General features: G+C 45.2%; 1 protein-coding gene across 3 annotated transcripts; it reads right to left on the bottom strand.

The window, feature by feature from the left end:
• Positions 1–9,330: 9,330 nt before the first annotated feature.
• Positions 9,331–62,109, bottom strand: LPCAT4 (lysophosphatidylcholine acyltransferase 4). Of its 3 annotated transcripts, none has more exons than XM_032238183.1 (14): positions 61,771–62,109; positions 30,932–31,074; positions 30,186–30,406; positions 28,781–28,893; positions 28,180–28,240; positions 26,809–26,867; positions 24,108–24,142; positions 23,955–24,009; positions 22,718–22,800; positions 20,905–21,030; positions 18,034–18,175; positions 16,868–16,966; positions 14,464–14,623; positions 9,331–9,926 (listed from the first exon to the last, which is right to left on the bottom strand). In XM_032238183.1, exons 1-14 carry the CDS (start codon positions 61,867–61,869, stop codon positions 9,769–9,771), a joined length of 1,554 nt encoding a protein of 517 aa, XP_032094074.1. In that variant the 5' UTR covers positions 61,870–62,109; the 3' UTR covers positions 9,331–9,768. The 3 variants fall into 3 exon arrangements, with proteins under 3 accessions (XP_032094074.1, XP_032094075.1, XP_032094077.1); XM_032238184.1 differs by having other exon boundaries at positions 30,186–30,401; positions 61,771–61,852; XM_032238186.1 differs by lacking the exon at positions 61,771–62,109 and adding an exon at positions 37,443–37,739 and having other exon boundaries at positions 30,186–30,401.
• Positions 62,110–63,726: the final 1,617 nt, after the last annotated feature.

The raw sequence follows: 63,726 nt of genomic DNA, 5'->3' as shown, positions 1-63,726 counted from the left end.
GGTAGAATTCCTAGCAGAAATGTTTCTGGCTTCAGCTCAATATGTTGTTGTATCATCTCTCCCAAACATGTCTTAATTTTTGTCCAGTTTTTGCAGCTATCCATCTCTTGAGTGATGCCATTCCAAATGTGATCTTCCCTTTATCAATCGATTTTGCTTTTCCATGCGAGTCTGCATGAAATGAAAGGGTAATGAAAAGTCTGCAAGAAAAAAACCAAGCTCAGAGAGCACCAAGGAGCTGCTTTCAACCCAATGCTACAAGTATTCTCATTTAATTGGAAATATGCATGTGAAGCCTAGCCAAGGAGCTTCACATACCGATTTGATCTCAAAATCCCCCCCAAATTCAGTGACTTGTTGAATTTTCCAGTATCATGAACTTGATGAATTAAAGGTAAAGGTTTCCTTGGCACATATGTGCTAGTTGTTCCTGACTCTAGGGGGCAGTGCTCATCTCTGTTTCAAAGCCGAAGAGCCAGCGCTGTCCGAAGACGTCTCCGTGGTCATGTGGGTGGCATGACTAAATGCCAAGGCTCACGGAACGCTGTTACCTTCCCACCAAAGGTGGCTCCTATTTTTCTACTTGCATTTTTATGTGCTTTGGAACTGCTAGGTTGGCAGAAACTGGGACAAGTAATGGGAGCTCACTCCATTACATGGTGTTAGGGATTCAAACTACCGACCTTTCTGATTGACAAGCTCAGCATCTTAGTCACTAAGCCACCGTATCCCTCTCTTGAGGAATTACAGGGACCAAAAAATGTGATTTGAAGACCCACATCTGTCTGCAGGCTACGTACTGGTCACTTCTTATTTTACTTCTATATCTTCTTAGCCATTATGCTCCTCTCACTCCTGATTGTCTATAGCAGTTTCAATTACAGGTAGTCCTCGACTTAACAAGAGTTTGCTTAGGGAGCGTTCAAAGCGACAACAGCACTGTTTACAACCATTTTTCCTAGAGTTATGACCTTTGCAGGATCCCCATGGTCCTGTGATCGAAATTCAGATGCTTGGCAAGTGCCTCATATTTATGACCATCGCTGTGGTCTGATATCACGAGATCCCCTTTTGCAACCTTCTAACAAGCAAAGTCTTAGACGTAGACTCTTGGGGCCTGGAGATGGAGCTCTCGCCTCACAATGAGGAGGTTGTGAGTTCAATCCTATGTAGAGGCAGATGTAGGGTCTCCTGCTTGGGGTAGGGGGCTGGACTCAATGGCCTGCAAGGTCCTTTCCAGCTCTGTTAATCTTTCAAAACTATCTGTTAAAGTCAGTGTGGAAACCATATCCACTTAATAGCCTGTTTATTAACTTACTGTATCAACTGCAGCGATTAACTTAAAAACCGTGGCAAGAGTTTTTGGGGTAAAACCCACTTAACAAAAATCTCACTTAACAACAGAAATTTTCAGCTCAGTCGTGGTCATAAGTCAAGGACGACCACCTGTATTATTCTGGATTTATTAAATTATAGACCTTGCAATCTCTTCTGATTTCTCACTTTTTGTGGCTGCTTGTTATTGTGGATGCAAATTGTGCTCATACCAGAGAATTTGATGCCTTTTGTGATTATCCTCCAGCTGGCCTATTCATACCATTCTCTTTGCTTCTCTCTGGCAGGTGGAAGCTGTTATCCATCCACAATTTATGGTGGACTTACTGTCTCCAGAGAAAACCCAGGATCCCTTGGAGCTGGTAGAAGAGTTAGCAGAGGAGTTAAGCTTGACACCCAGCCAGGTAATACAAGGGAATGAAATTTGAAGTGGTTAAATTAGAATCCTGCAGTGAAGAGGCCATACAGAATAGGATTGGAAGCAAGAGTGCCATTCTACAATTTTAGATCTTGGGCTGAAGCTAGCAAGGACCTTTTTGTGTGTTCCTGGAGCTTAAGTGCCATTTTCAATTCAAAGAGTGACTTGTTCATTTTTAAAGTGATAATAATAAAACGACTGTCGGTAATTAGGTACATCTAGGTACATCCTCTCCAGCTACAAAAATTAAAGGGGAAAATAATAAAATGGTAAGGAATTTGTGAAACCCAGCTGCAGCATGCCTGCCACTCAGATATCGACAATAGACACTTGTGACTCTCTAAGTGTTAATTTGGGGAGGAGATTCTCAGTGGTGGATACCCAGATTTTTTTTCCAGTAAGATCACTGCATGGGAATCACTTCCATATCAGAGTTTGAGCATATTTATAGATCAGTTCAGGTGGAATTGGGTACAGAAGTTATATTAACTATTGAGGCTCCCTCGTCTTCTTCAAACTGATACCATTCAGACAAGAGCTGGAAGGGACCTTGGAGGTCTTCTAGTCCAGCCCCCTCCTGCTCAAGCAGGAGACCCAATGCAATTTGAGACAAGTGGTTGTCCAGCCTCTTCTTTAAAACCTCCAGTGATAAAATACCCATAACTTCTGAAGGCCAGCTGTTCTATGGATTAATTGTTCTCACTGTTAGGGAGTTTCTCCTTAATAAGAGATTGCTTCTCTCCTTCATTAATTTCCATCTGTTGTTTCTTTTCTTGCCTTCCGGTGCTTTGGAAAACAAGTTGACCCCTCTTTCTTAGTGGCAGACCCTTAAATACTGGAATAGTGCTATCGTGTCACCTCTCCTCCTCCTTTTCTCTAGATTTGCCATACCACATTGCTGCAATACTGGGGGGAGATTAGTCTGAATTGGGTTATGAAGCTGGCGGTGCTTCACCTCTTCCCATTGTACTCAAAGCTGCCGGCCGTGAGTCATTCCCAAATCCCGAACAAGCCACTTGGTCCTTCCCTCAGACCTCCCCAGAGGCAGGAGAAGAGTGATGGACACCCAGCACATAGCCTCAATGGAGGGGGGGGGGGCAGAAGCAAAGGCAGAGAGACAGCGGATCAAAAGTAACACATACCGTATTTTTCAGACTATAAGATGCACTGGTGTATAAAACACACCATGATTTCAAAGAGATAAGTAAGAAAAAAAAGTTTTTTTCCTTCCCAGCACCCAGGAGTACTCTGCAGGCTTCAACAGGGCTGGGGGAAGGTAAAAACGCCCCATTTTTTGCAGAAAACAGGGCATTTTTCACAAAAACTGAGGCATTTTTGCCTTCCCCCAGCCCCACTGAAACCTGCAGTGTGCTGCTGGGGGGCTGAAGGAAGGCAAAAACGCCTGAGTTTTTGCGAAAAATGCCCTGTTTTTCACAAAAATGGGAGGTGGAGGTGGGGCTTCGGGAGGCCAGAAATGGCTGCATTTGGTGTATAAGACGCACCAATGTTTCCATGCTTTTTTTAGGGGGGGGGAGGTGCATCTTATACTCTGAAAAATACAGTAAGTCTTGTTTTCCTGCTTCCAGTTGAAGCCTCTATTCAGTTGGCAAGATCTTGAGGAAGCCAGAAGCACCTGCTGGAACTCACTAGTTCATTAGAATTATATGTAGATGCCTCTTATTGGTCACCATCTAAATGGTCATGTCCAACTGGGAACAAGAAGTGATAATCTAATGACAAAGGGACATAGTGCATTTCCCACCATGCAGAAGATTTCACAATCGCCATGAAACCCCATCAAATTGGCAAGGCTTAGTCCTCAAAAGACCGAGCCCTCCACCTATTGATAGGCCTAAAGTACAGTTGATACACATGAAGGCCAATGTTGGCAAGGATTTCCCCATACCCAGACTATACTGTGAAGCTTCCGTTTATATAGGCCCCTTTCCTTGTCTATAGTACAACAGAATTGGAAGAGACCTTGTAGAACTTCTAGTCCAACTGCCTGCACATGCAGGAGACCTTGTACCATTTCTGACAAGTGGCTGTCCAGTCTCTTTTTCAAAGCCCCTCCAGTGATGAAGCAACCATAACTTCTGAAGGCACACTGCTGATTGTTTTCACTGTCAGATAATTTCTCCTCATTTCTCAATTAAATCTCTCCTTGATCAGTTTCCATCCATTGTTCCTTGTCTGGCCTTCGGGTGCTTTGGAAAATAGGTTGACCCGATCCTCTCTGTGGCAGCCCCTCAAATATTGGAAGACTGCTATCATGTTGCCCTTGGTCCTTCTCTTCACTAGACTTGCCATATCTAATTCTTGAAACCGTTCTTCATATGTTTCAGCCTCCAGGCCTCTAATCTTTCATGCTGCTCTTCTCTGCACTCTTTCCAGAGTCTCAACATCATTTTTATAGTGTGGTGACCAAAACTAGGTGCAATATTCTAGGTGTACTAGTGTATTCTAGCGATACTAGTACTGTATTTTTCAGAGTATAAGATGCACCTTTTTCCCTCAAAAAGAGAGGCTGAAAATGTGGGTGTGCCTTATACCCTAAATACAGCATTTTCGGCCTCCTGAAACCCTGCCCCCTTTGCAAAAATGGCCGTGCATAGCCTTTAGTAGGCTTCCAGAGTGCTCTTGGGGGCTGGGGAGGGCAAAAATGAGTGAAAACAGGCCATTTTTTGCCCCCACCAGCCCCCAGGAGCACTCTATAAGCCTCCTAAAAGCTATGCATGCCCTTTTTTTTGAACAAAATGTGGGCCTGTTTTCACGAAAAACAGGCCACTTTTGCTCATTTTTGGCTCTCCCCTAGCCCCCTCAGCCCACAGAAGCACTCTACAAGTCTCCTAGAGGCTATCCACACTTTTTTTTGTTTGTTTGTTTTACAAAACAGGCCGTGTTCATGAAAAACGAGCCATTTTTTGGAGGGCTGCGGAGTGCAAAAAAAAATTTTTTTTTAAATTTGCCTCTTCAAAATCTTGGTGCATCTTATACTCAGGTATATCTTTTACTCCAAAAAAATATGGTACTTCACGTGATCTTGATTCAATCCCTCTGTCTCTGTCTATCTTCAGTTAACTGAGAAGAGACTCCTGGCACTATCTGAAGAGGAAAGAGATCCTTCGGTCTATCCTACTTCCCATTCTGATTCCACTCCATCCCAATCTGAGGAAGAAGATGAGGTCAGTAGTAACGGCAAGGGAGAAGACATGTTGCGGCAGGCTTTAAAAAGGTCTTCCGCCAACAAGGGCACCCGAGCCAGTCAGTTAGAGTTGGCCAACTCCATTGTCAGTTCTCCACCGGCTTCTAATGGACAACAGAAACTGGGAGACAGGGAGTTTCTCCCAAAGACTCTCAGAGCAAGCTTATCTCTTCGTGAATATTGCAGTCATGACTCTCAGGAGGGGAATTTGCTAGCCACCTTGAAGAATCCCGAGGAAAGAGGCATGCAGGAATCCCAGGAAAAAGATCTAATTATGAATGATGGTAATGAAACCCCAACCCAGACCCAATGGACTTTTCCAAGCGTGAAAGGAAACAGCACCCTTAGTAGTCATTTAGCCTCACCAAGGGAGAGCAGAGCAAGGCCAGACATGGTAAGACTCGTCCCTTCAAAGCAAGATATCATCCAGGAACAAAAGAAGAAGGATCAAGCAGCGTCCCCTAAGGCTACAGAGAAGGGCAGCCATGGAATCGCAGCACCTGTGAAGAATGGAATTCAGATAATTTGGAATAAGGTAAAACCCACCCAGGATGGTAACCAAAAAGGAGAAGTGAAAACTCCATGGGCAGCACAAGCGTCTCCTTCGAATCAGGATGAACCTAATAAACAAGACAACATGATGTTGGTAGGGAACCGCAAGTGGGAAAAGCATCTAACGTTACGTTTTGATGGACCCAGAGAATTGAATGAACAGGTGATAAACCCACCTCAGAGTCAGGATGACATGGGGGTTGAAAGTCCCCTAAGTAAAGCGGAGCTCGACTTTCAGGAAAGGAAAATGAGATCTTATCAGGACACTCCAAGAAAAATCGCCGGTCAGGAAGTCATTCAGTTTGAACATGGCAAACAAGAGAGTCGCCAAGGACTGGTGGGCCAAGATCAATACCAGATCCAAGGCCTTCAGAAATGCAATGTTCCTGCAGTTCAGTTTGAAAATGTAAACCCTTGTGGTCGAAGTATAGTAAGTCAAGACAGACTTACACCAGCTCTTTCAGGAATTGGTCACAAACTTATCAGCCAAGGGGCCAAGACTGTATCTCAGAGAAAGGCCCACACAAATGTAAAGCAAATGAAGACTGTGTCTATAAAAAACAAAGGCCAAGCCAGAAGCCCAAGATTTCCTGTCGACAACTTGGCCCTGCACAAACAGTTGAGCTGTGTTAGACAAGAGGGCCAACCATCAACCGAACCAGGTGTGTTAGAAACTCATCCAGAGACTAGTTTAAGGGCAAGTGTTGAGCTGGGCAGAAAAAATACTCAGCCGTTTTGTTTAGGTGGTTCTAGCGAGGGAGGGAAGTTTGAGGACCAGCTACCAGATGGAGATTCTGAACACCCACCATATTTCACCTTTTCCAGGCACGAGAAACCATCATTGATTGTCCACAGTGGCACTGAGAAACTACAGGAGTCTCGGGGACCATTCTCTGATCAGGATAATTTCCCTCTGCAGATGGAAAACGATGAACGCCTAAAACCTACTTTAGATCCTTCCAGCTGTGTCTCTCTGAGCGAGGCTGATGGAGAGAACAGTGGTCCCCATGGAGATCATCCCCCTGTACCCACTCGTGCGCTTCCACCACCCCTTACCCTCCAAGGCAACAGCAGTCATGGAAACATTGAAATCAACCCTACAGTTCTAAGAAGTGAATCCAACATCATCTGGGAGCAAGTAACTCCAGAGAAACAAATGAGTAACTGGAATCAGGTAGGAGGTGATCCGGTCAAGAGAGTCCCTGTGATGAATGTGGTGCTTTCAGACCTCCCTGGAGGAACCATGGAAGGTGTTCTCAAAGACGAAGAGGAGGAAGAGGATGAGGAAGAGGATGAAGAGCTGTCCAGTTTCTCTTCATTACTTGCCTCCAAGCTCAACTTCTCTCCTCACAGCGACCAGTTGCTTCTCACCATGGAACAAGGGGACACACTGAGCTTTTCACCCATGGATCTTGCAAAGCAAGTTAAACCAAGGCATTGCGCCAAGGGTCAATTATCCCAGAATGCCAACCCTCTCACGAACACCAACTTGGATGCTAGCGCATCGGTCCATCGTCATCACAAGAGGAAGAGCAACATCACAGGGACTCGAAGGAGCAAGCGTCTTCGCAACCAGTAACTCGTCCTTTTTCCCTAAGTGTGTTGTCATCAGCCATCCCAGAAAAGTCCCTGTTTATTTTTTTAAAACCCTGCACTGATAGGTGTCACCTTCATTCAACCCAAGATTCCAGAATCCCATCATTGTTCAAAATAGGGCCAGGAAGATTGGTTGGTTTTTGCATTTTTCTAAAAAGTGCTTCTTTTGAAGAAGGATATCTCTCCCTCCCACCCATCCACCCCAGTTGTTCCTGCTTCTTAGCCAATTAAAAACAATTTTAAATCCTTCGGCTGTCTCTGCAGGAAGGAGTCAGAAGCCGTCTAATTTCTGCTAATTTCAGAGAGTAAAAAAAAATAAAAATGGTTTGGTCTTCCTACATCCATCTCGTACTGAACATGGGTGAACGGTGGATGGAAGAAAGGCTCAAACAAAAAGGAGAGAATGATTCCTGGCAAGTTGGAGAATGCAACAATGCTGATTTCATAAACTATTAGAAACACAAAGAGGGTAAAAAAGGGAGAAATAACAACTGTTAAAGAGAAAACCACGTTTTGTTGCTTTCAAATTTATGGGGCAGGAAAGGGGATTTTATAATTTGAGAAAGAATGAGGGTCTGCTTAGTATTTTTAGCACAGCAGCCTTTCCGAAACTCAGCGTTTCTAAGTGCAGTGGCTGGGGGTAAGGGGAGGAGTGGCCGGGGACAATGGATAAGGTGGTTATACCCACATGGAGGACAGCTAGATGAATGAGAGCAGCTTTATGGCTTCCAGGAATGGAACATTTGTGTTGGTTTGGGCAATTTAAAAAAAAGAAAAAAATAGTCCTTGAATAATATGGGAACATTTCAAGAAAAAGTAAATAAGGTATTTTCCAATAATCCCAAACTCTTGTCTTCTTGTTTTCCACCACAGCTATATTTCAATCTTTTCTGACCTAGGCCTCCTAAGAGCATGAACAAACTCCTTGTCCCAACAAAAAACCCTTTTATTAATTTACTGTGAATTCTGCTCATTCTCATTCAGCAAAGTTTTTAAAGGGAGTATTTAGAGTCACAGACCTTATCTGGCTTAGAGAACTGACAGGCCGATATCTGCAAAACCTGGCAAGGAGCCTCGGAGAGTCCCAAACCAATTAAGCGAACTAATTGTCTCCTGTAAACTCCACTCCCCTTTTGCTCTTCTTTTATTTCCTCTGGGAGGAGGCATTCATCATCCAACTGAGGCCTTACTCCTAAGTTGACCCCTGTTCTTTAGCTGTTCCCTTCATCTGGCAACTGCGCATGTGCACACAGGGAACAGGCTCCAGCTGTTCATCTGCCTCACTGATGTCTGGCTCTGAAGGCAGCTGATAACTGGCATATGGCTCTGGCCCCATCTCTGCCTGTGACACAGAGCCCTCATCAGAGCCTTCCCCAGACTCCAGGACTGGCCTGTGTCCCTTCCCAACCTCCTCACTGTCTGAATCTGCTGCCTATTCTGCTGGCGGACCACCATTAAGCAGGTCTGGACAGGAGGGGGGGGGGAGGAAGAGAGGTTTCTCCCTTCCCAATAAGTGAATTTTGAACAATGCCCCAGGATGTTATACAACTAGTCCTCGACTTACAACAGTTCATTTAGTGACTGTTTGAAGTTACAATGTCACAGAAAAAAATGTTTTTTGCAGTTACGACCTTGGCAGCACCCCCCCCCCCATGCCCACGTGATCAAAATTCAGATGCTTAACTGACTTGTATTTATGACAGTTGCAGTGTCCTGGGGTCACATGATCCCATTTTGCGACCTTCTGACAAGCAAAGTCAATGAGGAATCCAGATTCACTTAACAATCATGTTACAAACTTAAAAACTGCACCGATTCACTTATCAAAGGTGGCAGTAAAATGAGGCAAAATTAACTAAGCAACTGTCTTATTTAACAACCTGTGTGACTAATTTAACAACTGCAGTGATTCACTTCACAACTTTGGCATGAAAGGTCATAAAATGGGGCATAAAATTCACTTAACAAATGTCTCGCTTAGCAACAGAAGTTTTGGTCTCTCAATTGTGGTCATATTCCCATTGGTTAGGTAGTAGGGATGCTTTGCAATATTTAATCTCCTTTTGAAATCCTGAGTAGAATGAAAAATTCAGACTGCAAACAGTTGTCTCCGTATCAAACCCTTTTTTAAAAGAAAGAAAAGTCCAGGAACCATCTTTGTTTTAAAATGTAATACATATATATATATTTATTTATTTATATTTATTATAGAGATATAGATGTTTATCTTATATATAAAATAGCACTTTCTTATATTTTACAAAACAGAAAATGAAACCCCAAAAAACGATGCTTATCTCCTCCTTCGGTTCATCCTTCCTCTTGGTGAAAAGAAAACAAAACTCAACAACGTAAAGTAAAGGATAGGAGTAAATCCTAGCCCCTTGCCCTCCCCCAAACAAAACTCTAAAGTAAACCCAGAGAAGCCCCGATCTCCCCAAAAAACTGCGGCTGTGATTTCCCCATTTTCGTTTGCCCTGAGATGGGGAGGGGGGGGGAGAGGCCCCAATCCGCCTAACCACCCCGACAGCAGGGAGCAAGCAAGGAACGGGCTCTGTTGTGGCCAAAGGTGTGTGCGGCATGGCTGTGTGTCTGTGTGTATGTATGGAGGGTTGTTCTCATGGTTGTTGGATACACATGGCTTAAGAGGCAGGGGAGGGCTTCAGTCACCCTTGCTTTTGGGAGAAATGGCGGAGACACCATTAGCGTAAGTGGAGGCTTGGGCAGGCTTGGGGAGAGCGCAGGCTGGAGGGGGGTGCAGGTACGTGCTGAACAGACGGGCATAGTCAGGGTGATGGAGAGAGAAGTCCTGGAATTGACCTGGTTACAGAAAAGAAGAAAACAAATTGCATTGTTATAAAAAGGACCCATCACAGGTAGCATCGGCCACGGCCCATGATCGGACTGTGGCCCAGAGGTGGTAATCAGCAGGTTCTGACCAGTTCTGGCGAACCGGTAGCGGAAATTTCGAGTAGTTCAGAGAACCGGTAAATACCACCTCTGACTGGCCCCGCCTCCATCTATTCTCTGCCTCCCGAGTCCCAGCTGATTGGGAGGGAATGGAGATTTTGCAGTGTCCTTCCCCTGCGACGCCCACCAAGCCACGCCCACAGAACCATTGGAAAAAAACATTTGAACCCCACCACTGCTGTGGCCTATTGGCCACTGGGCCGCGTGAGTGCCTGGCCAGTGCACTGATGTATGTGTGCATGCGTGGCACGACAAAACCGCGGTCTACTAAAGCGCGCCCGATTAAAGCACGTACCTGACGTCATCAGCAGCGCGACAAATACGACCGCGGAGAAAAAAGGGCGCTTTAAAAAGCGCTTTTAAAGCAAGCCGATCACGTAAAGGTAAGGGTTAGGGTTAGGGTTAGGTTAAGGGTTAGGTTAAGGTTTAGCGTTAGGTTAAGGGTTAGGTTTAGGGTTAGGTTTAGGGTTAGGTTAAAGGTTAGGTTTAGGGTTAGGTTTAGGTTTGGGGGGGTTAGGTTTAGGTTTACGCGTTAATTTTAACTTTACCGCTCACAGCGTGCTGTTTTCGTCACGCTGTGATGATGTCAGGTACGCGGTTTCGTCGAGCGCGCTTTAGTCTACTGCGGTTTTGTGGTGGAACCGTGTGCATGCACACTCCCCACTTGCACTAGCATCACTGTGAGCACTATGGGCCCTAGTGTCAAAGCGATTTACAACACGGACACTGCTGTCGCCACAAGCATCACGTGGGTGCTCGCAGACCCTTTCACACATGCATGCATAAAGGCAACTGCCCACCCCCCTTTGAGCCACCAAACCAGAAAGATTGAGGAACTCGGCTTTAGATGACCAGAAGAAAGTCATAATTCCAAAAGGCAACCGGACATTCTTGGGTTTTTTTCCCCCCCCTTTCAAAGCGTTTTGCTCCTCATCCAAGAAGCTTCTTCAGTTCTAACTGACTGGTGGAGAATGGAAAGATTTACATTCTTTGCAGTCATCTGGCACTTAATTTTCATTGAGGACACTTGGGGGTTTATCTGTACCTTCAGGGTCACCTGAATCGGAGTTCAAATGGGTGTGGAAGACAGGAGATAGGTGTCCAGTTGTCTTTTGGGATAGCAACTTTGGGACAACCATGATCTACATCAGTGATCGCTAACCTTTTTGTCCTCACCTACCGAAAGCGCGCGCACACCCACACCCATAATGCAATGCATGCATGACACCCCCCCCCCCCCGCACATGTGTGCACGACACCACCACCACCCCGTGGCCCGTTTTGGGCCTAGCAAGCCTTGCTGAAGCCTCCTGGGACCAAACATGGGCAACGGGGAGGGCGCATCCCGTCAACTGTTTTGGGCCTAGCAGGCCTCACTGAAGCCTCCTGGGACCAAACAATGGGCCACAGGGGCAGGGTGTTGCACCCCCTGTCAACTGTTTTGGGCCTAGCAGGCCTCCCTGAGCCTCCTGGGACCAAACATGGGCCACGGGGCGGGCGTTGCACCCCCTGTCAACTGTTTTGGGCCTAGCAGGCCTCACTGAAGCCTCCTGGGACCAAACAATGGGCCACAGGGGCAGGGTGTTGCACCCCCTGTCAACTGTTTTGGGCCTAGCAGGCCTCCCTGAGCCTCCTGGGACCAAACATGGGCCACGGGGCGGGCGTTGCACCCCCTGTCAACTGTTTTGGGCCTAGCAGGCCTCACTGAAGCCTCCTGGGACCAAACAATGGGCCACAGGGGCAGGGTGTTGCACCCCCTGTCAACTGTTTTGGGCCTAGCAGGCCTTCCTGAAACCTCCTGGGACCAAACAATGGGCCAAAGGGGGGGGCACCCCCTGTCAACTGTTTTGGGCCTAGCAGGCCTCACTATAACCTCCTGGGACCAAACAATAGGCAACAGGGGGAGAGTGCTGAACGCCCTGTCAACTGTTTTGGGCCTAGCAGACCTCACTGAAGCCTCCTGGGAACATAAATGAGGGGGGGGCACTGCACCCCCCCACCACCCATTTTGGGCCTAGCAGGCCTTCCTGAACCAAAAATGGGGCACAGGGGAGTGACGCACCCCTCCCTGCTTACCCCCCACCCTCCACTCATGCATGCCTGACTCCCCCCCTCCCCCATACATGTGTGTGTTTTCCACATATGCGGCAGTGACTCGAAACAGCTGGCCAGCAGGAGGCACACAAACATGTGTGATGGAGCTAAGAAGTTTCCACGTGCCACAGGTTCGCCATCACGGACCTACATGATTGAGACTCTCCAAAGGCTTCTGAGCTCCAGAATGCTCTGCAGTTCCTATCGTAAGTGGCTTACCACTTGCACCGTTTTTCTAGGATGTGTTTTTGACTTCCTAGCCTAGAAATTATTATGTGGTTTTCCCCTCCAAGAAGGTCAAACACTTGCCCCCCACCACCACCACCGAGATCAGCCCAGATCACTAATGGGTTGGCCCAGGCAAAGATGCTACACATCCAGTTCAGCCCTTGCTGACTGCTTGGGTAGGTTTTATGACGACAATATGGAAGTGTGTTTTCCATCTGCTTTCTTCCAGGATGTTTTTCAGACTTCCCAGCCTAGCCTACGGCCCCGAGACATAGGAGCAGTCGTCTGTCCAACAACTTGGCCCTGCTGTTTATTGAGATCAGACCAACTCATTTAGATGTTGCTCCCTTAGGCTCACAGCCAGCTGACAACTGACTTTGGGCCAGTCCTCCTCTCTCAGTCCTTTGAAGAAGGCAAACAACTCCCAAAAATGTTGCCAAGAAAGCCACAGGGTTGTTCTGCAACCACCACTTTCTATGGGGCTTACATTTTAGAGCTCACATATGGATAGTTGTTTCTCTCCTTATGGGGTACCTTCCTTATTGCTTCCATGATTAGAGGCACAGGCAACCAGAGGCCATCTTTTTAATCTTAGATCTCCTACAGCCACAAGTAATGTGGCAATGATACTTCAGGGGTCATTAGTGTTCTCTGAACTTGATTGTTTTCTCGCAGACATTTTCTTACTCAAACTAGGTCACATCTGTTCTGACCCAGGCTTCCCCAAAAAGCACGAAGCAGATTCCTGGTCCCGAGAAAAGCCCTTTCATTAAACGAATGTGAATTCCTGTCATTTCACATTCAGCAAAGGCCTGGTGAACCGTCTTTCAAAGGTGAATTTATGACCACAGACCTTATCTAGCTTGGAAAGCTGCCATGGAAATATTTTCCAAATGCAGTGATGTGCAAGGAAAGACTTGGCACAGAGTCTCTGAGATTCATGGACAGATCTTCACACTCCTGAAACGAATGAATGAATGAATGGTTTCCTGCAAAAGCCTGCTCCCCTTTTGCTTCTCTTATTTCCTGTGGGAGGGACCATTGACCGACCACCTGTGCCTTTTCTCCCAAGTCAACCCTGATTTCTTAGCTGTTCTTTCTTTCTGGTAGCTCTGCGCATGTGCACACTGGGAACAGGCTCCAGCTGTTCCTCTGCCTCACTGATGTCTGACTCCGAAGGCAGCTAAGAACTGCCAGACGGCCTAGGCCCCATCTCTGCCTCCAACGCAGAGCCCACATCAGAGCCTTTCCCAGCCTCCAGGACTGGCCCATGTTCCTCCCCAACCTCCTCACCGTCCGACTTTGCTGCCAGCTCTGCTGGCTGCTCGTGGGCCACAACAACATCTAGTCTAGCTCTGATAATGTTACCTAGTTGGGTAAGGAACAGAAAACAATCAAGCTCAGAGAGCACCAAGGACCCCTCATTTTAACCCTGATATATGAATGTTTTCCTTTCATGATTCTTTCCTTTGGGTGATTGCTGAGGGTATTGAAAGACAAAATGAACATGCTAGGCTTAAAAGAGGCCAAGCAGGTGCATTTCTGCCCACATTTCCTTCTACACTGCAACCCAGATAACTGTAAATGAAAGAGTTGCCATTTCAACCTAGGAAGATGATCTTGGAGGTCTCCACGGCCTTCAGAAACAAGCTTTGGAGTGGGACATATGGCCTAGGAGCCCCCTGAAAATTTCTTATCCAAATCATGCTTCCCTCATGGTGCTTACATATTATATCAGTGGCCAGAAAACAAGAGTTTTCCTCTTTCTCAGCTTCCCATATCCCAGTGGTGGGTTCCTACCAGTTCGGCCAAACAGATAGTGGTTTGGTGGCCTCGGTTGCTGGAACCGGCAGCAACCCAGGCCTGTCACACCCCGAACTGGTTCTCCCAGCGGTGTCATAGGCACCGTCATCTTGTTTTTTGGTTCTGTGCATGTGCAGAAATTTTTTAATCATACTGTGCATGCACATACAGCGTGCATCAAGCTCACATGCACACACGGCGCGCACTTGAGCGAACCAGCAGTAATGCCTGCCGAAACCTTCTTCTCCCTGCCCCATCTCACCAAGGGTAAGCCCGTCCCGGCTGTGGTCCTCGGTGCAGAGTCGGCCATAGAGTTCAGTTCCGTCCACAACTGGAGTGCCCAGCAGGAGGCGTAAAATGGCACAGAATCCATCTTGGTGCAGACAAGAGTCTCCTGTCTTGGCCTCCACCTCTGAGAATAACTGGTTGACAGGAAAGATGCCAATAAATACACATATTAGCATTTCACTGTAATTTCTCTCTCTACACACACACACACACACACACACACACACACACACACACACACACACGTGTGTCTCTCTGTTATGTTCCAGAAAAACTCTGGAACGCCTTGAGCAATTTCAACTAAATTTGGTACAGATGACTTACACTCTGGAAAAAAAGTGTGAGGGTAAGACACCCCTAACACCCCTTGGGGGAGGGGGTGTTCTGTTACGATACAGCCTATTGTGCCTTAAAATGGCTTCTACTGTACTGCTTTAAAATGGCTTCTACTGTACTATCTTAAAATGACTTCTACTATACAGCGCTGTGGAGTTGCCATGGTAACGGCTTCACAATACTCCACAAGGGGGCTCCCTCTGGTAATGGGGGAAATCCATTAGAAATTAGGCTTGTGGTGGCACAGGGAAAACATTTTTGACGAAATCAACTGTCGCTCAAATCAGGGCTCAGAGAAGCTCTTTCCATTGTCTCTTCAGGAATTGTGGCGATGTTAATGGAGGGAGGGAGGACAGCCCATTCCGCACTTAGGTTGCCACTTGACATTGTCATTCCTGTCTAATTCAGGATTGGGATAAATAAATACCCAGGCAACACTGGGTTATCAGCTAGTTCCATATAAAGAAGAGTTTGACAAAGGAATGAAACTGAAACACATTTCACAAAAGGTATCTAGTTCTGATGTTCACCGCTCCATCTTCTTTAAATCTACAGTTCCTACTGATCTTTTCTTTTGATCTCTCTTCCATATCTTTGACCTTCTCACTGACAAAATACTCTGGCTGTCGGACTTCACTCGCCACCCAGAATTGGAACCACTCCAAGAAATTCACAAGAATCCAATACAAGTAGTCCTCAACTTACAACAGTTCAAAGTTACAACAGCATGGAAAAGAAGTGACATGACCATTTTTCACGCGACCGTTTTAGCATCCCTGTGGCCACACGATTTAAAATTCAGATGCTTGGCAGCTGACTCATATTTATGCCTGTTGCAGTGTCCTGGGGTCACGCAATCACCTTTCGCGACCTTCTGACAAGCAGGTTCAATGAGAAAGCCAGCCACTATAACCACAGTGTTACTAGCTTAACAACTGCAGCGATTCACTTAACAACTGTGGCCAGAAAGGTTGTAAAATGGGGCAAAACTCACTTAACAACTGTCTCATTTAGCCATAGAAATTTTGGGCTCAATTGAGGTCATAAGTTGAGGACTATCTGTAATTTCTGACGAGTGATGTTTACAAAATTAGCAAGCCGTAAGGAAAAATTTCTAGGAACTGCTGTGTTTGAAGAACAAGCTCTATTTAGAGAAACAGTATTCAGACCCTTCTGTATTTTTTTGTTCCTGCCCCTCCCTTTGCCACGAAAGAGCCAGAAGGGGCAGGGGAATTGCAATGGACAGGTTTGCTATCAATTATACTTCACTGACACTATGAGAACTCTCTCCTACACATGAGGGAAAGATCTTGAATTGAGCTTAACTCTTGAAAACTTTATGGACAGATCCCTGTAATTTTCTTAACAGCAACATGAAAGTGGCTTGATACCAGGGGTGAAATGCTACTGGTTCGAACCAGTTCAGCCGAACTGGTAGTAACAAATGCTACCGGTTCGGGCGAACTAGTATTTCCAACGGTCAGCTGTGAGGCGCAATTTATATTAGCTAGGATTGTCAGATTTCCTGCTTTCTAGCTAATCTATGTAAATCGTGTGGTACAGCTGATCATCAGAAATACTGCAGATCCCCCCTCCCTCGATAGCAGGCGCGTTTGGTAGCAGGCTCCGCCCACCCAGTCGGACATCGTCACGTTGTTTTTGATGATCTGTGCATGCACGGAAGGTCCTGCGCATGTATGGAAGTGGCGCATGCCCTCACATTTGCAAACCAGTAGCAAAGGTAAGTTGATTTCACCCCTGCTTAATAGCTATGGAGATTCTCAAGAATCTCCATAGTCATCCCTGCTGACTAGGAAATTCTGGGAGTTGAAGTCCTCACACCTTCAAGATGCCATGATTTTATTTATTTATTTTATTTATTTATTAAATCGATTTATAAGCCGCCCAATCCCAGAGGATTGAGAATCACAGAGTTAGTACTTAGATGGGGAGTACCTGGACATGCCAGGGTTACCCTAGAAAGTTAAAAAAAAGTGCCGAAAAAGTTTCCTCAGCCCCTCAAAGCTAATCAGAGCCATTACCTCAAAAGCCCGACGTGTCAATTGCTGTGGGTCATGTTCTCCCCGTAGAGCTTCTAGGGCTAAGGCCACTTCCCGGGCATCCATGTTTCCGTTGGAATCCTGGGAATCAAAGCAGGACGTATGAAAGAGTTGCTTAAGTGCATGTTCTGACCGAAACTTCCCAAGAGCATGAAGCAAGCTCCTGGTCCGGACAAAAACACTTTATTAATTTACCATGAATTCTGCTCATTCACATCCAGCAAAGACTTTCAAGGGAGGATTTACAGTCACAGACCTTATCTGGCTTGGAGAGCTGAGAGGCCGATATCTGCAAAACTGGGACAGGAGCCTCCGAAAGTCAGGAACCAATTAAGTGAACTAATTGTCTCCTGCAAATTCCCCCTTCTTTCTCTTTTATTTCCTCTGGGAGGGGATATTCATTGTCTGGCCTTCCTCCCAAGTCGACCCTTGTTCTTTAGCTGTTCCCTCCATCTGGCAACTCTGTGCATGTGCACACTGGGAACAGGCTCCAACTGTTTGTCTGCCTCACTGCTGTCTGACTCTGAAGGCAGCTAATAACTGGCACAGGGCTCTGCTCTCATCTCTGCCTCCGACACAGGTCCCTCATCAGAGTCTTCCCCAGACTCCAGGACTGGCCCATCTTCCTCTCCAATCTCCTCACTGTCCAAATCTGCTGCCAGCTCTGCTGGCCACTGGCAGGCCACAACAGTGCGAATAAAGAAAGCACTCTAGTCTATGCACGCAGTACAGATAGTCCTCAACTTAAAACAGTTCATTCAATGACTGTTTGAAGTTATAAAACAACTGAAAAAGTGAGTTATGACCTTTTTCACACTTATGACCATTTTTTCACACTTATGACTATCACAGTATCCCCATAGTTGCGTGATTTACATTCTGATGCTTGACCACTGCTTCCTAATTACGATGGTTGCAGTGTCCCCAGGTCATGGGGACTTCTTTTGCGACCTTCTGACAAGCAAGGTCAATGGGGAAGACAGTTTCACTTAACGACCGTGTTACTAACTGAATAATCGCAGCGATTCACTTAACCACGGTGGCAAGCCAGTTTGTAAAATGGAGCAAAACTCAACTTAATCCACAGAAATGTTAATCTCCCTTGTGGTCATAAGTCTACTTGTACCCCACTTCCTGTTCTAGCTTACCTGCTGGAAATAGACGCAGATCTCTTCCACAGCTTTAGGGCAGGCCAGTCCCAGCCAGTGGGCAAGCTCACTTGGTCCCACTTGCCCTGAAGTGCCGAAAGGAAACACATCCAAATTGTGTTTGATCCCCTCCGTTAGGCATCTGTTGATTGAGATATTTGCAAAGATGAAAAGGAGCGAGGGCAGGAAAGTTTGTCAGTCCTCTTAATAGTATCCGCCACAAGAGGCCTCTGTCAGGTGCAAGAAACCAGGAGGTGGGGTAGTGTTGGAAAATACTACGAGTTTATTTCATGTTACCTTACCTTAATTGGATCAACTAATAGTCAAAACATATTGGCACAAGGTAAAAGTCAATGGAATTCACCAGGCCTGGACTAAGGTTGCTTGTGGCTACATAAGGATTCTAAACTGATGACATGTTTGACACCTCCTCCCCTCCTCGGGCTCAGCCTGCTCATTTCCTACATCATCCACGCTTTCTTCTGTATAAACAATACGTTTATTGAATATTGTGACACACAGTGGTGGGATTCAGCCAGTTTGCAGCTATTCAGGAGAACCGGTTGATAACTTTGTAAGCAGTTCAGAGAACCAGTTGTTGGAAGAAATCTCACTTTGTTTTTTTCCCCCCCTTTACAGGGCTAATCCTGTAGGCAGGAAGGAAACATTCTGGTGTTGTTTCTAGCCTAATCTTTATTGCCCTGCTTATAGAAACTGCCTCCGTGGTTAACCCTTATTACATTCTAACAGCTAAGCTGAAGCGCCCATTGACCTGAGTGACGTTGAGATGGCCACACCCACCCAGTCACATGACCACTGAGCCTCGCCTACCCAGCTGGTCATCAGGGCAGAGAACCGATTGTTAAATTATTTGAATCCACCACTGGCGACACAAATATTTCTCTTTTTATATCTATTGTGAACAGAAAAGCATGGGGTGTGTTGCATGCACTCAATTCTGTGATGTGACCAGAACGTAGGGGAGATGTACTGGGGGAATTTGGTGGGGGCACTGTTTTCTCTCAATCCCTGAGCCATTTTTTGAACTCAGTCTTTCTTTGGGGGTGGGGGTTTCTCTCCCACAGAGAGCGTCTTCCTATTCTCTTTGGATTTTTTGAGAGTTACTATGGTAACAAACAATCAGAATTATAACTTAGTTAATTGATTTCTTTCCAAAATACCCTGTTTCCCTGAAAATAAGACCTCTCTGGATAATAAGTCCAATCGGGCTTTTGAGCACATGTGCTAAAATAAGCCCTCCCCCCAAAAATAAGCTCTCCCCAAAATATTGCAACAGATCAGCAGCCATGAGGTGACCAAGCTCACCGCCTCCTGCACCTCAAAAATAATAAGACCTCCCTGAAAATAAGGCCAAGTGTTTATTTCGGGGGTCAAAAGAAAATAATGTCTTATTTTTCAGGAACACAGTATTTTGAGGTAGGAAAGAATAAAAGGAAAAATAATAATACAATATAATACAATGTAATACAATATATAATGATAACAGATTTTCTGGAACTCTTAACAAACAAAAATGCAAATTAGCTTACTGGAATAGAATGAATTTACATATTACTGATGAGAAAGGAGCAGGGTAGAAAATAAATTTTACATTTATTTATTTTACATTTTTACACTGCCCTCTTGGGCAAGTTGGCAAGCATTCCTTCATTTTAGTGGAATTGTATTCGTTTTTTTCCACAGCCGTAAAGCTGAACCCCGATTTACTTAACCGTGTTTTCTTCAATTATCCCTATAAGCTACCTTGAGTGATAGACTACTCTATCTGTCTGTCTGTCTGTCTGTCTGTCTGTCTGTCTGTCTGTCTGTCTATCTATCTATCTATCTATCTATCTATCTATCTATCTATCTAGAATTTTCAATGTAGTAACAATATACAAAACAAAAGCGTAGAAGAAAGAAAGAAAGAAAGAAAGAAAGAAAGAAGAAGGGAGGGGTGGAGGAGGAAAGAATGAAGGAAGGAAGGAAGAAGAGAAGGAAGGAAAGACACAGACAGAAAGAAAAAGAGGATGGAAGGGGGGAAGGAAGAGAAAGAAGAAAGGAAGGAGGGAAAGAAAGAGGGAGGGAGGGAGGAAAGGAAAGAAGGAATGGAGAAGGGAAGGAAGACATACAGAAATAAAGAGAGGGAGGGAGGAAAGGAAGGAAGGGAGGAGGAAGGGAGGAGGAAAAGGGAGGGAAGGAAGAAAGGAAGGAAGGAGGAAAAGAAAGGAGGGGGGAGAAAGAAGGAAGAAAGGAGGGAGGGTGAAGGAAGGGAAGGTAGAAAGGAAGGGAGGAGGGAAAGAAAGAAGGGGAGGGGGAAGGAAGGAAAATAAAGGAGGGAGAGAGGGGGAAGGAAGAGAAGGAAATGAAGGAAGGAAGGAAGGAAGGAAGAGGGAGAAAGGAAGGAAAGACAGACAAAAAGGAAGGAAAGGAATGAACAAAAGAAAGAGGGAGGGACGGGGAAGGAAGGAAGGAAGGAAAGAAAGAAAAACATAAAATTGATTTTCCAGTGTGCTTCCTAATATTAAGTGGAATATAACTGGAAATTATAAACCCACCAACCTGGACAATTTTGGTTCTTTCCCAGGTGTCCTTCCACTCCTACCTAATCTTCTGCTCACAAGTGGACCTTGTGCCAATGATTATGCTATGCTGGTCAATTTCTGTTCCCCTAACATCATATCCTTCCTCCATCATTAGATTTCCAAGAACAAAAACAGTACCTCTTCTCCTTCCTAATAGCAGGACCCATTATAATCTATCAAAAGAGGCCTGCCTTGTCTTGTGGCATCCAAGTTGAATGAAGGATGAGATTCAACCATTGTTTTCATCCACCAAAGCTCTTTCCTTGTCCTGGTAAACCTCTCTCACCTGGCTTTCCGAATGGCCTTCCCCAGTTCCCAGATGCGTGGCTCCAAAGCTACCCTCAAGCGCCCTACAACAGTCACTGGAAGGTTGCCCACAAATTCACATTCTGTGGCAGGGATCCCCAGGGCTCTGTTTAAAAAAAGGAAACAACATAAGGACAAGGAGAGTTTTATGGGGAAACACAGATTGATCAAGCAAGGGAAGAAATGGCTTATCCGTGTGCACCAAGAATCAGGCTTCCAACTGCAGTATTCTCCCATTAAAGGTAAAGGTTCCCCTCGCACATATTCTTTTAAAAAGTTTTTTTTTAATCCCTTACATACAATTACAGGTATACATTCATATAGTTATTTTTCTGATTTATATCTATCACTTTTAAACATTTATTTTTCCATATAAAAAGTTAAAGTATACATTTGGAGTTGTATAAAGAGCCAAGGTGGCGCAGTGGTTAAATGCAGCACTGCAGGCTACTGCTAGATCAGCAGTTCAGCGGTTCAAATCTCACCGGCTAGGGGTTGACTCAGCCTTCCATCCTTCCGAGGTGGGTGAAATGAGGACCCGGATTGTTGTTGGGGGCAATATGCTGACTCTCTGTAAACCGCTTAGAGAGGGCTGAAAGCCCTATGAAGCGGTATATAAGTCTACTGCTATTGCTATTGCTATTTGGAGTTGCTTTGCTTACCATCCTCTACACCAGTGGTCTCCAACCTTGGCAACTTTAAGACTTGTGGACTTCAACTGAGGAACTCTGGGAGTTGAAGTCCGCAAGTCTTAAAGTTGCCAAGGTTGGAGACCACTGCCCTACACCTACAGTATTTTGTATTATCACCACCCTATTTTTCCTTTCTTTTCTCCCTTGCTCCATTCTCTACTTCCTCCCTTCTCTCCTTCCCTTTCCTTCTTCCCCGTCCTCTCCCCTACTTCTCTCTTCTCCTTCCTACCCTCTCTCCTATTTCTGTCTCTCCATGGCTTCCTCTCCTTTCCTCTTTTTCTTTCCCTCTCTTTTCTCTCTTCCTTTCCTTTTCTATTATTGTGGTTATCTCTTTTCAACTGGTGTATTCCCGGGATGGTATTCCTGCAAGCCCGCTTATAATTTTATACTTATCCTTTCTCCTGTTCCCCTCTCACATATGTGCTAGTCACTCCTGACTCTAGGGGGCGGTGCTCATCTCTGTTTCAAAGCCGAAGAGCCAGCGTTGTCCGAAGACGTCTCTGTGGTCATGTGGCTGGCATGACTAAATGCTGAAGGCTCACAGAGCGCTGTTACCTTCCCACCAAAGATGGTTCCTATTTTTCTACTTGCATTTTTTACATGCTTTCGAACTTCTAGGTTGGCAGACGCTGGGACAAGTAACAGGAGCTCACTCCATTACGCAGCGCGAGGGATTCGAACCACCAACCTTTCTGATCACAAGCTCAGCATCTTAGTCCCTGAGCCACATCTCATTCCAGAGAATGAATGTTGGCTTCTAGTCTCTTGCTGAGATCATCAAGGACCCCAAACTAGCATCCTACAGATCAGATTCAAAGCCTAGCAAGAAACCTCTGCATTGATGGATTTTGCCATAAATATTAATGAACTGGCCAATTCCTCTAGTCTGGTCAATTTATCAAGAGACTTAGGCCTTCTCTTCTATGAATTCAGTTTTTTCCGTGTGCCATCTCAAGTTTTCAGAGTTCAGTTTCAGCAACACACAGAACCTGGACCCCAAACCAGTCCCAACATCTTCTGACCATTTCTTATAAGGTTGAGCCTATCCTTCCTCCTGTTGCACCCCAAACTCCCAGTTTACAAAAAGCATTTCCCACTCACTTGGCCATCACTTTCTGGACATTGTTAGCATATAGTGTAGGGTTCACAGCCTCTTCCGGGCTGGGTTGGTAAACTGGGAGAAACTAGAAAGGAAGAGAAAAATCAGAATTAAAGTAAACTTTATACTATGCACAAGCTGGGATCGTCAAGACAATGGCATCAACTTTAAGATAAATTGTAGGCCAATATGAAGACTAGGACCTGAGTACCCAAATCTACATGAAATTGTAATTTTTTTATATGGCAGAAAGGAGAAATTTCCCATCGACTGTTTTTGAGAGTGGGTCCCCAACACACCATTCAAAGCCAAAGTGTGATCTGAGCTCCAGAAAAAAATTGTACCGTATTTTTCAGAGTATAAAATGCTCTGATGTATAAGATACATCTAGCTTTTGGGGAGGAAAACAAAAACAATTTTTTGCCTCTGCCTGTCAGCAACTTGCCTCCTTGTAGCAAAAAGCAAACAGCCTGTTTCAGTTTCAGCACAGCCTGATTAGTACAAGAAAAAAAATCTGCCTTTATTTCCCAGCAATTTGCTTCCTTGCAGCAAATGGCAAACAGCCTATTTCAGTTTCACACAGCCTGATTAGCACAAGCAGCTGATTGTCAGTTAAATTGGCATCCCAATGATCAGCTGTTTCAGGCTGCAGGGATTGCCACTGCCTATCGCTGCGTCCGTATGTCCCATTTTCAGCCTCCATGTGCCCCATTTTTCAGCTCCATGTGTCCCATTTTCCACCCGTTCCAGGCGGTGGGGATCAGAATGGATGGAAAATGGGGCACATGGAGGCCAAAAACAAGACACGCAGAGGCCAAAAATGGGATGCGAGGCCAAAAATGAGGAGTGCGGAGATAGCAATAGGCAATGGCAATCCCTGCAGCCTGAAACAGCTGATAGTCGGGAGGCTGATCCAACTGACAATCAGTTGCTTGTACTAATCAGGCTGTGCTGAAGCTGAAACAGGCTGCTTGCTGTTTGCGGCAAATTGCTGAGAGGCAGAGGCCAAAGGGTGGGGGCCAGTAGATGGGTGGGGCTACATTTGGTGTATAAGACTCACCCAAATTTTCACCCCTCTTTTAGGGGGGGAAAGTGCATCTTATACTCCGAAAAACACAGTACGTTCTGCAAATAAAACACAACTTTGAACCAAGTACAGTTCAGTGCTGTGAGGCTGAAAAGGCACCAACGGATCACCCCAGAAGTAATTATCACAATCTCCCCTCTTTTTCTTCTTACCTCTACTTCTACAGTCGTTGCAGGCTGAGATGCAGTCAACCAGATGACTTTTAACCTGGAACAAGAAATGGAAAATGAATCAGACTTGGTCTTGCTGGCAAGGCGAATACATATAACCAGCCACTATTATAAAAACCATTATTAGGAACTTACACTCCGGGTCCTCTCCATGCCCAGGTGGTTGAATCCTGTAAAAAAAAAGAGTGAAAAGATTTGGTTTTATCTAACAAAGTAGCATGGTCCATAAGGGGCCACCATAATATAATGAGTCCATAATGGTCCATAATAGCAATAGCACTTATATACCGCTTCATAGTGCTTTACAGCCCTCTCTAAGCAGTTTGCAGAGTCAGCCTATTGCCCCCCAACAACCTGGATCCTCATTTTACTGATCTTGGATGGATGGAAGGTTGAGTCAACCTTGAGCCTGGTGAGATTCGATCTGCCAAACTGCTGGCAGCTGGTGATCAGCAGAAGTAGCCTGCCATACAGCACTCTAACCACTGTACCGCCGCAGCTCATAAGAGAGGTCCATATAATCCCTAAGAAGGCTCCACACCCATTTGCACTACTCAGGTGACCCCGAGGGCGCAGAAAAACCTCCAAGGGCTCTTCAGCTGCTTTTCCATTGCCATTTTATAAGCCTTAATAATAAGTTAGACACTGTGTTCTCACCCGGCTCAACCAGACACAACAGACCCTCTGAATTTATCTCAAAGATTCCTTTAATTAGGAGTGCCAGCAACCTCAGCAAAACATTTCTCTCTCACTGCAGGCTAACAAGTCCAGATGGAATAGTTGTCTTCCATGTCAATTCATCTCTGCCCCCTGCCTTTTATCCCCAGAGGTATGGTGGGGCTTTGCTAGCAGCAGTGGCTCTTCCTTCCCCAGGACCGGCCCACGGATTTCCACTGTTCTCCTTCCCTCTGCCTTTTGCGCATCCGTGCGTCAGACACTGGATCCAGCTGTTTCTCTTCTTCCTCATCAGCCACCTCCAGACCTGGAGGCTATTAATTCTCCATCTGAGGGCTGATGGACAGCCCAGGCTCTGCTTCTGTCATCTCTATCTCTGCCAGCTCCATTCCTTCTTCTCCCTCTGAGTTCTCAGGTTGCCTCAAGACTGGCCCTGACTTCCATTAATGCTCCTGCTCTGATTGTAGCCAACAGGCCACAACACACTGATCTAACTTAGTATCTATGGAGATTCTGTCATCCAGGTCATGGTTGCCCCAAAGGTGCTTTTTCATGAGGCAACTGGACTTTCTGGTCTTCAAAAAAAAAAAAAAAAAAAAAACACCCAGAAAGTCTTGAAAAAACACCTTTGGGACAATCTAGCTTCACATTTACTTAGACAAGCCAGCTTCAAAAAAAGTAGACAAAAAATTACTCAGCCAGCTCTTTCTGACATCAGGTACATATAGTCCTCAACTTAAAACCATTCATCGAGCAACATTTCAAAAGTTACAACAGCATCAACGAGAGTAATTTGCAATTGATATTCGTACATATGACCGTTGCAGAGTCCCCATGGTTGTTATGCGATCGAAATTCAAGGGCTTGGCAACTGGCAGGTATTTATGATAGTTTCTGCAAGGTCATGTGGCCTTCGCTGATGGCTTCGAACAGGCAAAGCCCCTTTGGAGGTGAGGGCCAAATCGCTTAATTGATTGTGTGTTTTCCCAAAAATAAGAATGGAACATATTAATTTTTGCTCCAAAGGATGCCTTAAGGGCTTATTTGGGGGTTAGGTTTTATTTTCAGGGAAATACACCACTAAATGCGTCCATCTGGCTGACAATCTTAACTGGGTTTATTTTTGGGGTAGCGCTTATATTATGAGCATCCTAAAAATCATGTTAGGGCTTATTTTCCATTTGTGTCTTATTTGGGGGGGGGGGGGAACAGAGTACAATTGCAATGTCCCAAAGGTGCTTTTTTTTTTTTCAAGAGGCAACTGGACTTTCTTGTGTTGTTTTTTTAAAAAAAAGATGTTTTGCTTCTCATGCTTTTTCTCAAGAAGTTTCTTCAGCTCTGACTGGATGGTGGAGAATGGAAGGATTTATATTCCTTGCAGCCAGCTGGTTATTTGCATTATTTTAGAGGCTCTATCTCCAGTCGCTGTTCAAGGACAAAAACACTGTGATTGCAGCACAGGTGGCTAGATTCTGTGCAGAAGCATCAGGGATTCATCAGAAACATGTGATTAATCCAACATTAGCTATTTTACACGACTAATGTAGCAAAACCCTTTTGCAGTTTAGTATTTGATGACTACGGGCCTCAACGGTTTTAAGGATTGATATTATAGTATAGTTAGGCCATGTGTGCAACTGACAGATTGGATGCCAAATTGTGATTTTAATATAGATTTTATCTGTTATTTATTCCTTCATTCCAGAATTTTTAACTGGATGTTCCTTGAGTATTTTTATTTATTCTGGTCTCTGGTCTTTGACTGTAATAAACTTGGTTTGATTAGAGACTCACTGAGGCCGCTTGTAGGTTTGTCTGTGTCCACAGGGTCACCTGAATAGCACAAATGGGTGTGGAGCCTTCTTGGAGCTGCTGAAGGGACTGTGTTGTGTAGCTGTGCTTTCTGCAGGGTGTTTTATGCCCTGTGTTGAACACAGGAGCAGGCGGTTGGGGACAACCATGACCTGGATGGCGGAGAATCTCCACAGGCAACAACAGCAATGGTTCACTTAGTAACTGTGATTGTAAAATTGGGCACAACTCATTTAACAATAATCTTGCTTAGCAACAAAAATTCTGATCCTAACTGCAGCTGTAAGTTGAGAACTACCTGTAATTATTACATGGCTAAGACGCTTTCCTAAAGTTCGTGGAAACTCACCACAGAGTTGGGGTAGCGAATGAGAACTGGCTGAATGGGAACACCAGATATGAAGGCACCTGAGAATATAAAGCACAGACGTTCAAGATTTACTCATCTGTCCCGAGTGCTGAAAGGGGGACGCGGTGGCTCAGTGATTAAGAGGCTGCTGGGCTTATTGGCTGGAAAGCTGGCAACCCAGGTTTGAAACCCAAGCGCTATGTGACAGGTTAAGCGCCCATCCTCATTCCAGCTCCTGCCCACCCAGCAGTCCGAAAGCACGCAAATGCGAGTAGATAAATATACTTTGGCAGGAAGGTAACAGCGCTCCGTGATGTCATGATGGCCACATGACCGCAGAAATGTCATCAGACAGCGCTGGCTCAATGGTCTTGAAACAGAAATGAGCATCACCCCTTAGTTGGCAATGGTTCACTGACAAATACGCGCTCGACAAAAGCGCGCTGACGAAACTGCGAGAAAACTGCGAGGTTGAAATCACACCGACGAATGAGTGCAGAAGCGCACCGACAAAAGCTCGCCTTCAACAAACAAGTAATAATAACCTAATAACCCTAACCTTAGCCCTAAACCTAACCCTGAACCTAACCCTAACCCTAAACCTAACCCTGAACCTAACCCTAAACCTAACCCTGAACTTAACCCTAAACCTAACCCTTACCTTAACTTAAATTGCGCTTTTGTCGGTGCGTTGTTGTGGGCACTTTTATGATGTCACGGTTTTCTCGCCGCGCTTTTGTTGTGCGCGCATTTGTAGGGTCGCGGTTGGCAATGACTACCGTGTTTCTTTTGACATCCAAAATAAGCACTTGGCCTTATTTTCCAGGAAGTCTTATTATTTCTGAGGTGCAGGAGGCGGCAAGCGTGGTCACCTCATGGCTGCTGCTGCGTTGAAATATTTTCAGGGAGGGCTTATTTTCAGGAGGGGGCTTATTTTAGCACATGGGCTTAAAAGCCCAATTGGGCTTATTATCCTGGGAGGCCTTATTTTCAGGGAAATAGGGTAGTAGAGTAAAATAGGCAGGGATTTAACTTTTTTTCCTCCGAGTGCTGAAGATGAGTGTACGTATATTTTAAGGTTGAAGGGTGAGGATACTCACAAAAGTTTTCGCCCAAATCAAAACTTAGAGAGAAAGTCCTTTTTCTTTAGTTTTCAAAAGAGATTAGACTTAATCGGATTGGTGACCTTGTCGGCTTTTCAAAACAGGCAATGAAATTGAGGCCTAATTGATAGCCTCTTGTGTCAATCATAAAGAGTTGTCTTTTTTGATCAGTTAGTTTAAAGCAGGGCAATCTCCAATGCTAGTTCATTGGATTGGTAAACCAATCCATTGTTTTACCCCTGTTGAACAGGCTTACTCATGGTCTTACCTGGTTTAAACTTCAGTAAGGCTTTTTTGTTGGAGCAGGTCCCCTCCGGATAGAAAAGCACCTGGAAAAAGTGGTCACACAAATCAAGAGAGGATCTCCAAACCTTTAACCCTCCCAAATTATCAAGAGCAGCTAGCAAGACCAATAGCTCTTAGACTTACATACTGTTTCATAGTGCTTTTATAGCCCTCTCTAAGCGGTTTACAGAGTCAGCATACTGCCTCCAAATAATCTGGGTCCTCATTTTACTGACTTTGGAAGGATGGAAGGCTGAGTCAAACTTGAGCTGGTCAGGATGAAACTCCTGGCAGTGGGCAGAGTTAGCAATAGCAATGGCACTTACACTTTATAGTGCTTTTACAGCCCTCTCTTAGTATTTTACAGAGTCAGCCTCTTGCCCCCAAGAATCTGGGACCTCATTTTACCCATTATACTCGGAAGGATGGAAGGTTGAGTCAACCTTGAGTCGGTGAGGTTTCCATCTGCCAAACTGCAGCTAGCAGTCAGCTGAAGTAGCCTGCAGTACTGCACTCTAACCACTGCGCCGCCCTCAGTTCTTAACAAAGCTAACTAAATGGACCGGGTCCTCCATGTTTTTTACCTGTGGCCATTTCCCCTGGGATGTTGCTCGTTTCTTCACTTCTTCCACCACCTTCTTGCGAGAAGCTGGATCATGGCGAGAAACCAGGATGGCCTGATTGAATCTCAGCAGGGCTGGAGGGGATGAGCACAGGGGAAAAGAAGGGATAAGTAGTTGCAAAGCTTTTCTGAGTCACTGCCAGGCAGCTGGCCTGAGAAATATTTTCCCGAAGGATGCGAACTTATAGCAGATTGTTTAGTGATCATTCAAAGTTACAATGGCACTGAAAAAAGTGACTTATGACTGTTTTTCACACTTATGACCATTGCAGCATCCCCCATGGTCACAAGATCAAAATTCAGATGCTTGGCAAACTGGTAGACGTTGACTTACAACAATTCATTTAGTGACTCTCTGAAGTCATAACAGCACTGAGAAAAATGACTGATGACTGTTTTTCCATACTTACGACCACTTAGCATTCCCACAGTCATGTGATCACACTTGGCACCTGGCCTGGATTTATGATGGTTGTAGTATCCCAGGATCATGTGTATCACCTTTTGTGATTCAGTTATTCTTTTGTATTTTCTGTTATTTGACAGGTAGTCCTCGACTTACAACTGTTCGTTTAGTGACCACTTACAGTGGCACCGAAAAAGCGACATATGATCATTTTTCACACTTACGACCTTTGCAGCATCCCCATGGTCATGTGATCAAAATTCTGATGCTTAGCAACTGACTCATATTTATGACCATCGTAGTGTCCTGGGTCACGTGACCCCCTTTTGAGTCCTTCAGACAAGCCAAGTCAGCGGGAAAGCCGGATTCGCTTAGCAACCATGTTACTAACTTAACAACTGCACAGATTCACTTAACAGCTGTGGCGAGCAAGGTCGTAAAATGGGGCAAAATTCACAATGGTGAAAATTTTGGGCTCAAATGTGGACATAAGTCGAGGACTACTGTATGGCACTTGCTTCATGAAATCCATAGCTGTCAAGGGAATGAATCTATATATATATATATAAAAGCCAAGTACCACTCACTCATCATGAAATCTCCAGAACCGTAAAGCCTAAAAACTTGTAATTTGGCATATATGTTCTTCTTAGCTTGTAAGTGTTAGCTAACGGCTTTCCTTGAGGATCCAAGATGCCTTCCCACTCTGTTATTCTGTTAAGGTTGCAGTAACCACTGCAGATATCTTCACCATCATGAGGACTAGAATCCCGGAGGTTCCATTTCAGAATGGATTAAAATATCCGGAAAGTGACACGTAAAAGCCCAAATCACATAGTCTTGCAAGGTGCACCAGCTGCAGAGATGCAATGCATCGAAACCTTCCAAAGGTCAGATCTACCACTTACGTGGGGCTCCTTGTCCTACTCACCCTCATCCCCAGCGATATAATCAGCCTTACCCCCAATGACTGGCACATGGAGATTCTCCGTGCGCGACACCACCTTGGGAAGATCGCAGGGCAGCAAAATAATGGGGTCGAAGAAGGTGGAGTGAGGAGCAGCCACCAGGATGGGTGCTTCGAGTCGGGATGCCCTCTGACCTCGCACCCGGATGCGCATGAACCCAAGCAAGAAAAACATCAGGCGACTCAGCCAGTACACCGAACCATGAGAAACTGTGCTGAAAAGGGATGAGGAAGAAGAAGGGCAAAAAAGGAGGAGGCATTAAGAGGGCTGCAGGCAGAACGTCCAAAGGAGAGCTGAGACCAGGGGTGAAATGCTACCGGTTCGCATCGGCTTGCTCAAACCGGTAGCAAAAAATGCTACCAGTTCGCCCAAACTGGTAGTAAAAAAAAATGCTGGTGGTTCGGGCGAACCGGTATTTCCAACGAGCAGCTGTGACGTGCAATTTATATTAGCTAGAATGGTTGGATTTCCTGCTTTCTAGCTAATCTAATTCGTGTGGCACAGCAGCTTCCTCCCCTCTTGCTGTTCTACTTACCTTTGCAGCTCAGATGCAGGCTCCGCCTGCCCACCCACCCCCCCCCCGGATGTCAACACATTGTTTTTGACGCTCTGCCCATGCACGGAAGGCCCTGCGCCTGCGCAGAGTTGGCACGTGTGAGCAAAGCACGCACCTGCACTCACATTTGCGAACTGGCAGTGAAGGTAAGTTGATTTCACCCCTGGCTGTCCCATTACTTACTTTCTCCATCCGGAGCAAGGTTCTTGCAAGCTTTCCTCAGGCCGTCCCACCACTTGGAGCAAGGCGAAGGGCCAGATAAGGAAGAGGACCACAAAGGCCAATGCGACACGGATTGGGGCCAGAATAGCCCCCAGCACATAGAACTGCAAGGGAAACAAATTCATTGGGAGGCGTGTGGTAAGGCTGCACCCCAGATCCATCCCCTCATTTCCTTTTGCTTTCCTTTCTGTTTGTTACATTTTCTAATTTGATTTAGGGAAGACTCTAAATCAGGGGTCCGCTACCTATGGGCCCCAGCCTACTACCGGGCTGTGGCCTCTCTTTGCCACTGGGCCATGTGAATGGCTGGCCAGTGCATGCACGAATTCCCCCACTTGTGCTAGTGTCACAGTGAGCGGGGTGCATGCGCTCATGGCCCCAGTTGCGTTGCGCCCTCACTCGCGGCCCCGTTCTTATGTGTGCATGCGTGCATAAAGGCTTCTGTCCCATCCCATTGTTCCCCCCAACCCCCCTCAGGTTGGGGTACTCTGTTCTAAATTATGATTATATACTTGGGTGGTTTGCAAAAGATACAGAATACAGAATAACAGAGCTGGAAGGGACCTTATATCACAGGTGTCAAACTCAATCACGTGACATATTGCAATGTTTTTTGCCTTTGCAGAGCCAATGCGGGTGTGGCACATGACGCATCCAGCTCCGCAGGCTGCCAGTTTGACAGGCTCGCCCCACCCAATTTCAGATAAACGATTGTCCAATTTCTTCTTTAAAACTTCCAGTATTGGAGCATTAACAGCTTCTCGATGCAATTTGTTCCACTAATTAAATGTTCTAACTGTCAGGAAATTTCTCCTTAGTTCTAGGTTGCTTCTCTCCTTGATTAGTTTTCATCCATGGCTTCTTGTGGTGCCCTCTGGTGCTTTGGAAAATAGATTGACTCTCTCTTTTTTGTGGCAACCCTTGAGATATCGGAACACTGCTATCCTAGTCCTTCTTTTCATTAAACTAGACATACCCAGTTCCTGCAACTATTCTTCGTATGTCTTAACTAAGAGACAGTGAGTTGTGATTGTTATGAGGAAAATAAGGGGAGAGAGGAATATTACTTCGCTACCTTGAGTTACATATAAAGTAATAACAGTGAGCTAAAACTCTAATAAATAAATAAATCTTATTATCTCTTCTTAGCCCACTGCTTTAAGGGAACATCCGTTTGCACAATCATTTGCATAAGATGGGAAGACAGATTAACTCAGTTTCTCTGTGTTCCCCGCTGCTGCCTCTTCTTCCTTACCACCACTTGTGAAGGCAACAGTAACACGTTTTTCTGCATTGTAACTTTGGCAACTTTGGAAATGTCACTTTCTTCTGAAGACTGAGACATTCTCCTAGCCAAGAGTTTGTGGCTTCGAAGAACCGATAACCCCAGGGAGCAAACAGCGTCTTCATTTTCCCCCAGGGTGATCATAATAGCAATAGCACTTTTTACTTACTGTATTTTTCGGACTATAAGACACACCGGAGTACAAGACGCACCATGGTTTTGAAGAAATAATTTTTTAAAAAAAGTTTTTGCATTCTGCAGGCCTCCCAAATTTTCTGCATGCCTCATTTTTTGAAAAAAAAAGGGGGGGGGCATGCAGAGCTTAGGAAGGCTTGTAGAGTGCTCTTGGGACTGGGTGTATGTGAAAACGAGCAAAAACTGGCCTGTTTTTTCCAAAAAAGGAGGGGGCATGCAAATGCTTTGGGAGGCTTGTAGAGTGCTCCCGGGGGCTGGGGGGAAAACGAGCAAAAAGCGGTCCATTTTTTGCAAAAAAGGGAAGCATGCAGAGGCTTTGGGAAGTTTGTAGAGTGCTCCCGAGGGATGGGGAGGCAAAAGCAAGGAAACATGGCCTGATTTTTTGCTCATTTTTGCCCTCCCCAGCCCCCAGGAGCACTCTGCAGGTCACCGAAACCCTCATCAAAGGGGGCAGGATTTCAGTAGGCCAAAAATGCTGTATTCAGTGTATAAGATACACCCAGATTTTCACCCTCTTTTTTTGGCGGGGGGAAGGTGCACCTTATACTCCGAAAAATACAATATATACCACTTCACAGTGCTTTTACAGCCCTCTCTCTAAGCAGTTTACAGAGTCAGCCTATTGCCCCCAACAATCTGGGTCCTCATTTGACCCACCTCGGAAGGATGGAAGGTTGAGTCAACCTTGAGCCTGGTGAGATTCGAACTGCCAATCTACGGGCGGCTGGTGATCAGCAGAAGTAGTACTGCAGTCTAAACACTGTGCCACCACGGCTTGGGGAGCAAGTCCTGTCCTGTGCAGCCTGACGCCATCACACCGATGACACAAACTGTGTCATTATGCAATTTGCGTAAGTCACACTGTGACTTGTGATGGACACTTTGGGCGATAATCCCCTCTATGACCAGGACAATAGCTCGAGAATGGGAGTTCAGCAAGCTGAGTGAAGGTGGCACGAACTGGGAAGGTCTGGAATTCTTTTCATTTTTGTGGGTCAGACTGGGGGAATTCCCTCCTCTACACACTTGGCTGTGAAAACCAGTTTAAGCTGCTATCGTTTTCATGCCTTTAATGCTTCCAAATGATTTTTTAAAACACACCCCTGAGGTTTAGCCTTTGACGTTGATTCTTGTTGGTTAAAATGTTGGACAGGCACTGGAAAAAATCCATTATCTAGATCAAGTTCCTGGTGCCCAACCTACCTCAAAGGATTGTTATGGGAGGTGGGGACAGGAGAAGAGCGTGATGTGAAAGATCTCTTGAGCTGCTGTACAAAACCCGATATCCTCCAATAAACATATAAACTCTATTCAAGAAACTCCCGCATTTTTCGGACTATAAGACGCACAGGAGTATAAGACACACCAAAATTATGAAGAGGTAAATTAAAAAAAAAAAACATTTTTGCACTCTACATGCCTCCCAAACCCTCTGCACACCTCGGATCTCGCAAAAAAAGGGGAAGTATGCAGAGCTTTGGGAGGCTTGCAGAGTGGGGGGAGCGCAAAGCGAGCAAAAAACAGGCTGTTTTTCAGAAAAATGGGCCGTTGGTTTTTTTTTGCAAAAAAGGGAGGGGCATGCATAGGCTTTGGGAGCTTTGTAGAGTGCTCCTCTGGGCTGGTGGGGGGGGCAAAATGGCCCATTTTTTGCCCTCCCCAGCCCTTGGGAGCATTTTGCAAGCCTCCCAAACCCTCTGCACGTCCATTTTTGCAAAGGGGGCAGGGTTTCAATAGGCCAAAAATGCTATATCAGTGTATAAGACATACCCAGATTTTCACCCTCTTTTTTGAGGGAAAAAGGTACACCTTTTACTCCAAAAATATGGTAATCAAGGAGGGAAGCAATCTAGAACTAAGGTAAAAAGAAATCTCTTAATATTGAGAACAATTAATCAGTGGAATAACTTGCCTTTAGAAGTTGTAAATGGTCCAACACTGGAAGTTTTAAAGAAGAAATTAGACAACCATCTGTCTGAAATGGTATAGGGTTTCCTGCCTAAGCAGGGGGTTGGGCTAGAAGACCTCCCAGGACCCTTCCAATTCAACTCTATTCTATTCTAAAATGGTAGAGGTGGTCCTCAAATATACAACCACAATTGAGCCTTAAAATTTCTATTGCTAGGTGAGACATTTCTTAATTGAGTGTTGCCCCATTTTATGACCTTTCTTGCCGCAGTTGTTAAATGAATCGCTGCTCTTGTTAAATTAGTAACACGGTTGTTAAGTGAATCTGGATTCCCCATTGTTGCTCGTCAGAAGGTTACAACTGCAGTGATTCACTTAACGACCAAGGCAAGAAAGCTCATAAATGGGGCAAATTCCCTTAACAAAGGTCTCGCTTAACAACAGAAATGTTGGACTCAATTGTGGTCATACATTGAGGGCTACCTTTATCTGTTTCACTGCTTAAGTCCACATGACAACATGTCAGGCTAATTTGGGGTTGTAGCAAGGGCAAATCTTGGTGTGTGTGTTTTTTTTAACTTCCCTAGAAGGAGAGATGCCACGCCAATGTGAGATATGTCAGCAATTTTGTCCCTTGCTTTATTGCATTCCTGTCTGGCTGAGAAGTAAATCCCAGTTGTAACTCCTCTTCTGGGGCTACTTGGCATAAATACTATGTCGCAGAGCGCCTTCAGCATTGAGTCCAGTAATGGTTTCTTTGGGAAACAGCCAGACTGAATAAGTCAGCTGTGTGCTTTTTTGCAAGAGAACGTAGAACTCAGAATAACTTTATTGTCACTTTGATAGGTACACGGTCTGCATTAAAATGAAATTTTGTTTCATAAGCTCTCAAAGGGTCGTCACTTCCAACATATACTACACAAACATGAGAAAATGAATAAATAAATGCTGAATTTTGGGAGTATAAGATGCACTCCCCCCCACAAAAAAAAGAAAGTGAAAATTTGGGTGCGCCTTATACACCGAAGCACAAAATGCGAGGCACGAAGGAGAGGATGGTCTGTGGTAATCCCTACAGCCTGGAACAGCTGATTGGGGTTATTCCTGGAGGCTGATCCACCTGCCAATCAGCTGCTCATGCTGAATCAGGCTGCAATAATGTGCTGAAGCTGACTTGGCTGTTCTCTGTTGCAAGGAGGTGTCCGAATTTGCAGCAGCAATCACATTCAGAAAGCACACACAAGTCACTGATCCAGCAGGATTCAATAACTTTTCTTTATATATAATATAACACATTAAGTAAATATACAATACCAAAAGTAGGTTTTCCAATGCGGTACTTCAGCAGAGGAGAGAAGTTTCACTTTCAGTTTTAGTTTCAGATATCAGCACAGCATGCAGCTTTAGTACAGAACAAGCCACGCCCAGGCTCCTTGCTGTCTCCTTCCTTTTTGCTCACAAAGCAAATGCTGTTTGTTTCCAAACAGCCCTCAACTCTCTCACACACTGACAGGACACAGATGAATACCATGGATGCTGGTAGGCAGAGGCAGACTTTTTTATTTCTTATTTTCCTCCCCAAAAACTAAGGTGCATCTTATACTCCGGAGCATCTTATACTCCGAAAAATATGGTAAATACAAAATTATGCATATACCCACAGGTATTCTATGGCCCAGAAAAACAACACAGTCTAGTTCAGATGTATACATATCCATGGCGAGAAAAACAAATCTTGCAAATTTACCAGAGAGATGACAAAGTGAACAAAGCTGTTACAGAATCTGGAAGTCCCTTTTTATTTGGATATCACTTCCGGATTGTGTGCTTGCAATGGGTTGACTGGTTTCATGCATCAGAAAGATTTGCTGTTACAGGAAGGGTTAGTTATATATTAATGTGTAAAAGCAAAATGTTGAGGTTGAAGTGTTTTTATCTTGTACTGTGCTAAAAAGAGATGGCGGTCAGTGCCCTTTTTCTTTCTTTTTCTCTTCCACCGGGCGCAGGAGGTGATTCTTCCGGACTTCTGCCCAGACCCGACCAAGGAGCGGGAGCACAGTTGACACTGTTTAGATGTAAGAAACGCCTTAAGGATTTACCTAAGGTGGACGGCGGAGTTTTGTAGGTGTGAGGCTCTGTTTGTGTCATACCAACCCTTGTCGCTAGGGAAGAGGGTCTCCCGGTCCACCATTAGCCGGTGGATCCATCTGGCCATTGCCCTCACCTACGAGGCACAGAACTTGCCGGTTCCAGCCGGCATCATGGCCCACTCCACTAGGAGTGGGGCCACCTCAGCGGCCTGTGCCTCCCAGGCCCCTATAGAAGACATCTACAGGGCAGCGACATGGACATCCCCGTCGCCCTTCATCCGGCACTAAAGGCTGGATGCCTTTGCATCTTCGCACAGCGTGCCAGGAGTCCAGACCGGCTCCCCCAGAGGCAACCGCTAAGGAGTGGGAGCAACCTCAAACATCATGGTCTAGGGTGTACATTGACTTTGCTGGCCCCGTTTACAGCCAGATATTTCTCGTAGTTGTGGACACCTACTCAAAATGGTTAGAGGTAGTCCCGATGACCTCCACTACAGCAGAAGGGGTCATCAAGGTGCTATGGAGACATTTTTTCACGCACGTCCTGCCCGACGTCCTGGTCTCTGACAATGGGCCCCAATTCACGGCCATGCAATTCGAGACGTTCCTAGCAGCTTAGGGAATCAGGCATGCCCTGGTTGCGCCATTCCATTTGGCCTCCAATGGTCAGGTGGAGAGAATGGTGAGATCTGCAAAAGAGGCCCTCGCTAGGATGGGCCCAGGAGATTGGCAAACATGGGTTGATCACTATTTGCTAATCCAGCACATTACACCCAGTGCCACTACAGGCAGAAGCCCCTCCAAGCTTCTCATGGGTCACCGGCTAAGATCCCACTTAAACCGGCTACACCCCAATTATTCTGCCTCATCACCCCCAGACTCCACAAGCAAGATTCGGACATTTAGCATAGGGGACTCTGTATACACTCACAACTATGCCGGGGGAACTCTGTGGATTCCTGCCACAGTGATAGGCATCACCGGCCCTTGCTCTTACCTCTTAGAGCTCGAGGACGGTAGGAATTGGATATTGACTAACTCCGTGGCCGCCTCTCCAACTCCACTCTTAGACAACCAGAGGTAATTCCTGCATGAGTTAGCCAAAGCCCTACCCAAACGGAGCAAACTCTCACTCCTTCCATGGCCAGCTCAAGCCCGAGGGTACCGGGAAACTTATCTCATTTTGTTGCAGGCCCGCAGCGAGCTCCAAGTGAGCCGGCTCTAGAAGATCCAGCCGCGGCCTCTGAAAGGTTCCAGGAGTTTCCACCAAGCGGAGCTGCAGAGCAAACAGGTCCGTCCAACCTGTCCAAGGAAACCCCTCCTACTGAACTGTGCAGGTCAGGCAGAGCTACCCAAAAGCCCGCCTACCTCCGTGACTACATTACAAGTAGGATTGTTCCATCCAAGAGGGAAGGGGTGTTAAATATTCACCCTATCTACAGTGGTTTCCACCAAGGTCCTCTGTTCCAGCGGGAACAGAGGTTTAACCCTTTTGGTTTAAAGATCTGACAGCTCCCTATAAAAGGGCTGCTGTCAGACTCAACCTTCGCTGGATTGTTCTCACTTGTTATACTTAATAAAGAGCTGTTGTTACCGTTAAGCCTGTGTGTGCCTATCCATTACCCAATCGAACAAGAAGATTTCTTAAAGTGGATATGAAGAGCAAACCAAAGACTTCTTTTAGGTCTAATGGACAAAGAACTTGGAAAAAAAAACTGGAACTTTTGACGTTATGTACGTTGATGTAGAAAGATTTCTTTATGCCCCAAAATGGGAGGACAATGTGTTGGATGAATGGCTGCAAAAGCTGAAGGAGTTAGCCGAGAGGGCTAAACGGATTGCTTTGATTAAAGAGAAGAACACAATTAATTTTGTTTCTACTTGGAAACCACTTTTGGGCTTTGTGCTTGAGATGGAAAAAATATGAAACTTTGCTCTTGGGTTTGGCTGATTAGATAGGTTTGTTGTTATAGAAATGGCTGATATAGTGATGGCAAACTTTGTGGCACCAAGTGCCCAAACTGGAACGCACATGCCAGAGCGCATGAAACCCAAAGACCAGTTGGCCGGTGCGCATGCATGCACTGGCCAGCTGGTCTTTGCGTGCGCCAGAGCACTGGAAATCAGCCAGCTAGTCTTCGGGTTTTCCGTGCACGCAAAGACTAGCTGGCCAGTGTGAATGCATGCACCAGAAACCAGAATAGTAGCTGGTGCTGGTGCACATGCCCACAGAGAGGGCGCTGAGTGCCACCTCTGGCACGTGTGCCATAGGTTCTCCATCATGGGGCTGGTACAGAGGTGGGTTCCTACCAATTCGCACCAGTTCGGTAGAACCAGTTCGTCAAATCTACCAAACCGGTTAGAAGAGGTTCCACCAGAAAGCAGGCCACACCTACAGAAGTGGTTCCAAAAATTTTTGAAACCCACCACTGACACACACACACACACACACACAGACACAGACTCACACAGAGAGAAAGAAAGGAAGAAAGAAAAAAAGAAAAAAGAAAGAAAAAGTGAAAGATGAAAGAAAAAAAGGAAAAAGGGACAGAGAGACAAAAGGAAGGAAAGAGATAGATAGATAGATAGATAGATAGAAAGAAAGAAAGAAAGAAAGAAAGAAAGAAAGAAAGAAAGAAAGAAAGAAAACACATGGCCAGCAAGCCACACGCACAAAGGAGGCCACACCCACAGAGTAGGTTCAAAAATTTTTTGAAACCTACCACTGGGCTGGTTTATATTATTATATAAAAATAAAAAATTGAGGTTTTATGTAAATACCTTATTCTACTGCACCAAAAGAAGTCGGAAGTCAATGCCTTTTCTACCCTACACGTTTCTCTCTTCCCCTTTCCTCCCTTATTCTACCCTTATTTTTCTTTATCTTTGTACTTCTGTACTTTGATAAAACTAATTTTAAAAATAGTAACAGTAATAGTAAAACTAGAACACAAAGAGGCAGGAGTGTTTGCAAAACTGTGAATAGGGGAGCTGGATTTCTAACACCTTTCCTCCTTTCGCCAAAACTGATAACTTTAGTTCAAACAAAACAACAATCACTTTCATTTATTTGGCATTTTATTAGTTTTTCACATCTCCTTCAAAGAGAGATTCTGCCTTATTTGGAGTGGGTTTTCTACAAATTCTTTGCCGAATCTAAGAAGAAGACACTAAGAGAAGAGTAAAGTATCTTGAAAGAGATTATAATAGGAAGGCCCACCAGGATTCCCTCATGCTTCCAGGGTTGTCTGTGGGAAGAGTATCAGAAGGGGACTGGAAGCTAAAACAGGAAGAAAGGATGCAGGAATTGGACATGTCTAGTTTAATGAACTACAGCCTCTTGATGGGGGTGAAGAAGGAGAGTGCAAAAGTTGACTTGAAAATCAGCATAAAGAAAACTAAGATCATGGCATCCGGTCCTCTCAATTCCTGGCAAATAGATGGGGAAGAAATGGAGATAGTGATTTTCCTGGGCTCCAAGATCATCGCAAATGGGAACTGCAGCCAAGAAATTAAAAAATGCTTGTTCCTGGGGAGGAAAGCTATGGCAAATCTAGACAGCAGACTAAAAAGCAGAGACATCACCCTGCCAACAGAAGTGCATATAGTCACGACTATGGTTTTCCCAGTTGCAATGTATGGCTGTGAAGGATGGGCCATAAGAAAGGCTGAGTGCCAAAGAATTGAGGCCTTTGAACTATTGTGCTGGAGAAGACTCCTGCGAATCCCTTGGACTGCAAGGCGCTCAAACCAGTCAGTCCTATAGGAGATCAACCCTGACTGCTCTTTAGACTGCGCTCAGCTGCCCAGCTCGACCCCCTCACCTCACCTGCCTGGCCGCTGGTGTGCCGGGAATGTGGGCGGGCTCCCCAACTGCCACGGCGCTGGAACGATCTTAACCAATACATTTTTATGTTTGTTTATTAGTCATATGCGTAGAATTTCTCCTTATTTTCGGTTCAGTGTTTTAGTGTTCACTGTTTTTAGAATAGTGTAATTTTAATTTTGCTAACAATTTTAATGTAGGCCCCTCTTGATCTTGAGGCCCTAGGCTGAAACCTAGTTAGCCTATAGGAAAATCCGGCCCTGGGCACCACACATGTAACCTTGGCACACAAAGAGACACCATGGACACTTCTGTTTGCAGCTAATAACCTCTGGGCAATTCTCAAACCTCAGACGCAAAAGGACAGGTCAATCCAAGAACATGGGCTGATGAGACAGCAAGAAGTTATATTTACCGTATTTAGTTAGCCTAGAACTGCCTAGAAAGAGACAAATCTCTCTGTGTGTATTTGTGTATATATCACCAGCAGTGCTGTCTGCAATCTTAATTAAAAAGATGATGTTACTTAGTCAGGTAATGAAATGTCTGCAAGCAAACCACAAAGCTCAGAGAGCATCAAATATCCCTTTTAATTAAAAAGAGAAAGCTGACTCACTTATATAGAACAAGAGTTTAGTTTCATACCTGCTAAGTTATTGTTAACGTTCTGGAATATCCAAAAAGACTTTGGACGTTAAGGCAAATAAACTGAAACCATAGTGTAAAGCAAGAATGTCAAACACAAGGCCTGAAGATCAGATCTGACTCATGGGGTGCTTAGATCCAGCCTGTGAGGCTGCCCTAAAGACTGTAAAGGACCATCCCATAGTGCCTCTGCCAGCAAAAATGATGCTCGGAAGGACTGTATGCAGTCCTCTCGACTCCATTTCCACTGGCAGAGGGCTGCAGGAGGACATTGCAACCAAAACAGAGCCTGCAAGAGCCACGGGCGGCACTCTCAAGTTCTGTTTTTGCTGACAGAGCGTTGCAGGACATCGCAGCCGAAAACGGAGCTCAGGACCCAATTTTTTTCTGGCAGAGCGTTCAGGGCATCATAGATGCTCCCCAAATGAATGACGTTGAGCTGGCCACACCCACCTCAACTCCCCCATGGTCAAACACAACCACAATGAAATTGACCATTGTCTTATCTGAAGGGTCGTTCTCAGGGCGCTGCGAAGGATAGTCCAAGCAAAGATTAAATACAGCCAATCTGTCCAGAACTGAATTGAAACTTTAAGCCACGCCTCTGGTGCTGACTATCTCCAGATTTTTTCAATGAAGGCGTGGAACTGTTGCGCGCTGAGAAGTTCAACAATAAGTCCAAAAAAACCATATCCAATGTAAGCACAAATCCAAGAGGAACTGCCGAAGTCTGCACTGAAAACAGCGGAACCAGACCCCAGGGTAGGGTTGAACTCTCCTTCGCAGCACCCTGAAAATGACCCTTCAGGTAAGACAATGGTCATTTTCCAGGGCGCTGCTCTGGAGAGTCCAAGCAAGGGACATACACAAGCTAAATGTCACTAGGGTGGGAAGCAGTCGTGTTAAGGGTCTCTCCGCTGGTATGAATGCCCTGAAGAACTCATCTCCCAAAAGCCCCTTCTGCCGAGGCAAACTTGTAATTCCGAACAAATGGAGATAACAAACTCCAAGTGGCCGCCCTGCAAATCTCCTCGATTGGCGCCTGCATCACTCAGGTTGCTGTGGTGGCGGCACTCCTAGTAGAATATGCCGTGATGTGGCTAGACACGGGTTTGGACTGCAGAACGTGAGCGAGGGTAATGCAGGCCCTCAACCACCATCCAATAGTAGAGGAGGAAACCTTTCGGCCCTGGGAGGCTGGTTGGAAAGAAACGAAGAGCGATTCGGAATGACGAAACACAGCCATGTGCTTGACATATCTGCGGAGCATTCTGCAGACATCGAGCATGTACCAATGGTTCTCCCTTGGATGCCTGGGATGCAGGCAAAAATCCAGGAAAATGTCCTCCTGGGTCCAATGAAACCAGGAGTTGATCTTGGGGATGAACGTTGGGTCCAGCCGAAGGACCACCCTGTCCTGTTTTATCTGTGAGATATGCTATGCAGAAGTGATGGCGATCAAAAAAGCGGTCTTAAAGGTCAAATGCTTAAGGCTGGCCGACTGAAGTGGTTCAAACGAAGGACCAATCAGGGTGCGGAGAACAACGTTGAGGTCCCATGAGGAATTTCTGTGGACCCCTGGGGGCTTCAGATTGGTTGCGACCCTCAGAAAGCTACAGATAGTAGGCTGACGCCCAAGGGAGGAGTGTTCATCAGGAGCAAGTATCATGGAAATTGCGGCCAATTGACATTGTAGAGTGTTGGGTGCTAGGCCCTTGTCAAGTCCATCTTGCAAGAAGTCCAAGATGATGGGAATCATGGCCGAAGTCACTGATACCCCACGAGAGGTGCACCAGGTGGCAAACGACCTCCAGGTGGCATCGTAGATCCGTGTCGTGGAGGGACGCCTGGATGGTGTAGATGACCTTGGTCGAGAGGCTGCCCCCACTCAGGAGATCCCTCTCAAGTGCCAGACGGCCAGTTGCAGCCACTGGGGCTCTGGGTGTTGAAGGGCCCCCTGGCTGAGGGAAATCTCGTCTGGCAGGATCTGCCAAGGAGGGTCAATGGAGAGACTCATCAGATTGGCAAACCAGGTTCTTCTGGGCCAGAATGGTGCCACAAGCAAGACCTCCACTGCCTCCGATAGGATCTTCCGGATGACTGTGAGAAGGAGAGGTAATGGCGGGAACGCATACAACAGTCCCCGCGGCCATGGGCAGTGCAAGGCATTGACTCCATTGGCCTGCAGATTGTAAAACCCCGTGAAGAACCTGGGAAGGTGTGTGTTGGCCAGGGTGGTGAACAGATCAACCAGAGGACAGCCGAACCTCTGGGACCAGTGTTGGAATAGAAGCGGATGTAGTCGCCACTCCAAGTGGTCGAACATGGCCCTGCTCAGCCAGTCTGCCTGGATGTTGCTTGCTCCACAAATGTGCTCCCCCTGTATTGACAGGAGATGCTTCTCTGCCCACCGACCTAGGGCATCGGCTTCTGTCATTAGGGATCTGGAGCGAGTGCCCCCCTGGCGGTTGATGTGCGCCTTTGTCACTACATTGTCTATTAGCACTCTCACATTATGCCCCTGTATGTTGAGGCGTAAATGGAGGAGGGCCAATCTGACTGCTCTTAGCTCCAGCCAATTGATGCTGTGAGAGGCCTTGGCTGAAGACCACCTGCCCTGTGTGAGTTGATTGTGGAGGTGAGCTCCCCAGCCGTAAAGGCTGGTGTCCATCGTGATGATGAGATGTGCCGGTTCCCTAAACGGGGTGCCTTTTGCCATGGCTGGAGACAGCCACCACCTGAGGGAGTGATGTTACCTTTGGGGAGACCTGTACCAACCTCATCGAACTTCTTTTGTTAGCCCTCTGGTAGGGCAGCAGAAGCCGCTACAAGGGACAAGAATGGTGTCTTGCCCACGGAACAATGGACAGGCACGATATCATCTTGCCTAGGAATTGCGACAACTGCACGACCTTGGCGTGAGGGACCACTGCACCTGTAGGACCATTTCTTTGAGGCTCGCTACCCACTCTAGGGACAGGAAGACCTGGCAGGTGACAGTGTTGATGATGGCATCCAGATGTTGCAACCTGGTCGTTGGTTGAAGATGATTTTCTCCAAATTTATGGAGAAGCCGTGGTCCTGAAGGACCTCCATGGTGTACCTCAGGTCTTGGATCGCCTGCTGTGATGATGACAACTGGATGAGGACGATGTCTAGGTAGCAATGGAGCCGCACAGGACAAGATCTGAGAAAGGTTGCCATTGCTGCAAGGATCTTTGTAAACGTCTTGGCGGCCGATGACAGGCCGAACAGCAAGAGACACCGAGTAGTGATATTGGACGGCAAGGCGCGGGAGGCAAATTTGGCTGTGCTCAGGGTAGCCTTGGCAGTGTACTCAGTAGCCGCCATGATATTATTGACATCCTGCCTTAATTTTGTATCTCCAGCTGGAGGTTTGGTGAGCAACTGTCTCATCCAGAGAAGGGCGGCCCTAGAAAGGAAGGATGCAGAGGCGGACATTTTAATTGCCCAAGCCACTGCCTGGTGTGTTTTATGGCAGGCGTTCTCTGTTTTCTTGTCCTCTGCCTTGCGTCCCTCCAGTAAATTAGGGGGGAGTACAGAGGATGAGGCAAAGGCTGCCACAGAAGGATCAATGGGAGGCAATTTAAGCAAGTCTTCAAGACTGGCATCTACCGTGTACAACCTCTTATCATTGCTACTGGGAGTAGCAAGGGTGGCTGGTTGTGCCCATTGCTTTTGAACCACATTCAGAAAGAGCTTGGGAACTGGCACTATCTCTTGGGCTGACACAGGCTCTTCAAAGAGGTCCCCAGATAGGTCATCAGGATTGTTAGTCGCCTGATCTGGTGGGGTAGACCCCAAGCGGGTTGAGACCTTTGTCTTATTCAGGATGGTTTTGAAGTTGGCAAGCTTAAATAAACCCCAAAAGATAGGCTTTTCGGACGCAACCCCTTCATCCCCAGAAAACTCAGGTTCCTGCCTAGGTAGGATGTTCTCTTCCTCCCAGTCAGAATTCTCGCTGTCCAGAGAGGAATGTGGAGACTGAGTAGGCTGGGTGAAGGATGCTTCTCTAGGAGCATCCTGGGGCTGGAGATGTTGGATCTTGCGCGGGCGCTTGCCCCACTGCAGCATGCCCGCCTCTATCCCCTGGGATATAGCCCTGTTAATGACCTCCTGCATCTCTGCTGAAAGGTTAGGGCCTTGGTCCTCAATGGGTCGAAACCCTGGGATGGGACGGGGAGGAGGGCTGTGGGGCACCAAGTGGCCCACGGGAACAGGCTCTTCCCCCAGGTCTGAAGGACAGGCAAAGAGATCGGCCTGGTCAACCATTGATAGATCTGGAGAAGCTGCCATGGCAAGGGAAACAGTGGGAGAAAGCTCCTGGCCCTCCTCATCACTATCGGAGACGGGCTGCCTCTGGTCTGGTTGAACCCCCATGGAGGGCTCCACTGGAGACACTGATTGGAAGGTTTGGGCCTGTTGCTGAGCTTTAGAAAAGTGCTTCTCTAAGGCCTTCTGGGGACAGATGGCATCCTTATCTGGGCCTGATCCATGTTTGGGTCCAGGTCTAGAATAGGGTTTGCTGCCCCTGAGGGCTTCCCGGGCAGCCCTGACAGCTTGCCTGGAGAAAGCTCTGGAAGAGGGCCCAAGCTGCTCTGAATTCTCAGGGATCTCATCTGCCATGGCTGAAAGGTTGGGGTCTAACTGAAACAGGCAGGGACTACCTCCACTCACCACCTTCACAGTTGCAGACCGCAGCACTCAGAAGAGAGACAGAGAAGGTCACTGAGATCAGATCCAGCCAAGAAGGAATGCTGTACGAGTGTTAGTAGCTCCCAGCACCTTGCAGGTCAGATAAGGAGGCAACCTAAGTAAGCCACGATCCCTTACCGCACCAATCTGATGGTTCTACTAGATTAGGAGCCAAATCACCGGTCAAACCGGCGTGGGATTGTGGGATTTCAGAATTCAGACTGACAGACACTTGGCCTACAACACACCTGACATAACAATAGTTGAAAATTAAAAAAATTTGGTTCATTGACATTGCAATACCAGCCCTTTGGAATGAACTCCCCGCGGAGATTCGGACCCTCACCCCTCTCCAGGCCTTCCGGAAAGCCGTCAAAACCTGGCTGTGCCGGCAGGCCTGGGGTTGATGAGTTCCCCTCCCCTCTCGACTTGTATGGCCGTATGACTCTTGTGTATTTTAATTATATGTATTGTGTTTGTATCCCCTTTCCCCTTTTGAGTTGTTCGCCGCCCTGAGTCCCTCCCGGAGAAGGGCGGCATACAAATAAATTAAATCTTAAATCTTAATCTTAAATCTGATGTGAAGATAAGCAGTAAGAAAAAAAATCACAAAGTACTGGGACTTGCGAATTGAAGTTGAGCGACAATGGAAAAAGAAATCGAGTGTTGTCCTGATTGTAATTGGAGACCTTGGAGCAATACCTAAAGGGCTACCTCGCTATTTGGAAATTTTAAATTTATCAGACTTGAACATTCTGACTCTACAAAAAACCACCCTACTTGGAACAGCTTATATCCTCCGACGTTACCTTAACAGTTCCTAGGTCCTTGGTTAGGACTCGAGCTGTTGAGCTATTAACCAGCCCCAAAGGCTGTGAATCTCACCAAAGATTAACCACATAATAATAATATGCAAGGTTAATAATTCATAGGAAATGAATAGGCTATTTAATGTGTCAGATTTAATTAGAAGAGGTATTTCTGAATGTACAGGAGCATAAATGTCACATAGGTCTGTGACTCATCAAACCAGCTATGTCATTTTCTAGGGTCATACAGCTGGAGGTGTGATCCACTGCAACCTAGGATCCTGTAGATAGGCATGATTGCTTGAATGAATCAGGCAGATCCTTGGTGCTCTCTTGAGTTTGGTTGTCTTCCTGCAAACATTACCCAAACTAGGTAGCATCATCACTGCTAGCTAATCATTGGGCAATGAAACATCTGCAAGAAAACAACCAAGGTCATAGAACATCAAGGATCCCTCATTTCAACCCTGAGTATTCTCCTTGAGAGATGCTGGGTTTGCATTCTTCACACCTCAAACCCATCTTACAAACAGACTCCAAAACTTTGGATTGCTCTAAGGAGCAAGCAACTAATAATAGAGGTAGTCCTTGACTTAGAATCACAATTGAGCCCAACATTTCTATTGTCAAGCGGGACACTTGTTAAGTGAGTTTTGCAACCTTCCTTGCTACATTCGTTAAGTGAATCACTGCAGTCATTAAGTAACAAGATTGTTAAGGGAATCTGGCTTCCCCATTGACTTTGTTTGTCAGAAGGTCGCAAAATATTATCACATGGCCCATGGATGGACACTGCAATGATCATAAATATGTGCCAGTTGCCAAGCATTTGAATTTTGATCATGTGAACCTGAGGATACCATAAAAGTTATACATGTGAAAAAATGGTCATACCGTATTTTTCAGAGTATAAGATGCACCTTTTCCCCTCAAAAAAGCGGCTGAAAATCTGGGTGTGTCTTATACACTGAATATAGCATTTTTTGCCTCCCAAATCCCCCCCCTTCACCAAAATGGCCATGCATAGCATTTAGGAGCTTTGCAGAATGCTCCTGGGGGCTGGGGAGGGCAAAAATGAGCATAAAAGGGGCCGATGTTTGCTCAATTATGCCCCCCCAGCCCTTAGGATCACTCTATAAGCCTCCTAAAGGCTATGCATGCCCGTTTTTTGACAAAAAAACCAGCCTCCTTTTACAAAAAATGGGCTGTTTGGGGGAGGTCTGCAGAGTGCAAAAACTTTTTTTTAATTTGCCTCTTCAAAATCTTATACTCCAAAAAATATGGTAAGTCACATCTTCAGAGCCACTGTAAGGGATTTGTTGCATCATAGTAGAAAGAAGAATAAAAGCTATTCTTAAGTCCACAAATGTCAATTTTGAGAAAACCAAGCGGACATCCAACCAGCCATACAGTGCAGTAACTCAGAATGAAGTATGAAAAATCAAATGCATAGTGCTATTGTTCTCAACGGAGATCCATAACTTCTATTAAACATTCATCAATGTCAAAAATAAAATCAAAATGATTTATGGCATCCTTGGAAAGTCTTTTGAGTCGAAAATAGATGAAATGCCTTCTCATATAAGGAAGCCTTATATGGACATTTGTTGAAGGAAGAGAAGACTGACTGGAGGATTAATGGATTTAAAAGGAGTTAAAGAGGGGGGAGGGGGGAATGGCATTTGCTGGTTGGGAAGAAAGCCGGAAATCATAATTCTATGTTTTTCTTCTTCTTTTACATTTCCTTTTTTTCTTATTTTTCACCTTTTTTTCCTGATTTTTTTCTTTTTAACACTCTATAATTTATTGTACTTAAAAAAAATACCATATTTTTTGGAGTATAAGATGCACCTTTCCCCCCAAAAAAGAGGGTGAAAATCTGAGTGTGTCTTATACACTGAATACAACATTTTTGGCCTCTCGAAACCCTGCCCGCTTTCCAAAGTGGATGTGCAGAGGGTTTGGGAGGCTTGCAAAGTGCTCCAGGGTGCTGGGGAGGGCAAAAATGAGCAAAAACTGGCCATTTTTGCCCCCCAGCCCCAGCAGCACTCTTCAAGCCTCCCAAAGCCTCTGTATGCCCTTTTTTTGCACAAATAGCCCATTTTATGCTTGTTCTTGCTGCCCCCAGCCCCCAGGAGCACTCTGCAAGCCTCCCAAAGCTCTGCATGCCCCCCCACCCATATATATCTTTTTGCAAAAAATGAGGCCTGCAGAAGATTTGGGAGACATGCAGAGTGCAAAAACTTTTTTTTAATTTACCTCTTCAAAATCATGGTGCGTCTGATACGCCAGTGCATTTTATAATCCGAAAAATATGGTAGTTCTGATTATTATCTGCATGGGAAACACCTAGGAAACCCCAGATTTCAACCAGGAAATTGGAAGAACTTCCTAAAAGAAGCAAAGGCTGGCTAATTCTGGTTTTTTGTCATTAAGTTTCTGGGTGTTATCATAAAAGAGGAACTGATCTGGGGCGCTCACATTGCAGCACTAGTCAAAAGGGCCCAGCAGAGATTATACTATCTGAGACTCCTCAGGAAACAGAAACTGAATGGAAAACTGCTGGTGACTTTCTACCGCTGCACCATCGAGAGTATTTTAACTTATTGCATCTGTGTAGGGTTTGCCAATTGCACAATGGCAGATAGGACAGCACTCCAGAGAGTCAATGTCATTGCCCTGAGGATCATTGATTGCCCTCTCCTCCCCTTGGCAGAGCTTTATAGCTCCCGCTGCCTTAAGAAAGTTCAAAATGTTCTTAAAGATTCATCTCATCCCGGGCACCCTTTTTTTTTTTTTTAACTATTACCATCTGGCAGACAGTACAGGATAATAAAAACAAGGACAAATAGGCTGAAAAACAGCTTCTATCCCAGGGCAGTAACCATATTGAATTCTATGGTATAGTGCAATATAGGGTTTTCAATTTCAGTTATATAGAAAGTAAAGGACATATGTTTATCTTCTTATTTTTATAGTTATAATGTACACTAACAATGGCATTTAATTTCGTTGTACCATGTGCAATGACAATAATGTAAACTAAACTAAACTAAAATTAAATTAAACCATTTTATAAACCTACCAGTCAGAAATGCAGATGAATTCAGTAGAACGAACTCTTAGGGAAATCAGATCAGATTGCACATAAAATTTAATTCTTCAGCCAGGAACATCATAAGAAACAACAATGTATCCTAACAAAATAATATAATCTGTAATTTACATGCATTAATTTCATGACTGTTGAAAGTTACAACAGCACTGAAAATAGTGACTTATGACTGTTTTTCACACTTACGACCATTACAGCATGGCCTGACCAGCAAAGTCAATGGGGAAGCCAGGTTCACTTAACAACCATGTTACTAGCTGAACACTGCAGAGATTTGCAGCAAGAAAAGTTGTAAAATGGGGCAAAACAAATTTCTTACTTAGCAACACAAATTTTGGGCTCAATTGTGGTCGTAAGACGAGGTCTACCTTATATTCACTTTCTCTAAGCCATCATTTTTTCCTGCTCTGTTTATAAAGGAAGAATCTGAGACACGGAATCCAAAGAAATAAAGGCCAACCTTTTTCTGACATGCTTTTCATAACAATTCTTACATTTCTCTAACAGAGGCAGGAATGTAACAGCGGTTCTCACTGTACTTAAGACAATTAAAGCCTTTGGCAACCGGATGTCTTAACAGATATGTGGGTAGTATAATACATAGTGGTTAGCCAGAACAATAATAGTTGAGACACACCTCTATGACGCGCTCACCTATTTAGCAAAAGCTAACATCCTATTAGACAAACCAGATGTTTTAAATGTTTAATCGTTTTAAAAAGTAGACGTACAAAGTATCAGCCTGAAACCTGGTATATCCCACCACTGCTTTGTAATCTGAGTTTGAATCATTTAAATCAACCTCTCCTTCCTCCTTGAGTTTGTCATCTACACCTCTATAACTGTCTGGTTGGGTTCTGCAACCCAACAAGACAGATACAGACTTTAGGGAAGAATCAGAACTTCAGAAAAAAACAATTACCTCCAACCTTCCTTCCATTAAGGACCCGTACACTACACGAGTCAAAAAGGGGGGCGTGAAAATATTTACAGGCCCCTCGTATCCTGGACACAAATTGTTTCACCTCCTATCCTCAAAAAGGACGCTATAGACCATTGCACAACTAGGCACAAGAACAGTTTTTTCCCCCGAATGCCATCACTCTGCTTGACAACTGATTTCCACAACACTGTCAATAATTTACTAAGACTGCATTACTATTATTCTTCCAGAACAGTTTTTTTCCCCAAACGCCATCACTCTGCTAAACAAATAATTCCCTCAACACTGTCAAACTATTAACTAAGGCTGACTTACTACTACTATTAATCTTCTCATCATTCCTATCACCCATCTCCTCCTGCTTATGAATGCATGACTGTGACTTTGTTGCTTCTATCCTTACAATTTATATTGATTTTAATTGTTTCCTGATTACTTATTTGTGCCCTGTGACTATAATTAAGTGCTGTACCTTATGATTCTTGAGAAATGTATCTTGTCTTTTTATGTACACTGAGAGCATAGGCACCAAAGACAAATTCCTTGTGTGTCCCAATCACACTTAGCCAATAAAGAATTCTATTCTACCTTCCAGTTCTGAGCAATTTCCACAACTCCTGAAAGGACTGCTTATGGTCATTCGATATGATTGACACAAGTTATTTGGATGAGTTAGGCAGGAGCTGGAGATAATTTAGAAGTCAGGACAAGATTTTGTTTCACAGGGCGTCTTTTGTCATCAAACTCATCATCCTATTTCCAGTAATGGCCATCTCTGGAATGCTTCTTGGAAAATCTCCTGCAAGTCAAAATACTTCTGTGCCTTCCTCTTCAGAAACAGATATACAATTAAGACTTCGACTTGCAATCATTTGTTTATTTGTTTATTGACCGTTCAAAGTTAAAGGTTCCCCTCGCATATATGTGCTAGTTGTTCCCAACTCTAGGGGGCGGTACTCACCGCCATTTCAAAGGCAAAGAACCAGCGCTGTCCGAAGACATCTTTCTGGTCATGTGGCCAGCATGACTAAACACCAAAGACACACAAAACACTGTTACCTTCCCACCAAAAGTGGTCCCTATTTTTCTACTTGCATTTTTACATGCTTTCGAACTACTAGGTTGGCAGAAGCTGGGACAAGTAACAGGAGCTCACTCCGTTATGCAGTGCTAGGGATTCGAACTGACAAACTGCCGCCCTTTCTGATCGACAAGCTCAGCGTCTTAGCCATTAAGCCACCGCTCAAAGTTACAATGGCACGCAAAAAAGGGACCTATGAACGTTTTCTGAAGTCAGTGGGAGAAGCCTGATGCACTTCAGGTTCGCAAAGTCCTTGGGGAAGACTGTGTTGTTAACTTTACAACCACAATGTTTTCCTTAACAACTGTGACAAGAAAGGGCATAAAACTCAAGTGCCTTGCTTGTTACGTTTGAGCTCGGTTGTGGTCACTGTGGACTTCCTGTGGAAGCCATGGAATGACAAGTGTATTTTCAGACTTGCTAAATTGTGTTAAAGCAGTTTTACAATAAAATGATGATGATGATGATGATGATGATGATGATGATGATGATGATGATGATATCAGTTTACTCATATCCGACTTCTATGGGCCACTTTCTCTCTGCATCATCTGATCTTGCACTACTTTACAATAAAGTATAATTACTTTATCCGGTTGTATTTCTTGTCTGGTCTACCTGGTAAGGCCGACACTTAACCAACACAGATAAAATTCTAATGGCTACACTCCCACACAGTAAATTTTATCAACCTTATTATGTTTTGTGCTGACCAAAACATTACGGTGCGAGTTCAGAAAATGCATTCAGTTGATTGTATGGGCTTCTAAGCTCTTTCTGCGACTCAGAGATTCTGGGAAGTTCCTGTTGATATGTGACTGTAAATCAAATCTGTGTTTTTACATTTCCACCGATCTGTCCCAAACTGGTTGTGGTTGCCTAAGCAACGCATTGTGTGCATTCCAATTGTTTTTATAAATGGTGGGAAAGAAATCTTAAATAGCGTAATGACGAATTGCCAGATCTTGATCCAACTAGGATTTTGCATGTCATGAATCAAATTTCAACTGTGATTTATGACATTTGCACAATGGTATCATTTTGCAAATGACATCAGTGGACACCATTGGACAATTACCAATGGTGCAATTGGTATCATTTGCCATGATTCAACATGCTCTTTGATTTAATGGACACTCACAAAACATTGGAATTTACTCCCCCACAGACATCAAATTGTGCATGTTTCTGTGAATGTACAGCCAATCCTTGACTTACAATCACAATTGAACCCAAAGTTCCTGTGCCTAAGTGAGACGGTTGAGTGAATTTCGACCCGTTTAACATTTTTTCTTCCCACGGATGTTAAGTGAATCACTGCAGTTGATAAGTTAGCAACCTGCTTGTTAAGTGAATCTGGCTTCCTCATTGACTTTGTTTGTCAGAAGGTTGCACATGACCTCGGGACACTGGAACCGTCATAAATATGAATCAGTTGCCAAGCAGCTCAATTTTAATCACATGACCATCGGGATGCTGCAATGGTCATAAGTGTGAAAAATAGCCATGAGTCACTGTTTCCAGTGACACTGTAACTTCACATGGTCACTAAATGGACTGTTGTAAGCCGAGGACTACCTGTAACACATACAGGTGAAACTCGAAAAATTAGAATATCGTGCAAAAGTTCATTTATTTCAGTAGTGCAACTTAAAAGGTGAAACTAATATATGAGATAAGACTCATTACATGCAAAGCAAGATAGTTCAAGCCGTGATTTGTCACAATTGTGATGATTATGGCTTATAGCTCATGAAAACCCCAAATCCACAATCTCAGAAAATTAGAATATTACATGCAATCAATAAAACAAGGATTGTCCATAGAACAATATCGGACCTCTGAAAAGTATAAGCATGCATATGTACTCAATACTTGGTTTGGACCCCTTTTGCAGCAATTACTGCGTCAATGCAGCATGGCATGGAAGCTATCAGCCTGTGGCACTGCTGAGGTGTTACGGAAGACCAGGATGCTTCAATAGCGGCCTTCAGCTCTTCTGCATTTTTCGGCCTCATGTCTCTCATCTTTCTCTTGGCAATGCCCCATAGATACTCTATAGGGTTCAGGTCAGGCGAGTTTGGTGGCCAATCAAGGACAGTAATCCCATGGTCATTGAACCAGGTTTTGGTTCATTTGGCAGGTGCCAAGCCCTACTGGAAAATGAAGTCAGCATCCCCATAAAGCTCATCTGCTGAAGGAAGCATGAAGTGCTCCAAAATCTCCTGGTGGACGGCTGCATTGACCCTGAACTTAATGAAGCACAGTGGACCAACATCAGCAGATGACATGGCTCCCCAAATCAACACAGATTGTGGAAACTTCACACTGGACTTCAAGCATCTTGCATTGTGTCCTCTCCATTCTTTCTCCATACTCTGGGTCCTGGGTTTCCAAATGAGATGCAAAAGTTGCTCTCATCAGAAAAGAGGACTTTGGACCACTGAGCAACAGACCATGTCTGTTTTTCTTTAGCCCAGGTAAGATGCTTCTGATGTTCTTTGTTGTTCAGGAGTGGCTTGACAAGAAGAGTATGACATTTGAAGCCCATGTCCAGGATCTGTCTGTGTGTGGTGGCTCTTGATGCACTCACTCCAGCCTCAGTCCATTCCTTGTGAAAATCCCCAACACTTTTGAATGGCCTTTTCCTGATAATCCTCTCCAAGATGCGGTCATCCCTGCTGCTTGTGCACCTTTTTCTTCCACACTTTTCCCTTCCACATAACTTTATATTAATGTGCTTTGATACAGCACTTTGGGAATATACAACTTCTTTTGCAATTACCTTTTGAGGCTTTCTCTCCTTATGGAAGGTGTCAATTATGGTTTTCTGCACAACTGTCAGGTCAGCAGTCTTTCCCATGATTGTGATTCCTACTGAACCAAACTGAGAGTCCATTTAAAAGCTCAGGAACCCTTTGCAGGTGTTATGGCTTAATTAGCTGATTAGAGTGGGACACTTTAAGCCTAGAATATTGCACCTTTTCACAATATTCTAATTTTCTGAGATTGTTGATTTGGGGTTTTCATGAGCTGTAAGCCATAATCATCACAATTATGACAAATCACAGCTTGAATTATCTTGCTTTGCATGTAATGAGTGTATCTCATATATTAGTTTCACCTTTTAAGTTGCATTATTGAAATAAATGAACTTTTGCATGATATTCTATTTTTTTGAGTTTCACCTGAACATTGCATAGTTCAAAAAGAGATTTATGCAGCAGCATAGGCTAGATTAGGAATTTGAGAAAAAGAGGCTGGAAGAAGGCAAGCTGTATCCTTAATGCTGGGAAGAGCTTGAGCAGATCAAAAATTTATTTCCTATAAAGCTATGGAATGTTGGACTTTGCAGATGAATAGGACATATAGATTGTTAGGTTGTAATAAGAAGTTAAAAAATAAAAGAAGACTTGTGATAGGTCCATACACAGGTAGCCCTCGGTTTATGGCCACAATTGAGCCTAAAAATTATGTTGCTAAGTGAGCCTAAAAATTATGTTGCTAAGTAAGACATCATGAGAAAGGTGGCGCTAGATGAATCAAAAGTTGGAATTAAGATTACCGGGAGAAATATCAACAACCTCAGATATGCAGATGATACCACTCTAATGGCAGAAAGTGAAGAGGAACTAAAGAGCCTCTTGATGTGGGTGAAGAAGGAGACTAAAAAAGCTGGCTTGAAACTCAACATTAAGAAAACTAAGATCATGGCATCCGGCCTTCTCAATTCCTGGCAAATAGATGGGGAAGAAATGGAGGCAGTGACAGATTTTATTTTTCTGGGCTCTAAGATTATCATAGATGGGAACTGCAGCCAAGAAATTAAAAGACACTTGTTCCTGGGAGGAAAGCTATGGCAAATCTAGACAGCAGACTAAAACGCAGAGACATCACCCTGCCAACAGAAGTGCATATAGTCAAAGCTATGGTTTTCCCAGTTGCAATCTATGGCTGTGAAAGTTGGACCATAAGGAAGGCTGAGCACCAAAGAATGGAGGCCTTTGAACTCTGGTGCTGGAGAAGATTCCTGCGAGTTCCTTGGACTGCAAGGTGATCAAACTGGTCAGTCCAAGAGGAGATCAACCCTGACTGCTCTTTAGAAGGCCAGGTCCTGAAGAGGAAACTCAAATATTTTGGCCACTGAATGAGAAGGAAGGACTGACTGGAGAAGAGCCTCATGCTGGGAACAGTTGAGGGCAAAAGAAGAAGGGGACGAAAGCTGATAGGAAATCCGCTATAATTACCTGCATGAAATTAGTGATTAAACTTCATTTTAGATGAGGCGAGAGGACTTATAATCCTTGCCTCTTCAAGCAAGGAAAGGAAAAGAGAACCAGGTTGTCCTCATCAGAGGAAAATATGCAAATGTAACAAAGGTTAGAAGGGAGGGAAGGTGGACAGTAGGGAAGTCAGGATGGAGAGGAGAAAGGAGAGGAATAGGAAAGGCAGAAGAAGGGGGGAAGGATAAAGAGGAGGAAGAGAAAGAAGAGAAGGGAAAGAAGGTGGGAAGAAAGAAGGAGAGAAGAAAGAGAAGAAACTGGGGGAGGAAGGAGGGAGGGAAGAAGAGAGGGTAGTAAAGAGGGAGGGAAAGAAAGAGAGAAGGAGTGTTGAAAGGAAGGAAGGAAGGAGGGAGGAAAGGAGGGAGAGTAAGAGAAAAGGAAGGAGGAGGGAAAGAGGAAGGAGGGAAGGTATGTGTGAAGGAGGGGGGGATCGAGGGAGGGAAAGGAGGGGGAAGGAAAGGAGGAAAGGAGAAAAGAAAGGAGGGAAGGCAGGGGAAAAGGAAGTAAGGGGGGGAGGGAAGAAAAGGGTATGGAAAAGAAGAAATGAGGGAAGAGAAGAGGGAGGGAAGGAATAAGATACCTAACCTTTGATGTTTATAATGATTTGATAGTATGGGAATATCTAGAAATGTAGTTGTATTGTTTTTTACAAGTTATGGATGTTGTATTTTCTTTTTACCAATAAAATCTTTTTTTTTAAATTAAAAAAAAAAGAAAAAAAAAGAAAAAAAAAAGAAGGGGACGACAGAAAATGAGGTGGCTGGATGGAGTCACTGAAGTAGTAGGCCTGAGCTTAAATGGACTCCAGAGGATGGTAGAGGACAGGAAGGCCATGAGGAATGGTGTCCATGGGGTCGCAATGTGTCGGACCTGACTTCGCAGTGAACAACTACAACAAAGTGAAACATTTGTTTTGCCCCATTTTATGACCTTTCTTGTCACCGTTATTAAGTGCATCATCATGGCTGTCGATGTTAGTAACACAGTTGGTTAAGTGAATCTGGCTTATCCGTTGATTTGGCTGGTCAGAAAGTCACAAAAGGAGATCACATGGCACAATCCTCGGACACTGCACCTGTCATAAATGGTGAGTTAGCAGCCAAGCACTATTCCAGTAGAGAGAAATTCCCTGAAGATGGGCTCCAGCACAAGTCCAAAAAGAAAATTCGGACCTCGGGAAGGGCAGATTCAGGGCTGGGCATGAGATGGAAATCGTATTGATTACAAGCTTGTAGCAAAAGGCAATCAGTTGGAAAAAGGCAGAGAAAAAAGGAGAGCAAAATTAAAGGAGATATTTTTTAAAAAGAAAAAAAAACTGTTGTTGAAATATAAATTGTCATTCTGCAAATACATTAAGTCAAAAGGAGTTTTGTTCTCTTTAGAGAGAGATATAACTTATAGAGGTAGTCTAATCCTTGACTTACAACAGTTCAATTACCACGGCACTGAAAAAAAAGTGGCTTGTGACCATTTTTCATACTTACGACTGCTGCAGCGACATGGTCACAATTCAGATGCTGGGCAACTGGTTCATATTTATGACAGCTGCAGTGTCCTGGGGTCAACTTTTGCGACCTTCTGACCAGCAAAGTCCATGGGGAAGCTATTCACTTAACAACCATGTTACTCCCTTAACAAATGCAATGATTCGCTTAACAACCATTGTGAGAAAAGTTGTAAAATGGGGCAAATCTGCTTAACGAATGTTTCGCTTAGCAACATAGATTTTGGGCTCAGTTATGGTTATAACTCAAGGATGACCTGCACTCTCTGTCTATGATGTGTTAAGTGTTGAATAAAATTGCAATTGTTCAGAATATAATAATCTCCCAGTGTCTTCTTACACTTTAAGGAAAATGTCATTAATGAAATTGTGCTATTCAGGAATTGAAAGAGGGCAGTTCAAGAGTTTGTTTATACATAAGAGATGGGATACAGGAAGAAAATATCATGTATTGTATTTAAGAGGAGGTGATAAAGTTATTTAAACTGTTTATACTTGTGATGAAGGGTGGAATTATTTCTTTCTATATCTATGAAGATTTTCAGTCATCCAGGTCATGGTTGTCCCAAAGGTGCTTCTTTTTTCAAGACCTAATTGGACTTCCTGTTTTTCCTTTGAAAACATTTCACTTCTCATCCAGGAAGCTTCTTCAGCTCTGACTCATTCACTCAGAACTGAAGAACCTTCTTGGATGAGAAGTGAAACGCCTTCAAAGAAAAACCAGGAAGCCCAGTTGCCTTTTGAAAAAATAAAAATAAAAACACCTTTCGGATATTTCTGTCTATATTTCTTTTCTTTTCTTTCAATATTATTTTTTTTCTTTTCTGTTTTTCTTTCTAGTATTTTCTTTTCTGCACCTTCTATTTCCCCCCCACTTTTAGTTTGTATTTGTTTTTATCTTTGCTACTATGTTTCCCTGAAAATACGACAGGGTCTTATTTCCTTTTAACACACACACACCCCTGAAATAAGCATTTGGCCTTATTTTTGGGGAGGTCTTATTACCTTATTACACTAAAATAAACCCTCCCCCGAAAAGAAGCCCTCCCCCAAAATATTGCAACACAGCAGCAGCAGCACACTTGCCGCCTCCTGCACCTCAAAAATAATAAGACTTCCCCAAAAATAAGGCTAAGTGCTTATTTCAGGGAGGGGTCAAAAGAATATAAGACCTGTCTTATTTTTGGGGAAACATGACATTTTTGAGGTGCAGGAGGCGGCGAGCGTGATCGCCTAGTGGCTCCTGCTGGTTCCGGGGAGGGCTTATTTTAGTGCATGCACTCAAAAGCCCAATTGGGCTTATCATCCGGGGGAGGTCTTATTTTCAGGGTATTATTTTCAGGGAAACAGGGTATTTTAATTCTTAACAACATGGCTATTTAAAAAAGAGAAACAAGGATGTAGAGACAGTTTGCTTCATTTGTTTCCTTCCAACTCATTCTCCTACCCTGGAACCCTGTAAAGCTAAAACTGGGGAAACGGTGCATTGAAGAGGCCTTGGTGAATTGCGAGCTCGGTTGTTAGCATCACCACCTAAAATGAAAATGAAAGCAGCATTTTTGCTTTCTGCAAACGAGAATACAATGCACTTCATGGTCTCCGTCTCACTCCCCCTGAAGCTCTTAATATAAGTTTTTTTTTTAAAGGTCATTGAAAAGAACAATTCATTTTTTTCCAGTTGGAAACAGTGCCTGACTTTGGCTAACACAGACTGAAGCACTGAATTAATGCATTTACTAGATTCTTACCATCCTACTTAGGAGTGGTATACACTTACCTTCCCCTCGTACATATGTGCTAGTCATCTCCGACTCTAGGGGGCGGTGCTCATCTCTGTTTCAAGGCCAAAGAGCCAATGCTGTCCAAAGACATCTCTGTGGTCATGTGGCCGGCATGACTAAATGCCAAAGGCGCACGGAACGCTGTTACCTTCCCACCAAAGGTGGTTCCCTATTTTTCTACCTGCATTTTTTTACATGCTTTCGAACTGCTAGGTTGGCAGAAACTGGGACAAGTAACAGGAGCTCACTCCGTTACGCGGCAGTAGGGAATCAAACCCCCGACCTTTCTGATTGACAAGCTCAGCGTCTTAGCCACTGCATCCCTTTACCTTTCCTACCAGTTTGCAAATGTGAGCGCACGCATCCACTTTGGGTGAAAAAAAAACAGAGACTAAATGGGATGCTATAGAGTGGGGTGTGGGTGGGAGGAGCCTCCCACGATTTCCGCTACCCATCCAAACGGATAGAATACCATCTCTGGCCCTGCTACTCTCAAACACAAACCAATCAATTCGGCAGGGTTTGTTTGTTTGTTTTTCTTTTTTCTTTTTTTTACAACTAAGGTTAAAAGCAGGCAAGTTCAGCGTAGTGGCAGAATCAAGGTAGGGATTTCAAACAAAGGCGGGGACCCAAACATTCAGATGTGCGGGTGATAAGGATAAACGAGAATATTCGGCCCCAGCGGGAGAAAGCAGATTGGTAGGGAAAAGGAGAGAACGGAGCAGTTTTTTTTTTAAAAAAAAAAGCAAGACAGATAATTATTTTATGGCAGGATGCAGGGGTGGTGAAAATTTCATATATATAGGGAGAATTTCTATAGATTCCCCGGAGGGTTAGAGGCTGCATTTTCAGCCTTGGGAGTGGGGGGAAAAAAAGAGAGCTCTCCACTCCATTTTGTGACCAACCAAGGGAAGGAAGCGAGCAGGCGGGAAGGCACTTTTCATGTTTAATCTCTGCAGGACCAAATAAAGAAAGGAGAGGATGGGAAGGAGGGCTTCTGGAAGGAAGGGACGGTTGGGAATGGAGGCATGCTTAATTGGTGCTCATCACTAGGCTATGGGGCTCTGCTTGCAGAGTGGGAGAAAGGGGGGGGGGCTGCCTAACAAGAAAACCCTCTTTCCCAGGGCCTGTTTTCCTTCCGCACTACAGGCAGATTGCTGATGGAGAGGTAGGGCAGAGGGAGGGGGAAGGGGGATCCTTACACTTTCCTCCCCTCTTCCTCCCCCCCATCCTGTTTTGAGGCCAAGGGGAGGGGTGCAAATCTTGCCTTCTCCAGCCTTCCCACACAAAGGCATTTTCAAGATCAAAGTCCCCCCTCCAAATTAGGATCCTTATATATCCTTTTCATCCCTGCTTTTGTGTGTGTGTAGGGGGGAGCAGGGTGTTTGTATTTGCCTGCTGAGAAGCCCTCCCTGTCCAACATATCTGGAGGGGTTTGGGGGGGCGTTAGGGGTTTGGGAGGGGGGAGACTGCATAATCACCCACAATGCACTGCAGCAACATCTCAACCCTCCCCTCCAAACCTCTGAACCTGAAAACATCCTGTTCTTCCTGGTGCATGGGAGGAGGAGGAGGAGGGGGTCTTTGCAGGACCTCCCTCCCCCCCCAAAAAAGCTAATTCACCCACCCACCGACTCACCAAGCAGAACTTTTCAGCCTGGCAAATTCTAGCATCCAACCAACCACTCTTCTTCAACATCCTCTTCTGGGGACCACTTGATATGAAGTGTCGCCCCCAAACCCCCAATTCTCTCATCTGTGATAGGCCAGACCCTGGACCCCCTTAAACCTCTTTCCTCCACTCAGCTTTTCCCAGAAGTCCAGTTCAAGGAAACTTTTGCTTTAGCATAATCGCCCCCCCCCCCCAAAAAAACCCTCCCAAAAAAGAAATGAACCCTTTCCAAAGAACCCCATTAATTATGGGGTTCTGAGAGGGAATAATAATCATTTATATTGTTTAATTATATACATACATACATACATACATACATACATACATACATACATACATAATACTTGGTTGATGCCTAGCAACCCGTATCAACCATTAGCACCAGTCAATGGTATTTGTGATGCATTTTTGAATGTTCAGTTGACTTGAGTTTCATGAATAAAAGAAGATAATACTACTAATAATAGTAATAGTAACAACACTGCTACTAATAACAATAATAATAAAGATTGATTCGATTTGTCCCTTTCTCCCAGTTGTAGGGGGAGCGATCGTTGCTCCCCCCACCCCGCTTCCATCACTCCCTGCTTTGCAGGGCCATCGGATCCTCATCCCAGGAGATCCTCCATCTCCGAAGGTGACCCGCTGGCCGGGATCTCTCTGCCCCTCCCCCCTCTCCCCGCGAATGTCCCTCGCAGTGGATCGCAAGGGAAATCGCTCGGCTGCTGCGCAAGGCGAGATCCCCAAAGGGGCGAGCGATGGAAGGAGAAGCTGCAAGGAGAAACGTCCCCCCCCCACCCGATCCCCCGAGATCCACGGTTACGACCTTCCCTTCCCTGCTGGGATCTGGCCGAGACGTCGATCCCAAGCCCGGTGTCCGGCAGAGAGCACCAGCCCGCGGCTTCCCTTTAACCGGCCCCTCCGCCCGCAGCTGGGGACGCGGAGCTTACCTGGACTAGCTGGCGGCGGCTGAGCCGCGGCTCGTGGACGAAGGGGTTGGGGGCGGCCGCGGCCGGCTCGTCCTCCCCCCGGTTCGAGCCGCCCTCCATGGCCGGATCTCCCCCGCTTCCAGCCTGGGATGCGTCCCCAAGGGCCGGAGCCCGGGGCCTGGTCGGGGAAGGGGCACGGAGGATGGCGAGGCGGAGGAGCGAGTGAGCGAGCGAGCGGTTGGAGGGACGCCCTGGCACCGGAGCCGGGCGGCAGCAGGGAGCCAGGATGCTAAGGGGGTGGGGGGGAGGGCGGGGCTCGGCGCGGTCGTCTCAGCGACGGCATGGCTGGCAGGGACGGACTTTCGCTTTGGAGGGACCGGATGGAGGAGGAGGAGGAGGAGGAAGGGAGGAGGAGAAGCATACTCGGCATCCCTGCGTAGCCCTTCATCCCTCCATCCCCCCGCTGTCTATGAGCCTTCCGTTCTCCGCCAGGCAAAAAAAGGCGCTATTCGCTGGGAAGCCAGTAAGAACCGTGGAAAGCAGGAGGAGGAGGAGGCAAGGTTGCACAAGGGCACCGCGGCCCAAAACGTCTGGAAGGCGTCTTTTTCTTTCTTTCTTTCTTTCTTTCTTTCTTTCTTTCTTTCTTTCTTTCTCTCTCTCTCTCTCTCTCTCTCTCTTTCTTTCTCTTTTTTTCTTTCTTCCCTTCCTCCCAACTTTCTTCCCTCCCTTTTTTGCTTCCTTCCTTCCCTCCCTCCCCTTTCTTCCTCTCCCTCCCTCCCCTCCTTCCCCCTCCCTCCCTTCTCTCCTTCCCCCTTCCTTCCATCCATCCTTCCTTCTCTCCCTCCTTCCCCCTCTTTCCATCCTTCCTTACTTCTTTCCCTCCTCCTCTTCCTTCCATCCATCCATCCTTACTTATTTCTTTCCCTCCCTCCCCTTCCATCCTTCCTTCCTTCTTTCCTGCCTTCCCTTTCCTTCCTTCCATCCATCCTTCATTCCTTCCTTCTCTCTCTCCTTCCCCCTCTTTCCATCCTACCTTACTTCTTTCCCTTCTCCCCTTCCTTCCTTCTTTCCTTCTTTCCATCCTCCACTGGCCTACCACCCTTCCGTCCCTTTGTGCTATATGAAAGGTCAGTTGTCTCTGAAATAGTCCATTTTGTCTGGGTTTGGCACAGGATAGATAGGAGACCACTAGGAAATGCCACAGGGCAAATGTGTTAGGCTTGACAGGGAGCTAAAGAAGGGCCCAAAGGCAACAATAATACCGCATCACATTTGCACAGTTGTCAAAACATTGTCATGGAGTCACAGCTCAAGGGCATCTCTACCCTTACAGGATGGAGAGGAGTGAACAAATTAGCTTCCTTTTGAGAACCAATGTAGTGTAGTCTAGATGCTAAGTATGGCATACACTTGAAGTTTCCAGCTTCCTGGTTTATTGGCTAAGTCAGTGTTTCTTAACCTTGGCAACTTTTAAAATGGGTAAGATTTCAACTCCAAGAATTCCCCAACTAGCATATGTTGTCTGGGGAATTCTGGGAGTTGAAGTCCACACATCTTAAAGTTGTCATGGTTGAGAAACACTGGGCTAAGGCATTCTTGCCTCAACCCACCTCATTGGCTTGTTGTTGTAAAATAAAAAATAGAGAAAGCCTTTCTATGAGCATTGAGACACAAGTTAGCTTGGAACTGCAGGGATTAATGTGATAGTTTCCCTTTTTGGCCACTTTTGGAATAGGTTTGCCCCTGTTTGGTGCAAGGAAACACAGAGACCCAGTTCTCAATCTCAGTTGTCCTACTTAGAAAAAGAGGGATTAACCAGATGGCCTTAGCAAATCAGGAAATTCCTGTATCTCAAATTTCAGCATTCTACTATCCCTATCTCCAAGTGCGGTCAACGCCACAAATATTTACAGTAGCAATTTCCACATTGCTGTGAAAACCCAGAGTTAGAATACACATACCATGTGGGACAGGCAG

This window comes from Thamnophis elegans, chromosome Z, assembly GCF_009769535.1.
Source record: "Thamnophis elegans isolate rThaEle1 chromosome Z, rThaEle1.pri, whole genome shotgun sequence".
NCBI classification, from domain to species: domain Eukaryota; kingdom Metazoa; phylum Chordata; class Lepidosauria; order Squamata; family Colubridae; genus Thamnophis; species Thamnophis elegans.
This window is presented reverse-complemented; position numbering and strand designations above follow the sequence as displayed.

What these genes read in the sequence shown, in the direction of transcription:
- LPCAT4 (XM_032238183.1), bottom strand. Translation starts at nt 61,869, where the DNA reads ATGGAGGGCGGCTCGAACCGGGGGGAGGACGAGCCGGCCGCGGCCGCC. An exon ending in CCTTGCTCCGGATGGAGAAA is followed by an intron (nt 30,407 to 30,931) that starts GTAAGTAATGGG and finishes ATCCCTTTTCAG; the next exon opens with CACAGTTTCTCATGGTTCGG. An exon ending in GTCCAGAAAGTGATGGCCAA is followed by an intron (nt 21,031 to 22,717) that starts GTGAGTGGGAAA and finishes TTTTTTAAACAG; the next exon opens with AGCCCTGGGGATCCCTGCCA.